This window comes from Staurois parvus, unplaced genomic scaffold, assembly GCF_062004578.1.
Source record: "Staurois parvus isolate SC_StPar_1 unplaced genomic scaffold, SC_StPar_1.0 ptg000153l, whole genome shotgun sequence".
NCBI classification, from domain to species: domain Eukaryota; kingdom Metazoa; phylum Chordata; class Amphibia; order Anura; family Ranidae; genus Staurois; species Staurois parvus.
The window spans coordinates 6,328,718-6,400,806 of record NW_028317949.1 but is presented as its reverse complement, the minus strand read 5'-3'; positions in this window follow the sequence as shown (position 1 = coordinate 6,400,806).

The window sequence follows — 72,089 nt, the reverse complement described above, 5'->3', positions numbered from 1 at the left end:
AGACAAAGCATGGTGAAAGAGGCACAGCATGACAGCAGGAAATTGGTAAAACAAATTGTGATTTATTTACAAAGTGTGTGAGCCCAAAGTGCAGAAAGCAAAACAGCAAAATAAAACAAAAACAGAAAATAAAGCCTTGCCATGTTGGATGTCTAACTGCAAACACAAAAACCTGACTACGTGTCTGGAAACAGCCTACCGCTGCTCAGACACTTGGCTTTCATACAAAGTATGTCAGAGTCCATAGTCGCACAGACTTAATCTCACCATTCCAGTAAATGGCTGCTCCCCAGTCTGTCCTGCACAGAAAGCTGGTTCCAGGATGGAGCATTCTTCCTAAGCAGCCTGGGAGTTTAATAGAGCTCAGAGCGCTTAACCTGCTACATCTGAGCTTGTTAACCCCTCAGTGAGTCAAACAGGCTCACTACACAGCACAAAAAGAAAACAGTCTGTATACAGCATGAATCTGGGACAAATATACCTCTCATCCTGGGCACAAACTAGTTCTTCCTTGCTTCCTAACTCTTGTTTCAACCCTGGGGTTTAAACACAGGTTGCCAGGCATGCGTGCACTCGAGACAGGGCATCTGCTTTCCCCATTCTAACACAGGGTGATGTTTCACTGTAAAACAAAATTCTTGAAGGGCCAGGAGCCACCAATTCAACCTTCTATTGGTTTCTTTGTTTTGTGCCATCCAATTTAATGGAGCATGATCTGTTACCAGTTCAAATTGTCTACCCAAAAGATAGCACCAGATAGAATCTAAAGCCCATTTTATTGCTAAACATTCTTTCTCAATGGTGACATAATTTTCGTCATGGGGCTTCAATTTCCGTAAATGACGGGGTGTTCTTACTCCTTAAAAACCTGAGACAACACAGCTCCTAACAAAACATCTTTGTGGTCCAACATCTGGACCACAAAGTCCCTTGACAAATTATGCGAGTACAACACTGGTTGTCTACATAAGGCCTGTTTTAAGGCCTCAAAATCTGCTTCTACTTCAGGGGTTCACTTGACCATGACAGACTCCATCCCTTTTGTCAAACTGGTCAGGGGAGCAGCCTGTGAGGAAAAATGAGGAACAAAGCACCAGTAATAACCAGCAATTCCCAAAAAATGTGTACCTGCTTCTTGTTGGTGGGGCGTGGCCAACTTTGAATAGCCTCAACTTTTTTTACCTGGGGCTTTATCAGACCTCTCCCAATGGTATATTGTAAACCCAGCTTTCCAGATAAAATCTAATACAGCCCGGATTTTCTGTAAATATGAGTCCCAATCCTCACTATGGATGACTATGTCATCTAAGTATGCAGCAGTATAGGCTCGATGGGGCCAGAGGGTCTTATACATCACCCGTTTAAATGTTGCCAGAGCATTCTGCAACCCAAAAAGGCATCCTTTAATACTGGAAAGACCCCTCTGGAGTTACAAATGCAAATTTTTCCTTGGCTGATTCCAAAAGAGGAGTCTGCCAATACCCTTTGGTTAGGTCCAACATTGTCATTGTCGGGCTGTCCCTAGGCAATCAGTCAATTTGTCTATGTGTGGTATGGAATAGGTGACAAACTTAGTGATTTTATTCAGTTGGTGAAAGTCATTACAAAACCACCAACTTCCATCTGGTTAGGGCACTAGCACAATAGGATTGGACCAGTCACTATTTGACTCCACTCTAACCCCCAGTTCAACCTTTTTTTAATTTCTTGACAAATTGCCTCTCACCTGCCTTCCTGAATACAATAGGGTTTCAAATTGACCCTTTCCCCTGTGCGGTAATAATGTCATGCTCAATCCCAGACACCCACCCAGGATATAATGAGAATGTTTTTTATTGCAGAGCACAAATTCTCTAGCTTCCTGTTGCTGAGATTTTGATAGAGTCTCTGCTATCCCAACCACTAGGATTATCAAGTTAGGCGGAGCAGGAAGCAGGGTAGTCCCAACGACCAAAGATTCCCTATCCTTCCAGGGTTTTAGCAAATTTACATGATCTACCAGCTCAGGTTTTTGTCTTCCTGGTTGGCTAATTTTATAATTCATGTCACCCATTTTTTCCAACACTTCATATGGGCCCTGACATTTGGCCAGCAATTTACTTTCAACAGTGGGGACCAACACCCTATCACCAGGTTAAAAAGAACGGACCTGGGCCCCACAATTGTAAATCCTTTGCTGAGCCAACTGGGATTGAGCCTTATGTTCTTTCACTAAAAGTATCACTTCTGTCTTGCATTTTTGCCACACGTTTAATCACACATCTCTGAAGGGAACTTTCATTCTACCATGTTTTCCTGGTAATGTCCGATAACCCCCGTGGGTGCCTCCTGTACAGTACCTGTACAGTAGCTCAAAGCAAGAGAACCCTGTGGACGATTGGGGAACCTCTCTGATTGCAAACAATAAATAAGGTAGCAGACAATCCCAATTCTTTCTGTCTTTTTTGACTATCTTCCTCAACATTTGTTTTAACGTTTTGTTAAATCTTTCTCCTAACTCATCTTTCTGAGGGTGTTACACTGAAGTATTTAATTGTGCCACCTTCAGAAGTTTGCAAAGCTCTTTAGTTACCTTAGACATAAACAGGGCGCCCTATCAAGAAATACTTCTTTAAGAATGCCTACCCAGCTAAAAACCTTAAATACCTTTTTGGCAATTGTTTTGGCAGTGGTGTTTCGGAGAGGAATTGCTTCTGGGTAACAAGTGGCAAAGTCCATTATCACCAACATGTGTTGGTGCCCTCTAGCGGACTTTAGCAAGGGCCAATCCAAATCCATGGCGATCCTCTTAAAGGGACCTCAATGGCAGGCAGGGGAAACAAAGGGCTGCAGAAATGCAGCACTGGTGCAGAAATCTGACACACCAGACAGGCCATTTCCACTTCTTTATTGATCCCAGGCCAATAGAACCTCTGTATGATTCTCTTTCAGGTCTTTTCAGCTCCTAAATGTCCCCCAAGAATGTGCCTATGGGCCAGTTCTAAGACCAACTTGCAATAAGATTTAGGCACCACCAGTTGCTCTATGGTTTCCTCTGCCCTCTGTGACACCCGGTATAACAGGTCCCTTTCTGTGATGAAGTACGAGAGGGCAATCCTCTTGCCAGGGTTCACTAATTCACCATCTGTTTATATTATATTCTCACGTATTTTTAGTAATGTTCAGTGGCAAAATTTTCTCTGTGTACTTCAAAATCATCAGACACTAGAGGTAGCTGTTCCACTTCTGAGGTTGCAGGCTTCTCCCTAGGCCTTGTTGTTTCCCCTGCTAACACTGACAAGGGAAACTCAGGTGAATCCTCACACTCAGAGGATTCTTTAGGAGAACCTTCAGGCCCTGAAGAAGCATTTATTGGGGAATCTGGGCCATCCCAGAGCTCCCAGAATTTTGGGAAATTCCTTCCCACAATGGCGTCATGTGGTAGTTGGGGAACCAGACCCACCTGATGAGACAAGTTACCCAGGGATGTTTCAAAGAATACCATTGCCACCAAATACTCTTAAGTGTCCGCATGAACACAAATGGCCACCACTTTTCTAGGGCACAAGGTTTTTCCCATTACCAGTTCAGTTTTTACCAGGTTAACCAGGGTACCCAAATCCAACAATGCAACAACATTTTTACCATCTATACCATCTATACACATTTTGCAAAAAGTTATCTCATTTCCCTTTATGGCAGTGTATGTAACAGTTGCAAATAGGGACTGCTGTCTCTCTGTAAGAAAGCTACAGTCCATTGGTTCATCAGTACTTGGGCAATCTGCAGCTACATGTCCCTCTTTCCGGCAGTGGTAACAAATTATCCTGCTAATCACCTCCTGCGGGTTTGGCCTTCCAGGTTGATTTTACCAGACATTAGAAACATTCCACAAAGTATCTTTAGTTCTCCTTTTTCAATTCTCTCCACCCCCATCCCTTGGTACAGTCTTACCTGTAGCTGGGGATAGTCTAGTCTTGGGGTGGAAAGTCCTTGAGTCTTTGTGGGAAGAGGTACACAAGTTTGTCTGCTGTTTATGGATCTCCATGGCTTACCCATTTCTGCAAGGTAATAGGAAGAAACCTCAGAAACGTATGCATAACCACCTGTTCCACAATTTTTGGTCCAGAAAATTTCTGGCTGTAACCATTTCCTGGTCAAATGAATCAGGTCATACATTTGAAATTGGGGTTGTTATCCCAGCTCATAACTCCAATTGTGTACATGCTTAGCTCAGACAGCCAGGGTTACCCCCACCCATGCCAACATTTTTTAATGATCATAGTTCTTGGCCTCAACATGCTCAAGGTCAAAGTAATCCTTTTGGGACTCCCTAGATAGTATGGGGGCTACTAGTCCAGCCCACTGTTCTTTAGGCCAACTTTCTTTTTCAGCTGTCCTTTCAAAGGTGGTCAGAAACATCTCAGGGGCACCATCTGCTTACCTGAAAAGATGGTATGTTACTGGATTCACTCCCAGCCTCAGTCTGCTGCCTCTGCTGAAACTGTTTCATGATGGCCGCAATTTGCTGCTGGTGTTCCTGTTCCTGCAGTTCCAACTAATCCCTATGGCAGGCCTCTGCCTGTTCCAGAGCATGCTGCTGGACTGCAAGTCTCTATTGAAACACTTGCCGCTGAACTGCAAGGCTTTGTTGTAAACTTCCATTTGTCTGCTGCTGATTTGCATTTGCCAGAACAAGCTATCTCAGTATCTCCTCCATTCTGGCCTTACTTCAACTGCCGACATCCTCCACCATATGTGAGGAATTAGCTCAGTAGTGGTTGTGCTTGACACCCTGTATGAGTGGGAGCATAGTGGAAGAGGCACAGCAAGACAGCAGGATCTTGGTAAAACAAATTGTGCTTTATTTACAAAGTCTGTGAGCACAAAGTGCAGATAGCAAAACAGCAAAATAAAACAAAAACAGAAAGTAAAGCCTTGCCATGTTGGGTGTCTAACTGCAAACACAGGAACCTAACTACTTGTCAGAGTTCATAGTCACACAGAATTAATCTCACCATACCAGTAAATGGTTGATCCCCAGTCTGTCCTGCACAGAAAGCTGGTTCCAGGATGGAACATTCTCTCTAAGCAGCCTGGGAGCTTCATAAAGCCCATAGCACTCAACCTGCTACAGCTGAGCTTGTCAAACAGCCACACTGCTACATTATATATATATATATATATATATATATATATATATATACATATATTTAAAAGTGATGAAAACTGCACTATACCAAAGAAAGGAAAACAAAAATAATAGAATAATAAAACTCCTTCATTATGTTTTGATCCCGTGGCAAGGTTTGGTTCATCAATACTGAAACCCAGGATTTACCACAAGATTCAGAGGCATGCTTGCCATCCAACCCAGCCCCCAACGGTTCTCTAGCATTTGTAAAAAGTAGTACACTTTTATGTTTAGCACTTGCTCTCATTATTTCACCTTTCCTTTGGCTTCCTTTCCATGGCTTCCTGGTGATATTTTAGCTGATGTTTTTTGTCCTTTAAAAATGTTTAATAATGTTTTTGTTTTTATTTTTAATCATTGTGTCCTGGCTCTATTATTTAAGATCCAGTATAGATGTTTTTGACATTTTCTGTTCATTTTTGCTTTACTTTTTGTTCTAAAGGTGGCCATAGATGGATTGAAGGTGTGGCCACCACAGTTAAACAGAAGTCAATCTGCTGTTCGACTTCTGTTTAGCCACCGTATTGGATAAAAATGCTCAATTAGTGGTTGCAGGCAATAGCTGCAGTGCTGATCTTTGTATTTTGACAGTAGGGTAGTCGCCCCACTGTCAGAATACAAAAAAGCACAGCAGGGATAATTCCCCCTCCATCCAATTCAAATGTGTGGATGGGGGAATTGATTCCGTTTTTTTTTTGTTCAGCCTCCTGGCTGAACAACAAAAACAGCAACAAGAACAATAGTATGACAGATGACATTCCATTTTCTGCCCCAAGCAAATAGGTATTACAGGAAAAATTTTCAACAGAGAAAATCAATGTGGACTTTGTGCTATTAGTATACATAAGTACACCGCATTTTTAAAAATGTTTTTGCATTTTGGAACAGTCATAAATACTGTATGTTTCTGCATTTTGGAACAGCCAGTAGATTTTCTTATTATGTGAATATACTATTCTTCTTTTACTTCAGTATCAATGTTAGGTATGTCCTTTGGGGCTTTTCTGCTACATAATACAAAAGTTTACTTTTTTCTTTTGTTCAAAAAAAATGCAGGGGATATCTGCTTAGAAGAAATAAAAGATTTTGGTACAGCCTAATACTTTTTTATGGTATTTTTACTGAGTGTACTGACATTGTATAAATGTAGAATATCACACACAAGCAAAAGCTGATTCTGTACCCCCATGCTCCACAACATGATAATGACAGCTGATTTATGTATCTCAATTTCCTTACCTAAATGGAAATTGTTTCTGCATATTAGAGATAAAATGTAATGAAATATAGAAGCTTTGATCAGATAAACACAAGTAAGTATATTCTTACATTCCGGGAAATTTTTAGGAGATTAGTTAATAGTTTTTTCTGTATTCACATTTTCTATTAACAGAGCTATGCTGAATAAAGTTCTAATTGGTTCCTTATCTGTTTCTATTTGCCATGCTATTCATTCAATCTGTTAAAAGGAAGGTTAAATGATTTTTTGACAGCAAAGCTTTTAAACGTGCACATACGTATGCATATCTATCATATATCATTGTTTTGTTAAAATGGCACAGCTCCTTTAGCCAGTGCTTAACATAAGATTTCTGAGTGGATACAGAATGCATAAATACATTTTGTCACCACTGATTTAATATAATGGAATCTATCATCTAATAATTTAAAGTGAAGCTAAACCTCAAAATAGTTAGTTAAATCTTGAAAATATACTGCACACAAATGTCTCTTTGTTCTTTCTGTAAGTTGCCTTCTAGGAACAATTGAATGGCTAGTAGCAAGCTCCTGAAACAGTATTTTAAACCAAAGATTCTGAGCTCACCAAAACCTGAGGAAGAGGCTGAACAGGCTTGAGCTTCCCATGCTTTGTCCACATTATCCCATTAGCCAAATGAGCAACATTGGCTGAATATTCATCTTTCATTGAATTTAAATTCAACTTCATGGTAGAAATAAGGATAGACATTCTCTTATGAAGAGGAAAGATGTCTGCTGGTTTGAGATTTGGTTCCCCCAGCAAATATGCAGATTAAAACTAAAAACAAAATATGCAGTGCTATTTCTAGCAAATAAATAAACTATTGCAATGTACAGCGCTGAGCAAACTATTGGCGCTTTATAAATACTGTATAATAATAATAATATGTGATCATTAAATTAGTGTCCAAATGTGTTCCACTCAGCGTATAAAACAAATTTTGAAAAATAAATGTTTACGAACATCATACTAACATACAGTGAATAAAAAATCACAAATCCAATGCACACCACTATATTGTCATCAAAGAGCGCTTACAGGAGGCAAATAGCTCTCAAAAGATTGAATGGTAATATGCAGCTTAGTAATACAAGTTTGTCTAATTCCAGGCTTGGTCACAGACGTCTTCACCTCACATCTTTCCATCTTTCCCAAGGATTGAATATACTTATATATTCAAATAAGAATACTGTATATATGCAAAAGGAACCAAAATACTCCAATAGTGTATACCTGCCAGTTACAACTATATTTTAACAAGAAAGGTTAAAAACACTCACATTCTGAATTCCAATCAGTAGTAAGTGCAATACTTGGTGACCTCAGCCCATTCTGGGTTGGAGGGTGCTTGGGCATAACATTTTTTTTATCACGTAGGGGACCAAAAGTCCCTTATGTTATACTGCTTTGTTTTAACAGATTCTCTTTAACTAGACATCAGGCATCTAATGTCTCACCTGTCTTACACTGAAGCTAATGGAGTGCAGACCATGTTTAATTAGATTCAAGGTTTTTACTAGGTTTTTACTGCATTGCCCAAGCTAACTTAGGGCTAGGGAATGCCAATTCTGAAGGTTGATCTTCAGACCGTGAAGCAGTGGTAATAGATTTGCCAAGCATAAAGAAGCAAGGTCGGGAGTGATGTTTAAGCTCATATACCATATGGATTTGTCCGCCCCGTTGAAATGTGAAAGAGGAGTGAAGGCTAAGGACCTCGGGATCCACGATTGTTAAGTTCAACACGCTGATTTAGTGAGGTTGATCTTGAAGTAGGACAAATCCCTGTACACATGCAATGCCTACAAGATGTTTGGCAGGGAGATTCGTGGAATAGAGACAAAAAAGATCAAGTCGTTTCCATAGGTCACAATTTTATGATGTTCCTACGTCTTCTGTATGCCTGCAATGTTAGTGTCTCACCTGATGCAGAGTAGGAGCTCCAGCTGTAAGATAAATATGAGCGGCGAGAGGGGACAACCCTGTCTTGTTCCATTCCCCATATTAAAAAGTCAGATCACCATTCATTTACCCTCACTGCAGCAGATTGGGTGGAATACAAAGGGAGAATCCATCGTAGCATGTTGGGACCAAGTCCAATGTAGGATAGGGTGGCTCACATAAAGTGCCAAGCCACCCTGTCAAAAGCCTTCTCCGCATCAGTGGACAGCAACAAACGTTGTAGGGCTCGAGCAGTGTAAATGAGATTAAAAACCCATGTGATATAGTCCCTTGCCTTCCCGGCAGGGACAAACCTGGCTTGATCAAAATGTATCAACAGTGGGTTATGAGGTAACAACCTGTTCTCCAGGATTTTAGTAAAGAGTTTTAAATCCACGTTTAGGAGAGCAATCGGATGATAATTCCCACACTGGGCCAGATCCTTCCCTTCTTTATGTATGAGCAAAATATATACTTTCAACATGTCAGTGGGCACAGTAGTCTCCCCAGATAAGGCATTGTAGAATATCAGGAAATGCAGGATCAGTCTGGTTGCAGAGGTTTGATAATAGGATAGCGTAAAGCCCTCTGGTCCTGGTGCCTTCCTGGGTTTCTTCAGGGCTAAGGCAATTCCAAATTCTTCAGTTGAGATTTCAGATTCCATTTCAGCCCTTATGCCACTAGACAATGTGGGCATGTCGGAGGCCTTGATATACTCCATTGCCTACTCTGTCTTGTCAGCTAACTGCTGGAGTGTCAATTCAGGATTAAGATTATGTAGTTCTTGGTAAAGGGCACAGAATTCCTTCGCTATATCCTGAGAGGATACCTGTGTGCCTTGTGTGGAGACTATGTGAGGGATAAAAGTATACTTCCACAGGCCCCTTAATGCTCTCACCAGCATTGATCCTAGCTTGTTAAAAAATTCATGCAGAGAACGTCTCAGCCAAACCAGGCGTTGTGTGGCTTTTTGTTACATTTAACTCAATCAAGCCTTCCCTAGCTTTCATGAGGGCTAGAAGATGAAATTCTGATAGGGACCATTTATGAAGACGCTTGAGGGAATGTACCTAGGAAATAAGTTTGTCTATTATCTGCATCCTGTCTCATTTCTTTTGGGCTCTCTTGTTCATCAACAGCCCCCGTGCAACACATTTTTGGACTTCCCAAACCATGGCTGGATTCGAGGTGAACTCAACATTTTCTGAGAGGTAGTGAGATAACAGTTTGTCTAGTTCTATTCGGATGTCAGGGTCCTGTAATAAGGACTCATTAAGTTTCCATTCTGGAGGACTATGAGGAACTGTCTCGCAGGTGACAGTCAAGTGAGTTGGCACGTGATCAGAGAAAGAGATAATATCGATTTGAGCTGAAGTCTCTAAAGTAAGTCTTTATGCTGGATGAGAAAGAAGTCGATCCTGGAGTATGTATGGTGGACTGGAGAGAAGAAAGTATAGTTCCTCTCTCTAGGGTGCATTAATCTCCAAGGATCCACCAAACTCAAGCCCAGCAGTTCCTTTTTCAATGTATTCAGGTGAGAATAGGACATATGTGAAGCACCTTTGGAGATGTCAAGTAAGGGCTCTGGGGCAAAGCTAAAATCACCACCAAACACAAAGTACCCTCCTGGAAATCTAGCAGCATCGGTAGGAAATACCACAAAAAATGCAGGTGATCTGTATTAGGCAGGCATACATTAGCCAGAGTCACTGTGGTAGATCTAATTTTCCAATTTAGAAGTAAATATAGGCCCTGTGGATCTGCTCGCTACTCAAGTATGTTCCATAGGACCGATTTGGCAACTAAGATGCTAACTCCCTTAGATTTGACTAAAGGGGAGGGAGCATGGTAGGCCCATGGAAAGTCTCTGTTATACAGCTTAGGTATAAATAATTGTTTAAAATGGGTCTCCTGTAGAAAACCGGGAGTTGGAGGGTACCAGGGATGGCATTTCACCCAAACTAGTCCCGGATGGTAGGGGAAACAAAACAAAGCAAAAAAAGGGGGGGTTGTGGGGATGAAGTGGGGGGGGGAGGGATAGGAGGACAGTAGGAGCAGAGAAAAAAAATAAAAGAAAAAGGTGAGGAAAAGATCAGTTCAAGGCAGATGGGGAAGAGGCCCCGAAAGAGCCAAAGAAAGAAATACGAATGAGGAAACAGATACAGTTGCAAGAAAAAGTATGTGAACCCCTTGGGATTACGTGGAGTTTTGCATGAATTGGGCATAAAATGTGCTCTGAACGTCATCTAAGTCACAACAATAGAAGAACACAGTCTGCTGAACATAATACTACACAAACATTAGATGTTGCCATGGTTTAATTGCACATAACATATAAACATTCACAGTGCCGGGAGGAAAAATTATGTGAGGCCCTAGCTTAATGACTTCTCCCAGAGCTAATTGGAGCCAGGAGTGAGTCAACCTTGACTCCAATCAGTGTGATGATATTGGATGTGTTGCTAACAGCTGTCCTGCCCTTAAAAAACATACACCTGTTTTGGGTTTACTGGTTTCAAGAAGCACTGTCTGATGTGAACCATGCCTCGCAGAAAAGAGCTCTCAGAAGACCTACGATCAAGAATTGTTGACTTGCATGAAGCTGGAAAGAGTTACAAAAGTATCTCCAAAAGCCTTGATGTTCATGTGTCCACGGTAAGACAGACTGTCTACAAATGGAGAAAGTTTAGCACTGTTGCTACTCTCCCTAGGCGCGGTCGTCCTGTAAAAATGACTGCAAGAGCACAGCGCAGAATGCTGCATGAGGTAAAGAAGAATCCCAGAGTGTCAGCTAAAGACCTACAGAAATCTCTGGCACATGCTAACATTTTTGTTGACACATCTACAATAAGGAAAACATTAAACAAGAACGGAGTACATGGGAGGACACCACGGAGGAAGCCATTGCTGTCCAAAAAGAATATTGCAGCACGTTTGAAGTTTGCAAAAGAGCACCTGGATGTTCCACAGCACTACTCGCAAAAAATACTGTGGACAGATGAAACTAAGATTGAGTTGTTTGGGAAGAACACACAACACTATGTGTGGAGAAAAAAAGGCACAGCACACCAACATCAAAACCTCATCCCCACTGTGAAACATGGCGGAGGGAGCATCATGGTTTGGGGCTGCTTTGCTGCCTCAGGGCCTGGACGGATTGTTGTCATTGATGGGAAAATGAATTCCAGAGTTTATCAAGACATTTTGCAGGAAAACGTACGACCATCTGTCCGCCAACTGAAGCTCTGCAGAGGATGGGTGATGCAACAGGACAATGACCCAAAGCATACAAGTCATTCAACAAAACAATGGCTGCAACAGCCCAGAATACGCCTTCTGGAGTGGCCCAGTCAGAGTCCTGACCTCAACCTGATTGAAATGCTGTGACATGACCTTAAGAGAGCGATTCACACCAGACATCCCAAGAATATTGCTACACTGAAACAGTTTTGTGAAGAGGAGTGGTCCAAAATTACTCCAGATCCTTGTGCAGGTCTTATCTGCAACTACAGGAAACGTTTGGTTGAGGTTATTGCTGCCAAAGGAGGGTCAACCAGTTATTAAGTCCAAAGGTTCATGTACTTTTTCCTCCCTGCACTGTGAATGTTTACATGTTATGTGCAATTAAACCATGGCAACATCTAATGTTTGTGTAGTATTATGTTCAGCAGACTGTGTTCTTCTATTGTTGTGACTTAGATGACGTTCAGAGCACATTTTATGCCCAATTCATGCAAAACTCCACGTAATCCCAAGGGGTTCACATACTTTTTCTTGCAACTGTATGTAGATGTCACAGGTACTCTGTAAATGGCTATGCAGATCCAGTGCACTTGAGTGCAACCTATGTGGGGGAGGTGTAGGACAGACTCTGCAGAGTCAACGGAGACATGCCAACCAGGAAGGGCCTTGCACATGAATTACAATCAACTTGGACCTCTAAATAACAGGATGCGTAAGAGAACAAATGACTGCGAAAACACAATACAATAAACAAGTTAATTCAGTTGAAAGAAGGTAGGGGGATAATGAAGGACCAGCACATAGCAATTATCCATTTAGGTGGAGAGCTAAGACCAAGGGTCAGAGTAGGCATCCCAGTGGAAAACTATTGAAGATCCCAGCCCAATTCTGGCCACCATAAGATCTGAACATCCGGAGGCCACCAGTACTTGTTTGAGAGTTGTTGTTAGTTGTAGCTCCTTAGAAAGGGTACTCACAATGAAGGCCAACATCTCTGTGATGTCCTCCTTAGTACTGAGTAGTGCAATGAATTTCCACCATTCAGATGCAGGTGGCTGGTCTAGTGAGGCCTGAGAGTCTGCATAGGCCATGGAGGAGTCTGGTCCATGAATCTCCGGTGACAGGATTAGGGAATCCAGGCATTGAGAAGAATGTGGGCTGAAGTGGCGACCTGCTGCGTCTTCCCCCCTTTCTTCTGTGGTTCAGAGGCCGGGGCAGGAGTAGAGGAAATAAGCAGACATGTGAAGTGGTGGAGGTCGGCTGGCTGCAAAAAGGCTCTCTCCCCAGTCTCAGCACGGAGCTCCCAATCTCGTGTCTTTACAGCGCCATTGCCTAGCCATACCCCCCTCATAAGCCTTTTTAACAGTAGTTTGCCTATTAGCCCCAAAACTGGCAGAATGTTCCAATAATTACCCCCACCCCCCATAGACTTTGAACAAGATAAGCTGGAAAATATAAGCTGATCAAATTCACCCATCACTAGACTTTGCTCCATTTACAGTATTTGCAATTAAAGAGACAGTTGACAGAAACCTTTCAGTAGAGTGGTCATGATGCTTCTTGATTCCAAATTTCTCTTTATCTGGTGCAGAATATGAGACAATGGTGCAGAATATGAACAATGTAGGTTTAAATATTTCTCTAAGATTAATTCTCATTTGATAGATTGGGTGTTTGAGTAGGTGTAGCATGCATGGGTTTGCCATGTTTTTGTGATAGAGGTGAATAGAGAAGACCCCTCCAAAACCAGATTAATATTTTGGCTAAATCTATTTGTAATGACACTTTATTCAGGTCAATTCAGTTCAAAATTACAGATGCATTCAGACCACTGGCACTTAATAGTTAGAACCTGTAGGGTTCCATTTATACAGACCTTCCAAGATTCTTCTTTTACCTCTCTAAACTGATTAAAACAGGTTCAAGATCAGTATTACTCACTGACTTAAAGGTCAATCATATATGTGAAACAGGTTTGTTTTATCAGATCTGGAGGTCAGTTATAACTTGCTTCAAAATGTTAAATAAGATCAGCAGATCCTGAGAATAATAAGGCAGAGTCTTTTTCTTCCTTATCTTCCCACAGTTTTTACACTACATAGACAACATGCGTATTGTTCCCGATTGGTGAGCTATTACTTTGTGGAACGTTTTGCCGAATGGTTCACGAAATTACGGCATTTTTGTGGTGAAATTGGTCCCATAGGAATGAATGGCGGAATGTTCAAAACTAGAGTGGGAGCTGACAAAAGCTAGAGCGTGAGCTGAAAAATCAAAACATGATTTCTAAACTGCCAACACTCCCTCATTTTCAAGCCCACCTACACAAATCTTATATCAAAACGTTCAGCTATCCCTGCTGCCACTAAAAATGTCCACGGCTAAGCCATAGTGCTGGTGGTTTTCAAAATATGACCATTTGTTTGCAACTCACGCCGCCCATTGACATTCATTGAAACTCCACTCTAGCCACCTCAATTTTGAAGGGCAATTTCTAAACTGCGACTGTGCCTTCATTTTTAATATTTCAGAGACATACTTTGCATCAAAATGTAGGTCTGGGTCTTGTGATTCAATATAAAGCTCTTCGGTGTAGGCTTTATAATTTTTAAACTACAACCGTTTGAAGATGGCAACCGCCAGTGAAGTGAGCAAGTTGGAGCAGTTTGTTTTTAACCGCTCTTTTCTGCCCTTGCTGTAGAGTGAGTTGCCATAGGAACCCAGGTGTGTGAGCAGGCAGCAGAGTGACAAGCCACTCCACCCAGTTACTCCGCCCACTCCAGTTGTAGACTACTGGTGGAGGCAAGAACACTTCACACAATTTCCCCAGAAATTGTAGCTTTTCTAGTTACAATTGTTTTACTACAAACAAAGGCAGAAAATAGATTTACAACATGCTTTCTGGAAGTCAGCTCACTGGATCATGTAGAGCACTAGACATGTGCAGTTCATTTTGTTCCAACTCCAAATTCAGAGGAAAATTTTTTTTATTGTGAGATTCTGATGTATCCAGTTCTCTGAATGACAATAGTGACAAATATCAATAAATCAGAAATAAATAATAAAGAAACAAACTAATTTGTTTCATTTGGATGTTTGAAACATCTGAATGAAAGGAATGATTATGATTAATTGATAAAAGATGGTTGTTAAGCAGCAGGCTGGCAAGCTGGCTGCGGTGTCCTTAACAACCATTACTCATCTGCTGTCAGCAGAATGTAAACAAAACAAATGAGAGTTAACTGGTTGCCTACCATTCACAATGTATATACTGCGGCAGGGCGGCAATCACGTTTTAAAACATCATTCTGCAAAACAGGTAGGGGGCGCGCGAGAGGCGCGCGACTGCCCTACCCGCGCCGCCAATCGCGGCCGCTGGTGTCAATCAACGGGTCTCGGACGGTAATTACCTGCCTGGTCTGGCAATTGCCGGCAAATAGTGACACAGAGCACAGCTGCACTGTTTTCAATGCAGCCTGCTTCCTGTCAGTTCACAACACACTGTTCCTGTTTAGCTCTCGGGATCAGTGTGTTCCTGTGAAGTAAACACCGCCCGCCCACTATAAAACACTCCGCTCACACAGTTAACCCTTTTATTGCCTAAAAAAGTTAACCCCTTCCTCCCCAGTGCCATTAGTACAGTGTCAGTGGTTTTCTTTTCCACTGATCACTGTATTGGTGTCACTGGGGATGTCAGTGACCCCAAGTCAGTTCCCCCCAGTGTCAGAATTTCCACCGCAGTCCCGCCATAAGTCGCTGATCACCGCCATAAGTTGCTGATCGGCGCCATTATTAGTATGAAAAAAATAAAAAATCCAGTATCTACACCGCCATTTGTAGACGCTATAACTTTCACGTAAACCAATTAATTTACACGTATTGGGATTTTTTTTTTAGCAAAAACATATAGCAGAATACATTTTGGCTGAAATTTATGACAAAATTTGATTTTTTTATTTTTTTACTGGACATGTTTTATAGCAAAAGTCCAAAATATTGTTTTTTTTTCTCAAAATTGTCAGCCTTTTTTTTATAGCGCAAAAAATAAAAAACCACACAGGTGATCAAATACCACAGAAAAAGAGCTCAATTTTTGGGAAAAAAAGAATGTAAATTTAATTTGGGTGCAGTGTTGCATGACCGCGCAATTGTCAATTAAAGTAACGCAGCGACGTAACACAAACTGCTTCTGTAACCGCTTCCTGACTGCCCTATAGCAGAAATACTGCTACAGGGCGGCATGGGTGCACAAAATCCCACGGTGTTCACGCTCCTCCCAGATAGCATCAGATTGCCTGTCAGTACTCCAGTCATCACATTTAACCCCTTGATTGCCAGGAACACGCTCATACACAATAAACCTTCATTGCTAGTATAGAGTCTGAACGGATCAATATATTTGAACAGATCAGCACTATACCAGCATTCACATTAGTATAGTGTCCCCAAAAATGCAGCATTAGCGGGATCAGCCCCGGCACCTGCCAGCACTTGCGTTTAGCCCCTACGCTTACCCCCCCATTCTCCCCCAGCAAGTGCAGTGTCAGTAGGTCACTGTCACTTGATACATTACACACAAAACCGCAGAATCAGACCTGATCTCTTTTATCACTTGTCAGTAAATTTTGATGACTCTCATATGCAGCAGAGTGCCAGTACTAGTGCCACGCTACCTTTTGGTGAACTGGCGAGTACTAGTGGCCTAGTACATCCTGGTCTTTCACATATCTCTTAGATTGTAAGCTCCCAGGAACAGGCCCTCCTAACCCTCTTGTATTGCACTGTATTGTTCTGTATTGTCTCCCGTTATATTGTAGCGCTGAGCAAACTGTTGGCGCCATAAATCCTGTATAATAATAATAATAATACCAGCACTGCAGTATCACTTGGTGATGTGGTGAGTCCCATAAGTGCAGTACAAGCTGGTGCAGTGGCGAGCACAAGTATTGTCCCGCAACCACCAAGAATTCGCACACAGGCCTGTAGAGCCCCTAGTATCCTTCCGGATGTGCTTGCAAATCCCGACTGACAGCCCACAAATTCTGCAGCACCCGTACTTCCCCCATTCACTGCCCAACCCGGAATTCAGGTGAAAATAGCAAATTTAATTCCTCCCCTTGCTTTTTTGAGCTGTTTTTCACGGAATATCTGTATGCGTTGATTGTGGATCAAAGCAAGTTATATGCACAACAATTTATCGCCGCCAACCCAAATTCAAACCTTGCCAGACCAGTCACATGGAAACTCATTACGGTTTTTGAATTTACATTTTTTTTGGGCCTAACCCTCAACATGGGCATTACTAAAAGAAATGAATTGCAGTTGTATTAGTCCACAGACCCGATTCATCATATGACCGTGTTCTCTGCTGCCATGGCCAGGCATAGATATGAGAGTATAATGTGTTTTATGCATTTCAACGACAATACACTCTTTCATCCTCGGGGTGACCCTGAATTTAAGATAGAATGTAAGTTCGACTCAAACATTGGCTATTTGTGTGTTCAGCGAATACACGAACGGCAATGGATGTTCATCTGCCATGCCCCACAGTGCACTGGCAGTGTGAATGGGGATGGCATTCCCCCTACCTGGAAATGCAAAATCACGTATGTATACGTGATTTTGCGCAGCCGTGCCGTCCTGTAGCAGTATTTCTGCTATTGGGTGACATGGAAGCTGTTAAAACTCATTCCAGGAAGAGACTCTGTCACTTTGTTAATTCAGTGACAGAGCCTATTTAAAGCTCACTTCCAAACAGCTTATACTCACCTTCTGGTGATGAAAATGTACAAACTTCTATATATACTTTGCATATGCACCAATGCCCCCATAACTGTTTTCCATCCCTAACCCTCGACATCAAAATAAAAGTTGACCTATCACACCCTAACTATGACCTAATCCCTAATATTAATGCTTAACCTTCACCCAACACCTAAAATTAACCTTTAATCTAACTCTGAAAAAAAACCTGTACCATTTAACCCAATTCTATTGCTTAACTTTGAACCTAATTAAGTATTTAAAGTAAAATTGGTAACCTAATCCCAATGTTTACAGTATATCTATTGCTTTAGCCGTTTTGCTGCCCCTGGCATAAATACATTTTCCATGGCTGTACTGACCTGTAAACAAACTCCTGGCTGCTATAGCAACCAAAAGTCTGTTTACATTCCTTCTGTGGGAAGACAGTTTTTAAAAAGAAGAGATTTGGACAGCTTTAAATCAGCTCAACATATTTCACAGTCTGCTGGGGTGCTATCCCCATGCTATCCCCATGCTATCCCTGTGCTATCCCCATGCTTGATCTCCCTGTTATGTATCCCATGCTTGGCTGTCCCTTCTGGCTGGGTGTATGACAGCAGGGAGAGCAGAGGACAATCAGTGAACATTCATTAACTGATTGTCCCTACACTGAATAAAGCCAGAAAGCAACAAGCTTCTCACTTACTGTACAATTTCAGTGTTGTCAGTGGCCAGGGAAGAAGCTGATCAAGTGTTTCTGCTTTCAGAAAATATATAAAGTTTGGGGGATTTTAACTAATCCGCAGGCCTAAAATGTGAATTAAAAATGTCTTTGGCAGTGAAAAGTTTAAAACTTATCCATCTTAGGAGGGAGATAGGAGAACATTCCCAGTGCATAAATAAGGCAGAACTCAGGGTCACTACACTCGAAGAAAACGTATACTGAGTCAAGGCCACAGTTAAACAACATACTAAGACCCACCAATTTCTGCTGGGAAAATAGAAGACCTGGAAAACCATTTGGGCATTGTAAGCTGCAGGTAATTGGCCTTCCTGAATAGTATAAGGTGAACTCCGTTATAGACTTCTATGCCACATATATCCCAAAAGCTTTGGGACCAACCTCCCCTTGTGTGGTGGAACAGGCTCACCGTTTCCCTGCCTACTCGAATGAATGGGAAGTACCGGAACTATACCAAAATCAGCCATTTTTAATTGCTTTTTTCACATTCAATCACAGACAATTGATGACAACAAACTCCTACTCGCTGACTATTCATTGGAGGTGTCACGAAGATTCAAAGCCTTCCAGAATACCTGCTCTACTTTATTCAGGGAGGGCAGGGAGAATCTAATCTAACTCTGAAAGAAAAAACCCAGCAAGTAAATTCACCCTAGCATACCCAAATATTTTACATCTGCCCTCACTGAATGGAGAGCTACCCTTTTCTACAATCAATTAACTTCAAGGCCCTAGGTAATCCTACCTCACGTGAACCTCTGTCCTTTGGATCAACACAGCCACAGGAAGGACCCTCCAAAACGTCCCAGGATCTCCTCCCTCAAGGGTTGCCCTAATCCCTACTTACCATGTTGACAGTCTGTACACCCTCAACATGCTCTTCCCGATATAGTCTTCTCAGACCTTTGATAAGCATTGCACTGTTTGTTTATTGTGTTATTCCTGCCATTCTATAGCATTGATGATATTTTGCTACTTTATCCACTCTTTTACTCAGGAATCTCCTGCATCTCACCTGAACCACTATAATCTTACTGGTGGGGTAAACTTTTTCTCTTTTACTTTGCAGTTCCCTCAGGAAGCATTTCACTTCCAGGTTGGCTGTTGTTTATAGTTTCTCCATATAAGCTTGTGGGGTTTGTACCTGTCTTGTGGTTCCATGTGGAAAAAGACAAGTCAATCTTTGTTATTATTAGTGTTACGATATGGTTTCTTTTCTACACCCTGTTCCAAATTATTATGCAAATGATATTTTTCTCATTTACCTAAATAATTGATGTAAATAAAAGTCAGCATAATTCTCATGTTATCAACTATTAAGAGTACAATTCACATTTTAGTGAACAAACCTCCTAATGATAACAGTATTTTTGTTAAACATAAAAAACTTCCAATGCACTGTTCCAAATTATTACGCACAGTAAGTTTCAAAACACTTTATAGGTTGTAAAAACTGAAAATTGTCATTTGTTGTGTTTGTAGCATATTTACTGAAATCAAAAGCTATTTCAATCAGACTTTTAACAACATTTTAACTTTTTAAACATTTTACAGGTCACATTACATTTTAACATAGGACCCCTTATTTCATAGCAGCTTCACAAGTCTTGCATCCATTGAACTTGTGAGTTTTTGGACAGTTTCTGCTTGAATTTGTTTGCAAGATGTCAGAATAGCCTCCCAGAGCTGCTGTTTGGATGTAAACTGCCTCCCGCCCTCATAGATCTTTTGCTTGAGGATGCTCCAAAGGTTCTCAATAGGATTGAGGTCAGGGGAGGATGGAGGCCACACCATGACTTTCTCTCCTTTTATCCCCATAGCAGCCATTGATGTAGAGGTATTCTTTGCAGGATGAGATGGTGCATTGTCATGCATGAAGATGATTTTATTACGGAAATCATAGTTCTTCCTTCTGTACCAGGGAAGAAAGTGGTCAGTCATAAACTCCACATACTTTGCAGAGGTCATCTTTACACCTTCGGGGACCAGCTCTTTTCCCATGATTCCGGCCCAAAACATGACTCCACCACCGCCTTGCCGATGTTGCAGCGTTGTTAGAACAGGGTGGCCGTCCACCACCCATCCACTACTCCATCCATCTGGACCATCCAGGGTTGCACGGCACTCATCAGTGAACAGGACTGTTTGAAAATTAGTCATCATGTATTTTTCTGCCCAATGCAGCTGTTTCTGCTTGTGAGCATTGGTTAGTGGTGGCCGAATAGAAGGTTCATGCACAGTTGCAAGACTCTGGGGGACTCTACACCTTGATGTCCGTGGGACTCCAGAGGCACCAGCAGCTTCAAATATCTGTTTGCTGCTATATAATGGTATTTTAGCAGCTGCTCTCTTGTTCCGATGCATGGATCTGGCAGAAATCTTCCTCAATGTGCCTTTATCTGCACCAACCCGTCTGTGCTCTGAATCAGCCACAAATCTCTTAATAGTGCGATGATCACGCTTAAGTTTTCGTGAAATATCAAATTTTTTCATACCTCGTCCAAGGCATTGAACTATTTCACTCTTTTCAGCAGCAGAGAGATCCTTTTTCTTCCCCATATTGCTTTAAAATGGTGCTCTGCTTAATAATGTGGAACACCCTCCTTTAGCAGTTTTTCCTTAAATTGGGCTCACCTGCCAATCTAATTATCACAGGTGTCCAAGATTGTTTTCAGTGATCAAAAGAGCCCTGACACACAATGCCATCCATGAGTTAAACTGAAAAACAAAATATTTCATCTTTGTGATACTTAAATAGAATTTGCATAATATTTTGGAACAGGGTGTAGTTTATTAAGTCACTTCTACTCTTTCCCCTAGACCACCTCTACCTGGCTAGACCACATACCTATGTAAGCACTTTTGGTCACTCAGAGCAAAGTCCTGCTTGACAACCACCACTTTACAATTATATTTTCAATTATAGTTTCTCAATTCCTTTACTCAGTGAGAGTCACCTTTTGAAATGTTAAAAATTTACTCTCCACCATAAAATGAATGATAAATCTTAATTGCTTAAAAACTCTATATCATCCTACTACAGGAAACCCACCTCCAGGCCCCTGATTTCAACCGCATGAAAAAACTTGGGGTGGGTACATTCATGGATTCTGAGGCATTCAGATGTAAGAGTCCTTATATTGATACATACAAACCTCCTCTGTGAGCTCAAATCTGTTACCATGGATGATCAGGCACATTTAACTACTGCTCATCTATGTGCAGTATCCCAAAATAATAAAATCACCCATGTATATGGCCCACATTCACCTAGAAAAAAATTGTTTAGCTTTTTGACAGAAGTAAGGTATTCCCTCTAAGAGTCTCTAAATCCTCTCAATGGTCATCAGTCTCCCCCCTTCCCTGTGACCAGAAACAATATCACATATTTAAGTATCAAAATAGAAAAACTGCCATCTTCTATATATTCTCTAAACTATCCTTCTCTAATTTGGAACATTTTGGGTAAATTGGAGGTTTAGATGGATCTTCCTATCTTTCTTCTGGGATCCGCTTTAGACTATTCCGTTGTTGCTGAAGCAGGGGCGGACTGATAACTCATGGGGCCCCCGGGCAATAGGGGATCATGGGGCCCGTGTGCTCGCCCACACCCAAAAAAACCTATGAAACAGCCAATGAAAGGTACCAGGGGCATCTCATGAGGCCCCCTACTGACCCCGGGCCCTCTGGCAGTGCCCAAGTGCTCGAATGGTCAGTCCGCCCCTGTACTGAAGCATAAATACTGTATATCCAAACAATAAACAAAGTGATTTCCTGATTTTTGCAGTGAAACAAAAGACCACGTATTGCTTTGTCAAAGTTATATCTCCCCAAAAGAGAATGGGGGGACCTTGCTAATATCAGAGTATATAATCTGACTTGTCTACTGGGCATAGGTCTGGGCGGTGTCCCACATGTCTTATTAACCTCACTTGGCATTACAGTCAGAAATAGCTAACCTATATTCCCTGGCAGCTCTTGTGCACAGCAAATTTAAAGGATAAGTTCACCTGTGAAAACATGTTACATGTTCCACCCTTTTTTAGGGTGGAACATGTAACATGTTCCCACTTCTGCAGCTGCTGTCCTCTGTTCCTGTGACTGCAGTATGTGAAAAAGTTCCCCATACTAGCTGTCACTTATTGAAAACAGCTAGGCAGTACAGGCCTTTGCCCACATGGCCTCATCATTCAGTCACAGAGTTCTGTGAATGAATAAACTACAAGTCCCGAAATCCTTTGTGAATGTCGGCTTGTAGTTCTCAATGAACTACCGCAGCACTGTTGAGTCTTTCTGTCAGTGTAAAACTGTCTTCCCATATGAGGTATGAGCAAATTACACTAACAGTCTGCAGGAGACCTGCATGGCACCAGTGATTTGCTGATCGCTGGTGCAATGCTGTACATGATCCAAAAAATATTGTAAATGCACATTTTTTTACCTGCAAAAAGGACAAGTCAGGACTATCCTTGTTCATAGCCAGCTACTTACCTATTTATGGTAACCCTATGCTTCCCTAAGGCATGCATCATGAGGCCTTTGCAGTCGAAAAATGCAGGGGCCTGTCACAAATCTTCTCAATGTTTGAGCCAGACTCTGGCAACCTGAAACCTTTTTAAAGAACTTTCCACCAGTTTTGATTTGCCCGATCACCACTTTTTCTACTAGTTGCAATGTGTATGTAAAATCCTGCTGTCCGAATAAAGGCAAGAGGTTCCAGCTATCCCTGATAGACCATGTGCTTCAGAACGTAGCCTACTCTATCTCAAATATCTATCAGCCTTAAGCTTCATGAAGTCTCTTTCGCTTTCCTCAGTATCTAATTGCAGCAAAGACTTTCCAGATGGCACACTCACTGAAAAAATGCTCAGTGGCTTAGCCCCCACACCTCCAACTGCTGAGATCAGATGGCTGGTTTCATCTATGGAGTCACCCAGTATTGTATTTCTAAAAAGCCTCTCTAAATACTATTTAGTTATGGCTCATTAGCAGGACAGCCTACCTCAACACAGCCTGAGAGACTTCCTCACTGTTTCACACTGGACTTAAATTTGCTTATTAGTAACCTGCAGGGCCATATTCAAAAGACGGACATCTTTTACAGGGCCAACCAACTCATATGTTAAAAACAAGCTGAAAATTGTTTTATAGCAGGAAAAACTATTCCATCCATTTCTGTTAAGCACTTCACCTCTAGATGGCAAGCTTTTATGGATTCCACCCTACCTACAGTAAATCAGAAATGTCTACCCTTCTGTCTTCTTTTTGCTTTTCAGAAAGGCTTCACCAACTCTCTGGTCCTACTGTCACTAATCAATCTTCTCACAATTCCAGCTCACTCTTATCAAAATGAGACCTCACTGACCTACTTACTGAACATAATTATATACAGTATTGTTGGTCACCCAGGACTGTGTTTTTGCTTTGTCGGTTTAGGTTCTATGTTTTTATATTTTCTTATTTAAGGCAGAGCTAAATAAGTGTGGGCTACATAATAGTGAAAAAATAAGCACTCTGTGATAATATTTAGTTATAATATTTATGTAACTAAATATCTGGTTTCATGCAATTTAGGGAGCATGTGCATTTTTTTTTATTTTCCTTTTTATATTTTATGAAAAAAAGTAAAATGTCTTGTTTCTATATATAATGTTAAATGAAAAGGTGATATTGTTTGGTTGAGTATGCTAAATATACTGCAATATTCAATGAGTTCATTGAAAGAATACAAGCTGAATTTTATTTTTTCCTGATTCAAATGTTCAGTATCATCCTGCACAAAGATTGATAAGCTTATAAAGTAACAGAAAATAAAATATTTTCTACATTAATATGCATTAGTATTCTGAACAGCACAAGCATCTGGTGTTTCATCTGCAAGGTATTAACCAACTCATTCACAACAATAATACTGAAAGCCGAAGACATGGTGATGAATTCATTTAGGTGAAATAAAAGGACATCAAAAACAGACAGAATGGAATAGTATATAACATGCACAAACTCTCAACATCATACAACATTTCCACACTAAAAAGCAATTATAGTGTGTAATTTAGTTTGGGAACTATAGATTAAACTTTTAATTTTAGTGTGAATATTTCTTAAATACTATAGCTTGAGGCATTACATCAATGCTCAAATTTTATAAGCACTGTTACTTAACTATTGTCATAAAAAATGATGTACTATAAAATAAGAGTCTGACTAACAAATATTACACAACACTGAATTACTGGGCCAGGGAAGAACATTTTTTGTGATTTTTTTCCTTTTATAATTGAGGAATGTTAGATAGGGTGCAGGGGCGGACTGACCATTTGGGAACTGGGGCACTGTCTGAGGGCCCGGGGTCAGTAGGGGGCCCCATGAGATGCCCCTGGTACCTTTAATAGGCTTTTTTGGGTGTGGTTTGAGTGTGGGCAAGGACATAGGTTCCCCATGATCCCCTATTGCCCGGGGGCCCCATGAGTTGTCAGTCCACCCCTGATAGGGTGGGACATTGCTGCAAAACATTGGAGGGATAAAACATATCAGTAGATACTTCAGTTACTTAATATGTACAGTCTGGAGGAATGAAGGGAAAGGGGAGACATGGTTACATCATTTCAATACATCCAAGGGGTGAATAAGGTTCAGAAGGGCAATATTTTCAATATGAAACCAAGAATCAAGAAAACAGGGAAATGACCTCAAACCAGCAGTTCAAAACTAGCCTAGAAGGTGTTATTTTACTGAAAGAATAGTTGATGGAATAGACTTCAAACATTGGTAGTGAGTCAGTCAACAGTAGGTGGATTCAAACATGCTGGGGACAAACATACAGTATATCTAGATCTATACTCAGACAAAAAAAATATATAAATTAAAAAATGTGGCAGACTGTAGGGACCACTTGGTCTTTTTTCTTCCATCACTGGTCTAAATGATGGAAGAAAGCAGCTGTATATGCAATGGAGAATAGGCTATTTTACACATCATAGTTACAATTTCAACAGGTTTTGAAACAACTAGGCAGTGTACATGGTACAAACAACCATGGAAGAAAAAAAATGAAATACATTATAAGTCATATGAAATCCAGACAATATTCTTCATTAATAATAAAAAGTACAACTGCACAAAAAAGCCCCAGCCCACTTTTTCTAGCCCCCATGCAAATCTAATCTAGACCCCACCACAGTGCATACTGTGATGCTGGTGTGACGGTGATGGCTTCCTGCTTTGCTTACACCTTTGGTGTAGAAATCTCCTCTGGCATTGACTGCTTCTGTGCAGTAACTCCCAATAGACTAGAAAGGAACTATATTTGTGGAGTCTCCCTTGTAGCATGACAGCTCAATTTATGTACAGTATATGAACAGTTACAATTCAGGTATCGCTAGCACCACAGCAGATTTCTTCAGCAAGGATATAAAAATATGTGAGATTTCCATCACAGAGAAAAGTGAGAGAATTCACTGGGTTGGGGGGGTGGGGGGTCTTCTTTGTTAGATTAGTTTAGGGAGCTGTAGAAGGATGGGAGGAGAAGAGGGGTGCTATGGAGAGTAATGCTAGTGTGCTGTGGGGAAAAGCCTTGCATGGGGGGAAAGCATTTGTAGGAGGCTGTGTAGGCATTATACATTAGGGATCCATGGACCTCCACTTCCGTTTATGGCCTCCTGTTGAAACAGGTGCCTAGCAGGATATGAAGTGATACTTCCCTTTCTTTTTCTCTCTCTGGCCATGTGATAAGTCACATAACAGGAGGAGAGAAAGAACAAATCTTCACTCTCTGGTGAGCACCAGAACTGACAGGTGTTCTAAAATCATATTAAAAAAACCCCATAAAAATATAAAAGCTAGCAAAGGGGATAAGGGAATAATTGGCCAAGAGCTGGCAATCAGAATTACAGCACAGCTTTCCCTATCCTTTCACTACAGCTCCTTCATAATACACCGACACATGGCAGCTGTGAGTCTACTCTTTTATAGTGAGAGGGCTGGTTTTCCTAAATGATTTGCTCTTCTATGCGTGTTGGCCATGGTTCAAAGGCCATACATTGCATTGTGGGTGAAAACAAAAAAATTGCACATAGATTCCCCAGGACAGAAAAAGAGCGCTACCACAATAAAGCAAACATTTAAACAGTGAAAACCCAGAAATTGTACTTTTGAGGCATGCAAGCAATTCAATTCACTGACATACTGTATAACACTTGCTCTAAAAATATAACATCCTATGGCTAATCAGACCATAAATAATGTGTAAACTAAAAAGTGGTGCTATCATTTTTTCCTACACATTATGCAATATATATACAAAATGGCAGAGATTACAGGTGATTTTGTAAATACTGTTTATTTGAAAATGAATGTCTTTTTTAAGGCTGGTTGAGGTCATGGATACCCAGCAAGTAAATCCACATTGTTTCTTTTTTATAATTCAGCATTAATGTCAACAAGACCACTGTACAGTAGATGATATATCCTTTAACTATGGGTTGTATTTACTAAATCTGGAGAGTGCAAAATCAGACTCCTGCATAGAAACCCATCATCTTCCAGGTTTTATTGCCAAAGCTTAATTGAACAAGCTAAGGTTAGAAGCTGGTTGATTTCTATGCAGAAGTGAGTCTGATTTTGCATTCTCCAGCTTTAGTAAATAAACCCCTATAGGATCTTTAGGGCTAGATTATGAAACTTTTCAAAATGTTGTGGAAATGGGCTCTTTTTATTTTTTATTATTGATATCTCTTAAATGTATACCAAAAATAGTTTTACCAATATATTGCTCTCCACAAGAAGTGAACATTTGGAAGATAACTCCTATAGATGTAGTAAATAAAGTACTTGATTCAAAACCATTATAGTTTTGAAAGGTTTTGACTGCTTCCACATATGGGAAAATGGCACAAGTGCCACACCTGTACATGCCTATAAACGTAGGTTACTTTCAAACTGCTCCCTTACAAAAATGCAATAAAAATACATACAGTATTTTCTGGCGTATAAGGCTACTTTTTATACTTAAAAATATACCCAAAAAATTGGGGGTCATCTTATACGCGGGGTATAAAATGTGAACCTTGAGTTTGTTTGGGTCAAGCTGGCTGGATATGTGGTAATACTGTACATACAGTATACCGTGCTGAGCCAAGCTGGCTCAAAACAAATGTCCCTATGACAGATTAATCTGTCAGCCCGCTGGATGTGCAGTATATACAGTACACTGCGCTGAGCCAAGCGGTTTCAAAATGTACCGGTACGCCCCTACTGTAATCAGCCCACTGGATGCGTGTATGTACGGTAGGTGAGACTACATACAGTATACACTGGGCCAATCACGGCGAGTGATGTATTCTACTAATGAATACAAAGCCTGCTCGGATTGGCTGAGTCAGAGAGGTGGGCTGATGATGTCACAACCTCAGCCAATCCGAGCAGGCTTTGTATTCATTAGTAGAATACATCGCTCACCGTGATTGGCCCAGCGTATACTGTATGTAGCCTCAGCTACTGTACATACACACATCCAGCGGTCTGATTACCGTAGGGACGTACCGGTACATTTTGAAACAGCTTGGCTCAGTATACTGTATATACCGCACATCCAGCGCTCTGTATATATACTGTATACTGTATGTAGCCGAAGCTACCGTATTACCGCACATCCAGGGGTAACCATCTGATTTGGAATTTGATCCATATGATGACTGTCTTACAAATGTATCACAAGATGTCATTCATGAACTTATGATGTCAGAGGATGAACATGAGGATTTTGAAGGATTTTAAGTATCGGTAAGTCATAACCATTTCAATTAAAAAATCTGATTTTTTTAAATGGTGTTGCCTTGGAAGGGGGGTAGTCTTATACGGCGAGTATAGCCCAAAACCTATGTTTTAACTGGAAAATTAGGGGGTCGTCTTATACACCCAGTCGCCTTATACGCTGGAAAATACGGTATGTGTTTTTAAATGTATTTTTGCCAAATTTTTGCCACATTTCTAGTGCATTTTGCACCTGTGAAAAAAACATGACTCAAAAATGTGTTTTTGCTTCGTTTTTCATGTTTTCCATTCATTTCAATGGGAGGTGCATTTTCAGTGCATTTTTTTTACTGCACCAAAAATGCAGCAAGCAAGTGCGAAGTGTTCCATAGCATTTATTGGTCATGAGTTTTCTTCCACTTTTTTTCCAACAAAAATGGAAGAAAAAGGGATCAGTGTGAAACCTTGTTTTTCAACATGATAAAACATACTCAGAAGTGATTGAATTGTCTTGAAATTTTTTTTTGCCCAGTTGTCTGTTTTGGTCCTACTACTTCTGCTACTAATATATTCACTGTAAGGATGTGTCAGTCGCATAATATTTACTCTACTTTGCACCATATGAGGTAACTAACCTATATGTTGTATTGTGCTATTTTGTCTTGCCTGTATAGCACTGCATTAGAGTGGCAACATTGTCATATTCTATTTTAATTATACAGTTTTTGGATCTGCTTTTGTATGCAGCATGTTGTAATAAAGTAGACTTTATATTTATCCCTTATACCATTTTTTTTTACTTTTTTTTCAGTATGTCCAGTTGGAATAGCTTTATCCTACATATAACAGGGGTGACAACATAGATGAATAAACATAGGTATGCAGTGGGTGTTTTGCTGTTTTAATTGTAATTTTGATTTTTTTTTTATACATAAACAGGAGAAAGAGAAAACTACAAGGTAAATTAGCACACCAGGCAGTATACAACTTAAATAATATGTATGCCTAGCATTTCGTATTCCTGCTGTACCATGTACTTATATAAAAAAAGTATCCTGTTCTCTTTGTATTGCTTCCTTTATATGAAATACCTGGTGTGCTTGCCGGTCCCTCTGCTTTCCTATTAAAAACTGGATACACTAGGCATGAGAGGACAGCGTGGTCAGTTTTCTGTGCTGCGGATCTCAGTATGCTCTCCTTCAATGATCAAACTTGTGCTGACACCCTATCCCTGCACATCCATTCACTGGGAAGATCGGCGTGCTTCTGTTTTCCCACCCTTATCTCTTTATGCAGCTACGAACAGAGGGTATGTGATCACTTATAAAAAAGGGGGAAAGAGGTATTTATAATTTTTTTTATATGTATACACAATTTTTTGCCTGTAATTTCTATTTTAAACGGTATGGGTTGTTTTCTACAGTGAGGTTCACATATACATTAAAGGGACATTAATTGCTCAGTGAAATACAGTCAGTATTCTGACATACTGATACAGAGGAAACTTAGAACAGGTAGTCACTTGAAAGAAGCATGGCTTCGACTTCACAATAATCTGAAGGCAGTGGTACATACCATAGTTTAACATGACAGTCCTTTACCAGCTAAAAATCTGTATAAGTTAAACAGAGAACCAAAGAAGTGTGAACAGGGGAAAACTTAGAGAGAAAATGGCCAGTTTTATATGAAAAGGTTGAAGGGTAACAAGAGCCATCTAGTGAGGCTATGGAAAGAAGAGGGGGAGGAGAGTAAAGAACATAGCAAGGGAAAGAAAACAAAAGAAAAAAAAGTAGGGGGGGGGAAGTAGGTTGGGGTGAAATCAACAACAGACCAGAGCCATCATGCTATAGAGAAGATTACACTAGCTTGAGAATGCAGGGCGGTGTCCAGTGTGTCAGTGTACAGTGCACTGCGGTGTCCAGTGCATTACAGTGTACAATTTATTGCGGTGTCCAGTGCATTACAGTGTACAGTGCATTGTGGTGTTCAGTGCATTAGTGTACAATGCATTGTGGTGTCCATTGCGTTACAGAGTACAATGCATTGCGGTGTCCATTGCGTTACAGTGTCCAGTGCATTACAGTGTACAGTGCATTGTGGTGTTGAGTGCATTAGTGTACAATGCATTGTGGTGTCCATTGCGTTACAGAGTACAATGCATTGCGGTGTTCATTGCGTTACAGTGTACAGTGCAATTCAGTGTCCATTGCTTTAGTGTACAATGCAGTGCGATGTCCAGTGTGTTAGAGTGTACAGTGCATTGCGGTGTCTAGTATGTTAGTGTACAATGCATTGTGGTGCCCAGTCTGTTAGTGTACAGTGCATGGCTGTGTCCAGTGTGTTACAGAGTACAGTGCATTGTGGTGTCCAGTACGTTAATGTACAATGCATTGCGGTGTCCAGTGTGTTAGTGTACAGTGCATGGGAGTGTCCAGTGCACTACAGAATACAGTGAATTTTGGTCTCTAGTGCATTACAGAGTACAGTGCATAGCTTTGTCCAGTACATTACAGTGTACAGTGCATTGTGGTGTCCAGTGCATTACAGAGTACAGTGCATGGTGGTGTCCAGTGCGTTACAGCGTACAGTACATTGTGGTGTTCAGTGCATTACAGAGTACAGTGAATTTTGGTATCTAGTGCGTTACAGAGTACAGTGTAGTGTGGTGTCCAGTACGTTAATGTACAGTGCATTTTAAATATTGTATTGTTTTTTTCCTTTTATTTGTAGTAAAAAAAATTTGGTTAATAAATTTGAAATAAAAAAAATAGCAACAGGACACTTATAGTTGAGGGGAAAATAACTATAACTACAACAAGAGGACTTGGAAATTAGGGAGAGATGACAAAATCTTAGAATAAGGGGAGTTCTGGAGTCATCTGGGACACCACTATTTAGTGGGCTTATTTACAAGTTTAGCCCCCAATATCTTGGATATTGACTGGTGCCTAGACTGGGCACCACAGGGCATTGGTACCAAAACCATCAGCAAGAGCCCATCTCAGGGAAATTATAGTTAGATTTCACTACTATGACAGTAAGGAAGCCCACCTAGCTCCTAAACGTAACAGATCTACAAAAAAAAAGGTTCAAATCTGCAGTGACGTTTTCCTTCTGACCCTTGCTAAACAATGCTCTCTCGGACCAATCACCTCACACCTACAGCAACATCAGGTGTCATACAAGTAGGGCTTCCCTTTCAGTCTAATTGTCACCAAGGATGGATCTCAACACAGCATCCATGATGTTCAGAAAGGTGAAGATTTTCTTATAAACCTGGGACTGATCTTGATCTTGATCATTCCCCCTCCCAGACCCTCAGCAAGATCTGGACCCCTGCCAAGTCCAAAGTTAAGTGGAATCTCCTGGATTCTCAATGCCCACCACTTTCCAGGCCTCCTACTTGACTATGATGGGATGAGAGAGGAATAAGGTTCAAGAGGGCAGGTTTTCAATATGAAACCAAGATAAAAAACACAGGGACATGACCTCAAATTAACAGGAGGAACGTTCAAAACTAATCTTAGAAAGTATTATTTTACTGAAAGTGTAGTTGATGCTTTGAATATATTTCCAACAGAGGTAGAAGCATTTAAAAATTGATGTACTATAGAATAAAAGTCTAACTAACAAATATAAGTGTACAATCCAAACGAACACGTTCCTGCATTAAAAATGCATTCCTGCACCGGCTGCCATTATTATGGAAACCCATGACATTAGCGCCGGGCAGGACAAGGCAGAGGTAGGTCGCCAGTGTCATGGAAACACATCATGCCGGTGCCACAGAAACCAATGGGTGGGCAGGGTTGCAGAGATGAGCTGTGAAGAAAAAAGAAAAAGAACAGAAAAGAAGCAGATTGAGGGCCAGTTCACACTGCGTGTTTCAATTGCTTTTCCTCTGCATCCAAAACGCAGAGAAAGTAGGCTACATGGTTGTCAATGTCATAGTCCACATCAATGCTTGCAGTTCCAGTGCGTTCCAGATGCAGAAAAAAGCGGAACATGCCACATTTCCTTCACACAGAACTACACTGGACTAAAACTTTTGGACCCATATTGGTGATCCTCGGTGTGCTGGTGACATATTCCCTAACTAACAAATATTACACAACACTGAATTACTGGGTCAGGCAAGAACATTATAATTATTTATTTTTTTTAATTGAAGAATGTTAGATACGGTGGGACATTGTTGTAAAACATCGGAGAGATAAAACATATCACTAGAGACTTCAGGATGTTAATATGTACTATATTTACTATATTAAAGGGGTGAATAAGGTTCAGAAAGGCAATATTTCCAATATGAAGCCAAGATCAAGAAAACAGTGACATGTCCTCAAACAAGCAGGAGGAAAGTTCAAAACTAGTCAAGAAAGTATTATTTTACTGAAAGAGTAGTTGATGGAATAGACTTCAAACAGAGGTAGCGGGTCAGTCAACAGTAAGTGGCTTCAAATGTTCTTGTGAAAAACATAGATCTATACTCCTTCCTGACCTCCTTCCTTTTTTTACCTATAATGCCTGATCCCTTCTGGGATACCTCTGCTTACCCATGCAGATTACTCTAGCATAATTGTTTATTACATTCTCTTGCCTCAAAGTGGAACGCAGCTGACAGCATTTGCCATATATTGTCTATCATCATGTTCCCCGACTTGTATCATGACAGGTGTCATGGTATTCTGAGCTGCATTCACACCTCAGGGATAGCAGTTTTACTGAGTTCATTTTACTGGCCTCAGCTAGGCCATACGTATGTTACTAGTTCCTTGTTTTATTGGTTACTGTTACTGAGCTTTAGATTATTAATTTAATTACCATAATAAATAAAGGGATTTTTTTCAACCTGTTTGGCATCTAGGTGCCCAAAACCTGTTTATCATTTATCAATGTTATGACTATACAGATTAAGTCTTTTAATGTCAAGGGTTTAAACTCTATTAACCACTTTCCGTCTGGCGAAGTATATAAACAGCCAGACGGTGGCAGTACAGGGACGGGTTGCCATTCATAAACGGCGCCCTCCATTTTGGACTGTGCACACTCACTGGGAGTGCGTGGCACCATGATCTGGTGCCCACTGTGTCCTCCGGACACAGCAGAACACCAATTGTTGTACGGTACCTCTGTGTGAGGTTCCGATCATGTGATCACTGATTGGCCAATCAGTGATCACATGAATAGTAGTAAGCAAGATGTCACTTCTGACATCGTTGCTTACTACCTGTAAAATCTGTGAATGATCACAGAGGTCACATGGTACAAGGTTATTCACAACAACCTTGTACCGTGTGACAAGCTGTGACCAATCACAGCTCACACAGTATTTATCAGTGGCTGCAAGAATGCAGCCAGAGAGAAGGAGAAATGATTGCTTTTACAGCCTTTATGGGTGTAAAAGCAATCAGTGTAAAAAAAAAAAAATCTTCATCACCCCCCACAAGTAGTATAGTGTCACTATCGTGACACTGTACTGCTAGGGTGACAGTATATTAAAAAAAAACAACATAAATAATATAAAAAAATAAATAAAAAATGTAACAAAAATTTTTTGAAAAATTATAATTTTTGGTTATAAACTAATCTGGGTATTTTTTTTTACTAAAAATATAACTAAATAAATTATGGCCAAGATTTTTGAAGAAAGATTATTAATTTGCAACATTTTATAAGAAAAACACTTTTTTAAAAATTTTTGGGACATTTTCATTTATATAGCAAAAAACAAAAAAAATTCCAGCGGTGAATAAATACCACAAAAATAAAGTTTCATCTGTCTCAAAAAAATGCTAAAAAGTTCACATGGGTACAGTGTTGCATAACCACACAATTGTCATTCAAAGTGTGACAGCGCTGAAAGCTGAAAATTGGCCTGGAAATAAGGGGGTAAAAGTGTCCGGCCTTGAAGTGGTAAAGAAAAGGTAGATAGCCATGAAAGAATTTAAAGCCTCTAAAGCAGATGCACAGAAATTATGATACAGGAAACACATCTCCATAAGGGAGGTTCTTTCAAGTTCATTTCAAAGCACATCCCTTATTCATATATGTTTTATTAGATTATAAATGTGATGGTACTCCTCTCACCTTATTGAATGTACAGTATATACTCCTAACTGGGCAAATTACATTTTACTTAAGTCTTCGCCAAAACCCTTGAAGCATTCACTGTTATACGGGGAGACTTCAACATAGTTACTGTATGCCTCCAACTAGAGATAGACATGCCCTCAGGGATCAACCTTTATCTGATCAGATTCATAGGTTGTCTACCTCTTTTCACAGACTGATTAGAGAATTTAATTTTTTTATGATTGGAGGGTAAAACATTTTTTACATAAACAGTTCACCTTCTAATCACCTGTCCATAAACTCTACATCATTCATTTTCTCATCCTCTCACCTTTAATTAATGTCTTGTTTAATCCTGTACTCCCAGATAGTTTATCATATGGCCAAATGCTACCCTGGGCGAAAGCAGAGGTATTTCAGTTTCATCCCCTTGCCCAGGGACTTTAAAAATCTGCCCCTTTTGGGAATTACAGTCTAATAAGAAATTACCCGTCAATATGTTTTATCCTTATCTTCAGTTTAGACACTATTTTTGTTCTATGCGATCTATTTTTTAACATTAGCACAGCCTATGAAATTTGAGCATGTATGTGTCCAGGGTCACTTCCAACAACATGGAATTTCCTCTATTTATCGAATTCTTCATGAAGCTCCTCTGCTGACCGTGGACTTCCATCTTTATATGAGGAAATGGTGCTTTTAATACCATATAACCTTAAAATCCTGGGATAAAATATGAGAATCAGCTGCTAAATCATCCAAATGTGTGGTATATAAGGAGAATCTATATATGAATGTTTTGGTATAAAACACACGATCGATTAATCCAAAAAGGTCAGAGACCTACTAGAGATGCCAACAGGGTAAAGATACATTGTTCCATATCTTCTGACTATGCCCAAAGATTCAACCCTTTTGGAACTCAGTTTCCTTACTCTTTTATGGCAGGTCCTGGATGGCTCTTTCCCTACAGATCCTGTTCACTTTCTCTTAGCCATCTGATTCAAATGTGTATCTAAAAAAACACTAAGAAACTTACTGTTTATATTTTAACAGAGCCATTAGACTTATAGTATATCATCCCACTGATTATCCATTAAGGCCACTTCTCGGATCCATTTAATAGAAACTATTACCAACATTCAAAGGATGAAACGCCTCATTACTCAAGCCCAGGGTTTATTGGAACGCATGGACATCCTGTGGACATCCCTATTATCTCCTGTCTCATTCTGAAATGTATTCAAAATAATGCTTAAACCTTCTCATTGCACTGTTCAACAAATTTTTATTTTTTGCCAGTTTTGGAAACAAAAGGATCCATTTCTTAATGAATTTCACATTCTGAGTTCAAATATAACAATGAAATTTGTCAATTGGCTCTAGTTTTTCTGTAAACGGAAAGTTTTCTACTATAGGCGTAATGACTACATAATGCACAATAATTATATAGATAGATGTCTTTCCACAAATATAAAGCAAGTGATATTGACTACATAACAAAGCCTAAATGGCATAATATATTGCATAGGATTACCAAGAAAAATTATAGCCATAAGCTAAGTTGAATCATTTTAATACTTAGGATTCTCACTAGTTTTGTCTTCAGTTTGTGTCGGTTTTGCTTCTCTTGGCTTTTCTCTTGTATTCGAGGAAAGGGCTATCTCTTACAACTGCACGTGACTACACGCTTCAGGTTCTTCCTCACTTGACTCAACCACGAAGGATTCTGGTGCTTTAGGAATTGGTAGCCCCTCTCCATGAGGAACTGGACGTATTGCCGATGGAATATTTGGATAGTGCACAGATAACTTTTTCTTCTTATATAGCCCTTTTACAATTGGAGGCACCATACAAAAGTAACAATTACTAACATGATCTGTTGGCTCTCTCCAAATCATTGGCACAGCGAAAGGCATAGATGCCTTTTTTCCATTCAACCATTGCTCCAGTGCCGTCCCACAAGAATTGCAGCATATATGTGGTTATGTGTTATTTGAGATTGTGCTTTATTTTTTTCTTAATCAGAAAAAAATGTCTATTTAAGACATGGGGTGTACAGCATAAATAATATAGGATTTGGGGCGGACTGACAACTCATGGGGCCCCTGGGCAATAGGGGATCATGGGGCCCCTGTGTCCTTGCCCACACTCAAAAAATCCTATAAAAAAGGTACCAGGGGCATTTCATGGGGCCCCCTACTGACCCCGGGCCCTCTAGCAGTGCCCGAGTGCTCGAATGGTCAGTCCGCCCCTGCATAGGATCATCCATAAAGGCATTGAGGTACAATACAATGTGCAGGATTCCGTTTGCATATATTGTCATTGTATATTTCAGCAAGAGAAGAAACAAGAGATGCTATGCCAATCAGTTAAAATGCTTGTCCTACTTAGATCAAACAGACATCACCATGCCAACAGAAGATTATAGAAAAAAAACATTATTATAAGTGAAAATAAAATAGGAAAAGTGCTATCTAAGAGTTCCAGATATTTAGCTTAGAGCACTTATCATCTGGCCAAATTAACAAGATAACTATGTAGATCCCTAACCCGGGCTTAACCCTACAGGAGCCTATCTCTTACCAATTGATGTGGTGCAAGGCCTGGTATATCTAGCCAAGGCTGCCTTAAAGAATAAAATTTTTTGGGAAATTTCTATGTTGATATGTGAGTTTTTCACGTATGAGCATATTGTTCACCTCATCAGTTTGGGGGCAAGATATAATAAACGTAAAACCGTTGTATGGGTTTGTGGTGTGTGTGATTCTTCTTCCAGACACAAACAATAGGATTGCTTGAAATTTGAAACAGAAACACTTGAGATATTGTGATGATAATATCTGACCAGTAAAGAAACAATATGGGGCATCGCCAGATCATATGCAAGAGGTCCCCATTATCCCATTTACATTTTGGGCATAAAGGGGTAGGTCTGCTCCCCCATCTATGTATCTGGGTGGGTGTCATATATGCTCTGTGTAGTAGGTATAGCTGGGAAAGTTTTTGGGATGCTGACACAGACACCAAAGGAGTGGAGGCTAAGCCAAGCTCCCATACATCACCATCTGTAGGACCTAGATCTCTTTCCCAGCCCTTTCTACATGATAATTTAGAAGCATCATGGGTGGAGTTAAATAAAATGCAACACACCCTGGAAATCACACCCTGCTTATTTCTTTCCATCATCATCAGAGGGTGGTCTGTTAGATATAGCTTAGAGATGCATGTCTGTGCCTGGAGGGCATGCCTAAGTTATAAATATTTATAGAACTTATTCCTGGGAAGGGAAAATTACATTTGCAAATCTATAAAAGTATTTAAGCACTGAGCCGTTATGCAATTGTGCCATATATTAGATACCCATTCTGTGGCAGGTCTGAAATTCCTTTAGTTTTAATTAGAGTAATGCCATATTGGAGTATAGGTGCAAACCCCAAGAACACCCAGAGTGGTTCTAACATAGGACCACAGGGTCCTTAACAGAGTTTTGTTGGTGGGAGTAAAGGGTCTAGATGTGTAAACCCTGCCTCCAAAAAGGAGAGGGTGAGACTATGAGATCCTCACAGTACGAATAAACTATGAATAGGATCCAATGGGTCCCTGTGGCCCCAGCCTCCTAGGTCTTGAATTTGAGATGCAACATAATAAAATCTATAGTGAAAGACAGCAGGGCCTCCCTGATCTTTTCCAGATAGTAGGGTAGAAAGACTAATCCTCCCTGTTTTGTTACGCCAACTCAAAGCTCTAAATTGGGAGTCTATATGATAGAACCATTTTCATGGAATCCAGATGGAAGAGTTATGGAAAGCATATAAAAACTGAGGGACCAACGCAATTTTAATGAGATTGACTCTTCCAACAGCTGAAAAAGGAAGTTTTGTCCAAACCGAACACTTAGAATGGAATTTGCATAACAGAGGCAGCAAATTCAGCTCTAAGTATTGAGTAGGGTCTGAAGTAACTTGTATACCCAAATAGTGGAAGGAAGACACAATTTGTACTGAGCTTGCGCAGTCAGGTAAAGAAGCACTGAATTCTGATAAATGGGACCGCATAAAGGATCTGGATCTACTGCACTTAATAAAGTTGAAGCCTAGACCAAAATGCACCAAGACCTCCCACAACAAATAGGGCCATTCAACACTTGAAAGCCTAGTACCTGGGTTGTCTACTGATAACTGTAACTTCAAATATAACCTGCACAAATTCTGTGTGGTGGTTTCTATGGACCAATTTATAGACCACCTTTGCCAATCTAGTCTAGGAGAGAGATTGGGCTATAGGAGTCAGGCAACAACCCTTCCCAGGTTTTTAACAAAACAAAAATAATTTCCTCATTCATAGATGGGGCAGTGCACCCAACTGGAAAAACTTATAAACATTAAGGAGAACAGGTATGAGTTGATCCTCATATCGCCTTTATACTTCAAAAGGTAACCCATCAGCCTTCCCACCAGGGGCTCGCACCAGGGCCATGAGGAGTTCCTCTTCTGTCAATGGGGCATTTAGAATGTCGGCATCCGAGGACAATATGTGAGGCTGAGGGCATGCATCCGGAAACCTAGTAATATTCATTTGTGTTATGTGTACTTTGGAAGAGTATTAGTCAGTAAAAAAAGGAGCAAACTACTTGCTTTATCTGCAAAGTAGAATAATGTGTAATAAGAGTCTTGTATAGCAGTAATATAGGACAAAGCCTGTTGTGCCTTTGTTAACATGGCCAACATATGCCAAGTATTTTCCCCTTCCTCAAACTGTCTTTTGCTGTAAAAAGAAGCATTTATTTTTGGCTAGTTGTAAGGCCAATTGATTGAACATAGATTGTGCCTTCAACCATTCCCGCTTGGTATTGTCTGAGGTACTGGTTATATACACCACCTCTGCCCTTTGAGCCTCCTTTGTGACAATCTGTTCCCAAGATTTTGTGTTATTTTTAATATACTGTAAGTAATGAGTTTGATCAATTAAGCCTGCAAATACTCTTTAGAGGCATCCCAAGCATCTTCTAGGTTAATAGTATCTAGATTGTGGTGATAAAAGGAGGCCAACAATTCGGGCACAGGATCTGGATTGGGAAACAAGGTCAGCCAAAACAATTTCCACTTTCACCCCCTCGAGCTTCTCGGGGAGTCAGGTATAGAGAGCTCAACCCAGATGGGGAGTGATCAGAGACATGTCTAGGTTCACAATGAGAGGAGGTCAGAAGTGGAAGCAATGTAGTATTACCCAGTCCCATGTCTATCCTAGACAAACAGAATAGTATGAATACATTTGAACCCCTGGATGTCTCATCCTTCATACATCTGTTAAGCCTAATTCCAGAAGAAAATGAGCAAAATAAGTAGGGCCTCCAGTAGAGGAGGATATGCAATTGGGAGCAACTAGTTCTTTTAGAGGATCCAAGTAACTACTGAAATCTCCCATCACTAAATGCGGGGTGTTGGGGACCCAGGCCATAAAAAACACTAAAGTTTGAAAGATTTTGCCTGAGAAGGATGGAGGAATGTACATACTCATCAGAATACAATGCAGACCCTAAATTGAAAACACAATAAAAAAAATAAAGGCCCTCTGGGTCAATGACCAAGATGGTATATGAAAAATAAGTCCCTTGTCGGATAAGGATACTCAACCTCCGGAATAGGAGGAGTAAGTGGAGTGAAATTGATGGCTAAACTGGCACATTGGGAATTGAGGTAGCGGTGAAGTGGGTGAGTGTGTCTCTTGTAGTCATATAACAGCAGCATTCAATTGTTTGATAATGAGGAGAACCGCCAGACACTTCAATTGGTTATCAAGGCCTCTGACATTCCATGAAAACACTTATACCCTACTACGCATTAATTCGATGATGCATATGCCCAAACAATAGGGGGGAGTCCTGTTCACTCCAGGGCCAGAGAAGAGTTCAGTGCAAAAGCATCCAGATGTCAGAAGGCCGCCACAGAAGGAAAAACCACATCAGAAGGGAGACCATGGTAGGAATGTCTGAGTACTTTGCCAGGATAAATATGTGGAATGGTTACTAAGAACAAGAGGAGTCCATGAAGGTTTAATGTCTAACATGTCCTGGGCCAACAGGGCCCCAAAATAAGAAAACAAGAAAACATGCAGTCCACTTAAGACTATAGTGGGGGCAACAGTGGAAGCTGTAGAAGGTGACATGGAGCTTCTCAGCAACAGGTAAGTCAGTAGCAATGGTATGAAAGGCACAACAACAGCTATATTAACAGTCCACCTGTGCACAGAGATTTTAAGGCAGTAAAAGGTGTATCAGTGGGATGATCAAAGCTGCCATACATCAAGTAGGTAATGTACTTGGATGGGAATTTGCACTCAGAGATCTTTCTTCCCTATCCATCCATTAGACTGCAGAAGAAGGTTTATCAAAGAAGTGAACTTCCCCTTTGGCCACTACTTGTCGCCAGGCTGGATAAAGTATTGCATATTGTAAATGCAGGGCCCTGAGATGGTGGGTGTTTAACATCAGTGAATTTGGCTCTCTGTTTCTGCAATTCTGCTGAAAAATCTGGAAACAGCAAGATCTTGCAGTTATCAATGACTAGGTCTCCAGACATACTCAGGGCCATGGAAAGAATGGCATCTCAATCTTTATAGTTAAGAAGCCAAAGCAAAAAATGGTGAGGGTTAGCTGCTGGCGGCGGTGGGTGTGATCGAATCCTGTGTCTCCATTCCACAGAAAACATTGGAGAGAAAGCATAATTTCCAAAGATCTAAAGTAGCCACTGCTCAATAAAGGTTACTGGATTTTCCTTTCATCTTTCTCAAGGATTCCAATAACATGCACTTTCTTGCGCCTCAGCCTTGTTTCAAGAATTTTCAGGTGAGTTGTGTGTTGAGCTGTAACAGGGGTATTATAACTAACATCCCTCCATAATGGTGGCAAATCATCCTCCATAGAACTGACTCACCCCTCCAGTGCAGATGTCCTTTTTCTCAATTTTTGCATATCTTGCTGGATAAATGTGATTTCAGCTTTACCCCTTTGATCTCAGCATTGAGGGCAGTAATTGAAACATTACAGGAGGCTACTGCAGAAAGAACCTCATGGAAAGTCGGCTTTGCTTCCTCTGGTCAGAGGAAAGCCTTGAAGGCATAGCAAAAATATTGCTGATGTACTCACTGTGTCCAAGTCTAGCCTGGGTTTAGGGACATCTTCCAATGGTACAGTATCATCTGCTTCAGAAAGGCCTCTGGAGGAATCCTTTAGGGCCAGTGATGGGGCTGATACTTCTTTATTTAGGGCTCGGTAGAGCAGCGGGCATCTTTAAGTTGTTTAGACATGGTGGAGAGCAACATAAGACCCCGTAACAGGGAGCTTGATGGTAAGTGATGCCTCTGGTGCTATGTAGACAGCTTTCAGGTGAGGGATATGATGATCGAATTCCTGGCGGAGAGGTCGAGGGAAGTGTCCGGCTAAATCCACTGCTCAGCCATGCCATTGTGCTTCAGTTTGATCCACAGACCTATTCTTATTTGAATAAAGTCCCTTTAAAGACATAACATAGTGAAATAGTAGTGTGAAAATTTGTTATCCCACCTCTAAAGTCTTTTCAGATGTCAGATGCCTTCTTGTCATACTTGTACAATGACTTTGGTTAAATGCTGACTTTATGGTGAATAAGGATCATTTGTGCACTCTCTTTTTTTTTCATTTTTGTAAAAATTGTACTCTGTACTGAGCTCTTTGTTCTCTATCTTCTTGTGAAAATCAATAAAAATACAATTTGTAAAAAAATAATTTTATCATATGTTATTTTGTCCATACATAATGTAGGTTAGTCTTGGTCCAAGTTCTAATACATATACAGTATGTGTTCTGGTGGGAGATTGGTGTAATTTCAGCGGAAGAGGAATTGTCCTAGCTAAATCATATAGTTAGTCTGGCTGAAAAAATGACAAAAGTCCATCCAGTTCAACCATTAAAAAAAAACAAAGTTATAATCCTATACCCAAAGTTGATCCAGAGGAAGGCAAAAAACCCCAGCAAAGCATGATCCAATTTGCTACTGCAGGGAAAACAATTCCTTCCTGATCCCCCGAGAGGAAATTGGATATTTCCTGGTTCAACTTTACCTATAAATGTTAGTATCCAGTTATATTCTGTGTATCTAAGAAAGAATCTAGGCCTTTTTTAAAGCAATCCACTGAGCTGGCCAGAACCAACTCTTGAGGGAGTCTATTCCATATTTTCACAGCTCTCACTGTGAAGAAACCTTTCCGTGTTTGGATCTTGTCCTTAAGATGGAAAGTGCTTTTAATTTTTGTAGTTAATTTCCAAACACGTCAAAACATTGAAGCTTGCTTTTTAATCATTAAGCACATTTTGTGGAAGTACATCATTGGCCCAAAATATATGTTGCTCTTTTTTATTAATTGTTTAGAGGTATAGTAGAAATCCTGTCTACATGAGCAAACAGACTTTTGTAATAAATTTTTAAAAGATGAAAAATTAAAAGTTTGTGACATTGATATTTGGTTTTTAGAGACATAAATCTTTGGTAGGTGTGAGTGAGTTACGTGGCATCTTGCTTGAGATATGGCAGCTTTGTTTCTCAAGTAATTGCTTTATTGGTAATAAATGTACTAATAATTTACCAACCATCAAGGTCAATGTCTTGGTGACAGAAAATGAGAAAAGTATGTATTTGGATGAATTATGACCTTGTTTGGAGTTATACACTGTCATGGTATCATTGACTTCCTCATCATGAGTAGTTCATCAAATGTCTTGAGAGGCTTGTGATGAGGACATAAGCCAATTTATGACAGTGAAGGTAGAAAAATAAATTTGCAATCTGTAACTGGAATTTACTGTTTCAGGCACTGACATAATTTAATAATGTTGGGGGATTGACTGAAAAAAATGGATGTCAGTAATGTTGCTCTGAGATTAAATTGTGGGTATTCATGTGGAACTTATAGAGTGATGATTAATGCAGGCAGAACTACTGCAAGATTTTGAGCTAGTCTTTTAGTGGCATTTTTAAAGGGCTTGTCTAAAACATAATCATTAACAGTACACAATAGTTTCATCAAATTTTTTAAATAATTTAAACAATTATAAGCTACTGGTAGTTATATTGTTCTTATTAGCTTTTTATTTGCCCCTCTATGACAGGTGATTGCTCATACTGTATATTCTAAAACATCAGGATAGTTACATTCTTTTTAACAATGTTTAAAATATTTTTCAACAAGTAAAATGGAAAAGAAAAACAAAAGTTGGTAATGTTACATTAAAGCATAAGCACGAAAGAGAGGCTTAACCTACAAAGCTAACATACTATCTTATTTTAAAGAAAGTGACTTTTTTCAGCTGAGCCCAATGAAGTTTGAAAATTACAGTCACATGGTTAAAATAAAGATCATTATCCTTGTGTTAAAGCTTTTTTGAGTCTAATATGTGTTACAGATCTTATTCTGTTGTATAAGTGGAGCATCCTGCCACCCCATAAGTCACAAATAATATTGTTTGTACTAAATGTTGATCTTCTTTATTATTTTTATTTTCTTATTCTAAAAAAATGTGTACACTTTATCTGCCAGTCTTTGCTGCTTCTGTAGGTCAAGGATTTCTTGGAGATCCTTTTTCCAGAAAGTTATACTAGAGTATATGTAAACCATATCACTAAAATTTCATATAAACTTTTAAAATTCATTTCTAATATTTTTTAATTCTGCAGCTTTTTTAAAGATAATGTTGTGTGAACTTTTTTCAGGCAAATACTGTTATAGTGTGAAAACATTCTGCCACGATCTCCCAAATTATCATTTACATTTTCACCCTATCATGTTGCACTTCCAGTGCAGCTCATTACTGGCTGCATTATCACTCATTACACAGTAATTGTCTACTGCTGTTACCATCAGGAAGCCTTGTCTGAAAAATAACAGGAAGAAGTTTCTGGTGTGCATATTTGAAGACAGGAAGTGGCTGCAAAAAGCTGGAGGATATAAACAGCACTTAGACACAGGATTAAATTACATTAACATGGTAATGTTTATATTAGATTTTAATTATTGAAGTTAGATCTACTTTAATTTTAGGAGTTTGAGATTTAAATCTGTTCACCATCAGTTCTGATATTAACATGATCCAATCAAGAACTCTAAAAAGATTTGGTAAGGTGAGGTGAAGAGATAAACACCAACATGTTGTCTGCAAAGGGGTACATTTATGTTTTGTGTCCCCATTTCTGATGTTTTTAATACTGGAATTACTTTGTAGAGCCAAAATTAAAGACAAACAGATACATGAGGGAGAGGGACATACTTGACTGAACTTGAATTTTTATTGATATTAGGCTGTTAGAAAATCATAATTTAGGTATTTTAAAACTGTGTGGGTCAAGCCCATAAATTGTCAGGGAATGCCTGAATGATTAATGTAGTCAGCTAAGTAGATCAAACCACAGTGCCTGCAATACAAAATAAATTATAAAAGTAATCTAAGTAACTAAATTATTTTGAGTTATTTTGCCGAGCAGAACACAAAAAGCAGAACACGATAAAATCAGTGTAAGCATATATACAGAGGCCTGCAATACAAAAGAATTTATAAAAATAATCTAACTTAATTATTTTGAGTTATTTTGCTGAGCTGAACACAAAAAGCAGAACACGATAAAATCAATGTAAGCATATACACAGAGGCTATCAAAAATAAATTAATATTTATTTACAATAAATCACTTACACTCCTATCAGTTTGATTAATAGGTTGACACAGACACTATGAGGTTGATTTACTAAAACTGGAGAGTGCAAAATCTGGTGCAGCTCTGCATAGAAATCAATCAGCTGAACCTGTGTGCCCTGGCTTCAGTGTGGTGTCAGATCTAGATGAGTCAATGAAGTCTGATGATGAGGGATGAGTCTGATCTTGTCTCCTTTGATGATGTGTGTGATGTCAGTCACCTGATTTGCCATTTTATTGAGTGGCAGACAATACATACAAAAATACAAATTTTAATAAACCTGGCCCAGAAGGTATAAACTTCTCTATGATTGGTGTGTCAATCTAATTATCAAGCCTATGTTTGTCAATGTAATAACTCACTGGGCCACCAGATGGCACCATAGGACCTGAAATTAGTATTTCAGTTATCCAGTGGAAATGGATTTTTATAAAATAACCTGTTATAGGTCAATTGAATATTTTAATATAACAAGCTGAACTAGGTGATTCTATCTAAAATGTAAAGAATGCCCAGGAGAGTCTGGTGATTTCCAAATTATGATCATTACTCTTTTAGTGTAGTAGTATTCAAATATAAACTTCTAACTACAGTATTCAAATGTAAACTTTTAACTACAGATATGACATGATTTCATAATCAAATATTAATGATGTATATATAACATTTCCACACTATAAACTATTATTTGAATATGGTATAGGTATACCACATATATTCCTAACAGTATTGATTATAATTGAGCAAACATATGATGGTATTAAGAACCCTTTTCTCTGCACTTGGCTATTTTGTAAGGATGAAATCTTTTTGTTTTCATTCTACATAGATGCGTGGCAACCTTGTGTTACCTTCTAAAGTCCTATATTTATAATATGTCCATTATAATTATAGTTATTTTATTTTGAAAAATAATTTATAACCAACTAACTTGTAAACAGCCTTTGTGTGGAATATGGTCTCTTACATAGATATGTTGGTATGTCATGACAGTGTCATAAGGTCTTTACCGTATGACTTACAATAGATAATCCATGGAATCAACTTATGTTATATCAATACTTTGAAAATATAGACAGTTCCAAAACTCATCTGCATAAATTCTTCCTTGAAGTTCTGCAAACCCCTGTTCAATTGGAGCCAGGGAGTTCAGCTCATCACTACTGGCTAATCGCCATGTGACATATTTATACATAGGTACCCTGCTTTAAGCAATAGTGTCACTAGTTTATTTAGTGTCTGTTAGATGCAGCTAGCATGTAAAAAGCTTGAGCTTTGTTTACCTTAGGATGCTCTGTTGGCGTTCCTAAGCTTTGGCCATTAATTTCTTCTGCCTGTCACTCATGAGGAGGCTCCATTAGTTACACTGGAAAGGGTCAGTGGCTGATCCAACCACTTAGAAACTTATAATAGGTGAAAAGATTGATGGAGTATTTGTATAAAGAGTACATGTTCTTGGATGACACATTAGGCCAACACACCCAGTATATTTACTTATACCTGTATCTGGGTAGACAACAAACTCCCTATTGCACAGTATACAGTGTACGGAACACCAAGAACAGGTCCTAGACTGAAAATATATTCCCCATTATTTGGGGACATAAGTTGTGTTCCCTTTGAGGGGGAGGAAAAGAAACTCTATTGGAGTGCCCTCGCAGGGTAAGGAGTTCTGGGATGATCTGACAGAGAGAGAAAGCTGATTTGCAGCTTTCCCAGGATTATGTCCTTATATGGGCAGGAAAAAACCTCCCACCCTGATTACGTGTACTTTGGTCCTGTAAGGGTAAACCCAAATGCAAGAGAGGGATAAAAAGGGTAGAAAGCTGTCAGCATGTCTGTGAGGCATTGAGTGGGAGTAGACAAGGTTGTTAGAGGACTGTGAACTATACCAAGACAATCCCTGGGCTCTTATGGCACTTTCCTTGACTCCAAAGGGTGGGAACCTTGAACCCTGGCATGGGACTAGTATACTGACAATGAACTGTAGTTCTTCCTGTGCAGAATGTAGAGGTTACTCGCCCATTACAGGTAATATCCGGGGAGGAGGGGGAAGGTTCCTCTAATCTCACACATCCTGATCTGTAAGTGTCAAGGGGTGCATTTGGTGCCACTCAAATGTGGGACCCCTCATTAAAAAGGCCGGAGAACAGGTTACAGTGATTAGTAGGATAAATTAAAAAAATTGTGTGCTATCAAACTAGCGAATAAGCTAATATAGCTGCAATAACACTTAGAAGGTGATCCAACACTTAAAACATAAAACATACATAAATAGTGTTGCGCTAACTCATATAGACATAATAGTCCATAAACAGATTCAAACGTGATAGTTCAATCAAAATATGAAACATAAATATACATATAAAGTGCTTGAATGGTGAAAATCAAATAAGGTACTTGAATGGTGAAGAATCACTACGATGTACTCCTGATAAATAAAGTCTATTTGAAAAACACTGTGCTCCACCTTAACTCAATGTTCCTCCACCTAAAAATATATATGGATAGCAGCTTATCTCCTACTGTGGACCCATAAATTAATACAGTTCAACCAAGCATGGTAATTCCAAAATGATGCTCTAGATGGCAGCAGAGAGCTGATGACAGGCACCCCTTCAATGACAGTATAAAACGGGACTCTTCTCAGCTTAACTCCACATATAGAAAGAGCAGAGGACATCTCCCATAGTGTAATACTGTTTTAATTCCACATAAAATAATTCCGGAGTGTCACTCACATGATAGAAGCAGTAAAACAGCAATTTGCAATTCAAAATTCCAGCTCTGTAAAGAGCCATCAATGATGTCACTAGGCTCCACCCCCAATAGGATGTCACAACTGCCTGAGGCTGAAAGAAGATTTCCACACTTTGTCTGGGATGAAGTGGTCAGCTGGTTACTGGTCCCCCAGTCTTTTAGACTCATGGTACTGGACTTGGCTCACAATGATACATTAGGTCATCTGGGGGCCAAGAAAACAGAGGCACTACCAACAGACTGGTTCTACTGGCCAGGAGTTACTGCCGAAGTGAAAAGATATCGTAGTTCATGTCTCACTTGTCAGCTAATTGTTCCAGTTTCACATTTTATGAACCCCTTGGTTCTATTCTTCTATTATCAAAGTACCATTGAGTGTATTGCAATAGATTGGATGGGCCCTTTAATGAAATTGGACTAGGTCACCAATATATCCTTGTGGTACTCAATTACAATTTCAAAAGAAATTCTGATGGACCAAGGCACTACATTCATGTTGAAGGTGATAGCAAATTTGTGCAGGCTGTTCCAGATCAAACAATTGCATACTTTTATCTATCACCCACAGACAGATGAGTTGGTTGAAAGGTTTAATAAAACCCTAAAATCTCTTTTTAAGAGAGTTGTAAAAAGACAGGAAAGACTGGACTGCTTCATCTCTACACCTATGTTTACTATCGGGGAGGTTCCTCAAGCATCCACCAGGTTTTCTCCATTTAAGTTGGTGTACGGGCAAAGAGACCAGTGGTAATTTGACCTGGTTAAAGAAACAGGCACAAGAAACACAGAGAAGGATGTACAACCAGTCAACCACACTTAGAAAGGTCCAGGTTGGGATTGTGCTCATATCCACAGTGGAGAGTAAGTACCTGTCCAAGTGTCAGGGGCTGTTAGAGGTGGTAGAAAAGGTTGGTGAGATAAATAGTAAAGAACATTTATCTGAGAATCAAAAGCCTTACCAAATCTACCATGTGAATCTGTTTAAAAAAACCTGAAAATGCCAAGAGCAGGTACTCTAGTTGCTTTAGCTGAGATTAATTCAAATCCCCTTGTAAGGGTGGACTTTGCCCCAGTTGCCACCACCTTGCCCAAGCCACAAACTCAGCAGGTAAGAGTTTTTACATAGAAATAGAGTGATTTGTTTTTCAGGACTGCCAGACCTTACCAGTGTAATTGAGTATGACATTATCAAAGAGCCTAAAATGTTTTTTTTTTTTTTTTTTGTAAAAACTCGTGAGCCAATATAGTGACTTTCACCTTCAAAATGTGTAACAAAATACTATTTTTTAAAAAATGAATAAAAACATAAAAGTAAACCAAAAATAAAAAGCGAGTACTGAGAGAGAGTGTGATACACACTGATGGCTATTTTTATTGATGGGCTTGTTTTTATCTGTTACAATGTGAGTGTGGCAAACTTAGTTTTGCAATAAAGTGTTTTAAAAGGATAAAGCACTATTCTTTGTTTCCCTTTATTACCATACATGTGGAGATTGCTGGAGTAATCTTCAGGAGGTTCATTCCCCAGGAGGGGTGGAAGAGGCATATTATATCCATTTATCCGTATGTCCATAGAAGAGGATTAAGAGTCCAGGTGATTAATCAGGAACACTGAAGTGTGGAGAGATCCAAAGAAGGTGGTGGTCAGCCAAAGGATCCTTCATCCTCATGTGGGATAAACTGCATTTATTAGCCTGATAAGCTATGAATTGAGGTGAGCACATAATAGAGCAGCAGTGTTGCTATAAGGAACTTGGAAACCTGGAATTAATCCATTTGATTGAAGCTGATTTATGGGAAAGAGGACTTATGTTTATTATACTGTGATGATTTTTGATGCATGGGTGGGATAAACTGCGTTTATTAGCCTGATAGGCTATGAATTGAGGTGAGCACATAATAGAGCAGCAGTGTTGCTATAAGGAACTTGGAAACCTGGAATTAATCCATTTGATTGAAGCTGATTTATGGGAAAGAGGACTTTTGTTTATTACACTGGGATGTTTTTTGATGCATGGGTGATTTTTATGAGGACTTTTTGTGTATTATATTGGGATGTTTTTGCTGCATGGGTGGATTTTTAGTGGAACACAATTAAGAGGGTTATTGCATGTTTCTGAAAATTGATATACAGTATATGCACATGCTGTTTTTGTTTTTAGGGAGCGCAGCACAATAATTCATTTATTTACTATTATCAAAGAGCCTAATGTAAAAGTTGGAGTAAAATTCTATTGCATTCCCGAGACACATAGGAAAGTTGTATTAGAGGATGTTTGGAAAATGCTTGAAATATATATATATATATATATATATATATATATATATATATATATATCATCGAGGAGTCGCAGAGTGAGTATTCAAGCTCGACTATGTTGATACCGAAGCCTAAAGTAGTGACTTCAGAAAGCTCAATAAGGTATTGAAGATCAATACATATCTGATGCCCTGAGTAGATGAGTTGATAAAAAGATTGAGACCAGTTCAGTATATTACAACCTTAGACCTTACCAAGGGGTACTGGTAGATACCATTAACCAAGGAGCCCGAAACAATATGGCATTTTCCACTCCAGGGGTTTACTTCCAATATAAAATAATGTCATTTGGGTTGCATTCTGCCCTGGCTACTTTTCAGAGGAACGAAACACTATGCCCTCATAGGAACCTTGATGTATTTGAATGACATTGTTACCTTCAATACAACGTTCCTGAGTTCAGGCTGTGTTGAACTCTTTAAAGAAGGAGGGGTTTACTGAGAAGTGTGCCATTAAGATACCAGGTAGCTGGGGTACATTATCAGTAGGGGTTTGGTGAGAAGCTATTCAGGCTTGATCCCATAGCCTCACAAAGAAACAGGTCTGAACATTCCTGGGCATCATTGGGTACTATCGATGGTTTTACCCCCACTGTCGCCATTTCACTGACTGACTTGAAGAAAGGTAAGAAGTCAGTCATGGTCAATTGTAATGACAAGGCTGAAGAGGCTGTTGTTGAGATTAAGGCTACATGTACATGGGACACTTCTGAACAATAGAAACTGACTGCTGGAAAATGTAGCTTAAAAAACATCTGTTTAGATGCATTTGCATAATGCGTTTATGTGCATTTGTGTTTAGAAGCGTTTTTTAAAGATAAGCACAGGAGAACCTCCCAAATGCCCAGAATGCACTGAAAAGTGGTAAATTATTAACTATTTAAGACTGTTTCAGATAAGAGCAGAGAAGCAGAGAGAGCAGTATGTGTTGAGATTAGTTTAGGTGTGAGTTGCTTATTAACATTTTTGTTTCCAAGGGTAGAAAAGGTGTCTGGTGGAGTTAGTCATTAAGGCCACCTGGCAGGGGGTCTTCATGAGCAATGGTCATTAACATCCTTTATTCAGTGTTTTGTCCATTTGCGTATCTTGAAAATGCTTTGCATGCATTTTTCATGATGAAAAAAGGCTCTGGACAGCATCTGGAACTGGAAGAGTTAAAAAAAAATTTCAAACGCAAATGCTTATAAATGCGATTTGCCGCATTTAGCCGTGTTTAGTCATATTTACAGGCATTTTGCGTTTGAAACGCTGATTAAATCGACTGCTGAATGCAAGTTTTCTGCGTTCTAAATAAACGATGATGTGTACATGGACACATAGGAAAGTATTAGGGTGAGTTCAGGGGCTGCTGAAAAAAATGCCGAACAGCTCCTAAACATGAGTTTATCAGCTATAGTGTACATGAGCTCTAAAACAGCTTTATGCCAGGATCCAGTGCTGGTTGCCCCAGATTTTTTAAAAATAATTTATTGTTGAAACGGACACCTTCAGCAAAGGCTTAGGAGTAATTTTTTTTTCCATAGAGGTGAATGAGAAGGAACACTCGCAGGTTTTTCTCAGCAGTAAGTCAATGGCCACTGAGAAAAACTATGCTGTAGTGGAGCAAGAATGCCTAGCCATCAAGTGGGTTTTGGATTTTCTGAACTATATTTTTTGCTCGGCAGGAAGTTTTAGTGTTTAGTGTTGGATCATGCCCCACTGACCTGAATGAAACAGAATAATCATATGAATGTAAGTTTAACCAGGTGGATTTTGGCACTACAACAATTAAAATTTGTGGTGAAACACAGGCCTTAGAAGCAACATTGGAATGCTAATTCCATCTCTAGGGTACACTGCATGGTGTCCCTCATAAGCCCTGATACCTCTGCTTCAAAGTGGGGGGGGCATGTACAAGACTCCAGGGATAGTTCTTGGATGGGAAATGTGTGTTTGGATTGTGGTCCCTGTAAGGGTAATGAAAAGATGCTCAGTTGGAGTACTGGGGTAATCTAATAGCAAGGGAAAGCTAATTTGCACCTTTCCAAGGATAACTATGTCTATCACAAGTTAGCCTGCAGTTTCTTGTATGTGTATTCTTATCTCCTTGCTGAAGTGCTGTTCCTGATCCCTTTCAAATGTGTGTTTGTCTGTGCTCACTTATGGGCATCGTCTGCTGTTCTCTGGGTTTTTTTTCCTTCCCTTCTATCACTTCTGGGCCCGTCTCCTAGTTTGCTTGTCTATATAAGACATGCTCAGTCTAGGCCACTTTGCCTGAGCAACTTTTTAGTTCTCTGAGCTCCTGTTTGTTTCAAACTCCTGTATTCTGTACCTGACTACATGTGTACTGACCCTGGCTTCATTCACCGACTGTGCTTGTTTTCCACCCGTCCTGACCTCAGCTTGTCTATCAGATTTCCTGTTGTCTCCTCCCGTTGTACTCTGCTCATATAAGCGGTCTCCACAGCCTCAGCTGGGTGTAACTGGGGGCCATGTCCTGGTTCCAGCTTAATACAAGTCCATCCCCACCATCAGGGGCTCTGGTTAAGAAGCAGGCTAGGGCTTAGACTCTGCACCTTGGGGAACCCCAAGTTGGCAATCTACAAGGGCTCACTACCAGAGGTGCTTGACAAAGTCCTTATATGGGACCCAAAATTCAGCATTTCAGCATATGTCTGTGAAGTGTGTGAGAGGACGCATTTGTGAGAGAACTGTAAACTATCTGGCTAATGACATACTGCTTGGGCTCCTGAAGCCCCACATTGTTTTTTGTTCATTTGCAGAAGAAAGCTGTTTATTTTTCTTCCGAGGCAAAACTAAACAACCAAAAAGACTGTTTACTTTTAAAGCAGCTGGCTAATGTTCTGAGCCTAAAAGATTACAACAGGTACTCTTTAACTTTCCAGAGAAGGCCCAAACTAAGTTTCTTATACAGTTACTGTAAGTCATCCTCTCTCCATGTCCCAGAAACAAATTTTTATGGGGAGAATGCATTTATTTTGCAGGAGGCAGTCCCAACTAATTTGCTAATGCTTTATGTTTAATCCAAGGAGCAGGGCCCTCAAATCCCTCTTGTATTGAACTGTATTGTTGCTGTATTGTCTCTCGTTATATTGTAAAGCACTGAGCAAACTGTTGGCGCTATATATATATATATGTATGTGATCCATAGTTGTATATGCCTTGATATGCCTTTCTTCTTTTAATAAAAGTATTTTTGGAAAAAAAAAATATTTGGTGCAACTTTCCAGAGTGTTCTTTCCTCCCTGAAGTCCTATCCAGGGTTGGAGCTGTGTTTGAAAGTTTCTGAACTGCCAGTCTCTGCAACTGTAGACTCTGTTCAGAGTAAGTTATGTAAAGCGTTCACATGGAGTTATTGAAGAAACCACCTGTGACCAAAAAGGACACCTCTGGCTGGTTGCCCATACAGAGATAAACATACATATTTTATATAAATATAAAATATGTATGTGTGTTTGTTTACCGATGTATGCATGTTTACAGTTACAGATTTTCTAAACCCATGGCCATGGGGTATGTTTTTTTTAAAGAGCACTTTATTTATTTATTGTTATTACTGGTATTTAAATATTTTTAGTGGGTATATTAGTGAGTAATAAAATGTTTTTGTATGAGGGCATATATCATTTTTTTTTTTCATTTGACTTTCATGATATTCATGATATGAGAGCATTTGTTGTATGAGAAAAGAATGTGGGCTGTATTTTAGGATTGTCTAGGAAACATACAGAAAAGAAACACTGTGGACATTATGAGATAATAGTCCTTTTTTTGGTAATGAACAGTGGAAGGCAATAGATACCATCTTCCCAAAGCGCCAGAGCCTCTTAACCACTGGATTTTTCCTCACTTGCAGCAAATATGTGATACCTCAGTGGTGACTGATATGGTGGGTAATTTATCGATTCATTTTTCTGATTTGAATTATATAATTTATGTATTCACTATTTATTTTTGATTATTGTAAGAGTGATGACTGCCTAGCACTGTAGCACGTGGTTCTACATTGATAATACAGCTATATATAAATATAAAATGGTTTGGGGTAATTGGTTAGGCAGATCACAGAACTTATTGGTTATTATTACTTAAATGAATGGATATGTGAGGGTGAGTCTGCTGTTCTTGTTAATCTGACAATGTTCCATACACTGATCTGTAAAAAAAAGTAAGAAGGAAAGTAAGAGAGGAGAGGAGTTTGGTAGGAGTGATAGATGGGGGAGGAAGAAAAATAACAGGTTTAGTCTGGGGGGGATAAAATTGGTGCGTGGGAGGGCTGCAGTGAAGGTATGGATAAGGGGTGTAGGGTATGGAAAGAGTATGATTTAAGGGGTCAGTAAAAAAGTGGCACCAGCCCTAATGCAATGGTTGGGATCTCTGGTGAAGGGGGCTAGGATCATAGTCACCATGAATTAGAAGGAATGAATGTGACTAAGAGGTAACATTTGCCTGTAAAGGTGGTGAAAGTTTAAATAGTGTCCACTGACACCAGATATTGTTAAATAGGGCATTTGTGTCAAATGCTGTTTCTCTTGCCTCTTCCATTGTAAAGATGGAATCTAACTTCAAACTCTAATTGAATGTAGCATTGTGGACTTCAATGAAGGGAGAAAAAGGCTTTAGTGCCATTTAAGAGATGCATCATCAAAGAGGATTTGTATTTCGTAAGGGGCATATGGGAACCTATAGTAAGAAGTTGGCAAGGATAAAATCTAGGTCAACCCTGGGATCTGTTAAATGATGCTGGACCAGGTTGATAAATTACTGGGAGGGGATGGGCATGACCCAGCTGTCTTGGTCCATGCTAGAACCAATGACAGAATACATGGAAGGTGGAGGCTCCTTAAGAATCAATTTAAAGAACTAGGCTGCAAGTTGAAGGGAAAGACCTTCAAGGTGATATTCTCCGAAATATTACCTTTGCCATGTGCAACTCAGGAAAGACAGAAGGAGATTAGAGAACTCCATGCATGGCTAAAGACCTGGTGTAAGAGGAAAGGATTTGGGTTTTTTGAGCACTGGGCCAACTTTTCATTGGGGTGCAACTGTAGTGGATTGTGATAGACAGTCCACGTTCTATTAGATGATCAGTAAAATGACAATTTTATAGTCTTGCTACTTTCTGCTTCTTGCTCTTTAAATTCCTTACTCTCTTAAGTAAACAATTAGATATAGGTTGACAGAACAATGATGATAATTAAGATGGCGCCTTCATCCGGAGTCTCACCCTAGGTGACTCATTAGGAGAAAAGTATATTTTAATGTAAACAACCCCCATAAAAGGGAATGAGTCTTTTTGGGGACAATGATTGGAAGATATCAACACGGATGGAAGAACATGCAGAAACCCAGTGGACTTTTCACCCAATCAATGTATATGCTTTGCCTGCATCATATGACCTATAAATGATACTGTTAGTTCCTCAATAAAACAGAATTTTAGGAAGTTGGCAAACTGCAAACAGTGTCAGTGTCTTGCTTCCACGTGCACGTAATTCTAAATTAATTTGGCTCACTGGTAGATCACAACAGCTGTGGTCGGTAAGTGATCGCAGCCAAAACACAACCTATATGCTAGAGATGGTTTGCACCTAAATGGAAGGGGGTCTGCTGTTCTGGGGGAGAGGTTTATGGGAAGGCTGGAGGAGTATTTAAACTAGGATCGAGGTGGGAAGGAGAATTCGATTATAATGGGGTCAGTACTTATTGATGGGTGGAATGGGGAAAGATGGGGGAGGGCTATGACAGATGATAAGAAGGCTCCCATGTTACAAACAACTAGTGGAATTGGCACCAATTGTATGAAAATAAAAAATATGTAAAATGTGTGCACAAGGTGTCAATGAATTAAAGTGTTTATTCACCAATGCCAGAAGTCTGCCAAGCCAAATAGGTGAGTAGGAAACTTTGGTACATGAAGAGAACTATGATTTAATTGGTATTGCTGAATCTTGGCTTCATTCTTGACATGACTGAGCCATTAATATTCCTGGTTATGTTCTCTTTCCGTAAAACAGGGTAAATAGGAAAGGTAGTGGTGTCTGTCTGCATGTGAGAAGTGATCTCAGAGCGAGTGTGAAAAAGGACCTAGTTGACTGAGATTGTGATGAGGCTGAAGCATTATGGGTGGAACTGCACATGGGGGTGCGTACTAAAAAGATAATCATTGGAGTTTGTTATACGCCTACCAATGTTAATGAGGAGGTGGAGACTCAGCTCCTTGCACAGATTAAAAGGGCTGCAAGGACTGGGACAGTGATAGTAATGGGGGATTTTAACTACCGTATTTGCCGGAGTATAAGACGACTGGGCGTATAAGACGACCCCCTACTTTTCCTGTTAAAATATAGGGTTTGAGCTATACTCACCGTATAAGACTACCCCTCTTCCAACGCACACCAAATAAAAATGAAAAAACATCAGATTTGATTTCAATATGGTATGGTATTTCAGTATGGTATTCCAATGATGGGGTGCTATTCCTCCCACTGACACCAATGATGGGGCATGATTCCTCCCACTGATACCAATGATGAGGCACTACTCCTCCCACTGACACTAATGGTGCCCCCTCAGTAGTGTCAGTGTGTGAGGAATAGTGTCCCATCATTAGTGTCAGTGGGAGGAATAGTGCCCCATCATTGGTGTCAGTGGATGAAATAGTGCCCCATCATTAGTGTCAGTGGGAGGAGTAGTGCCTCATCATTGGTATCAGTGGGAGGAATCATGCCCCATCATTGGTGTCAGTGGGGAGAATAGTGCCCCATCATTGGTGTCAGTGGGGGAGGAATAGTGCCCCATCATTGGTGTCAGTGGGGGAGGAATAGTGCCCCATCATTGGTGTCAGTGGGGAGAATAGTGCCCCATCATTGGTGTCAGTGGGGAGAATAGTGCCCCATCATTGGTGTCAGTGGGGGAGAGGAGCGGCTGCTCCTTCTTTCAGTTCGGCAGCTTGATTTTTGCGGGGCCGTTCGGCTCCACCTCCTCACCGGTGATTGGTCGCCTGTGTGCGCTGGCGCCCAATCACCGGTGAGGAGGCAGAGCCGAGCGGCCGCGTGACCATCGAGCGGCCGAACTGAAAGAAGGAGCAGCCGCGCTTCCTGGACCGGATCATCGTGGGACCGGGACCGGAGCCAGGTAAGGTACAGCAGCCCCTCTGCCCACCCCTGTACTTAGGACACCGCCCCTGGAAAAAGTGCCGCCCTGACACCGGCTCGCCGTATACCGGCGTATAAGACGACCCCCGACTTTTCAGAAGATTTTCAGGGGTTGAAAAGTTGTCTTACACGCCGGCAAATACGGTACCTGGAAATTGACTGGAGTAATGGCACTGCAGGAACGGCTAAAGGGCAAAAATGTTTACACTTATTACAGGTCAATTTTATGGTACAGTTCATAGAGGCCCCAACTAGAAACCATGCTCTGCTGGACCTGGTAATCTCAAATCATACAGAGCTTATTACGAATGTCCATATAAAAGAGCATCTGGGTAGCAGTGACCATAACATGATTTCATTTATTGTTAGCTGTAAACAGCAAGCACATATGGGAAAAATAAAAATGCTCAATTTTAAGAAAGCTATTTTTCCAAGGCTGAAAGCTGCTCTCCAAGATTTAGACTGGGAGGGAATATTGGCATCAATGAACACAACACAGAAATGGGAGTTCTTCAAAAAAACTGTATGTGAACACACTGCAAAATATATTCCCATGGGCAACAAAATTTAAAAATCAAACCTATGTGGCTTACGGCCAAAGTTAAAAAAGTTATAGATAATAAGAAAAGAGCTTTTATTAAATATAAAAATGAAGGAATGCTTCGTTTAAACATTACAAAGAATATAACAGAATATGCAAAAATGAAATAAAGGCCGCAAAAATTTAAAACAAACAACAGATTGCAAAAGATAGCAGGACCAACCCCCAAAAATTCTTCAAATATATTAATGGTAAAAAGGTCCGGTCTGAGCATGTAGGCCCTTTACAAAATAATCTAGAGTGGGTGACTGGGGACAAAGAGAAGGAAAATGTATTAAATACCTTCTTCAGCTCTGTGTATACAAAGGAGCATGGGGGAGCTCTTGTCCATAATAGGCATGGTTTTGACACAGCTCCAGATGATCCACATTGGCTCACAATTGATATGATGCAAAAATATTTAGACAGAATAAAGGTGAATAAAGCACCTGGACCGGATGGCATACACCCACAGGTCCTTGAAGAATTGAGCTCTGTCATTTCAAAGCCATTGTTTCTAATTTTTAGGGACTCTTTAATGACTGGTATAGTACCACTGGATTGGCATAAGGCCAATGTGGTGCCAATATTTAAAAAGGGGTCAAAATCTTTACCACGTAATTACAGACCTGTTAGTTTAACTTCTATAGTTGGGAAGATACTAGAGAGTTTAATAAAAGACCACATAGATGGGTTCTTGCTGGAAAAAAATATTTTAACCACAAGCCTACAGGGCACTTATACCCCATTCCTGCACAGGCCAATTTCCAGCTTTCAGCGCTGTTGCACTTTGACAATTGCGCGGTCATGCAACACTGTACCCATATGAAATTTTTAGCATTTTTTTGTGACAGAGCTTTATTATGGTGGTACTTAATCAACTCTGGGTTTTTTATTTTTTCTTAAACAAACCAAAAACCACTGAAAATGTTGAAAAAAAAAGTTTTTTCTTAGTTTTTGTTATAAAATTTTGTAAATAAGTGATTTTTCTCCTTCTTTTCTCATCAGACTGGATGTCACTCCACTTCCTCAAATTAAACCTTGCCAAAACCAAGCTCCTAGTTTTCCCCCCAGCCCGTGCCCCCCCCCCCCGACCTCTCCATCAGGACCAACAACACCACCATCAGCCCCACCCCGCAAGCCAGAGTACTAGGTGTTATTCTAGACTCCAATCTGTCTTTCCAGCCCCAGATCCAATCGCTGACAAATTCATGCAGACTCCACCTCCGCAACATCTCCAATATACGCACGCTCCTAACTCCAGAAACTACAAAGCAACTCATTCACTCCCTTATCTCCCGACTTGAGTACTGTAACTCCCTCCTTGCCGGCCTACCCCAACACAGGCTATCCCCGCTTCAGTCTATCCTGAATTCTGCGGCCAGACTCATCCACCTTACCAACCGCTCCGTATCTACCACCCCCCTCTGCCAATCCCTCCACTGGCTTCCGATTGCCCAATGCATAAAATTCAAAATATTAACATTGACGTACAAAGCTGTTCATAACACTGCCCCAAAATACATCACCGACCTGATATCAATCTACCACCCAAAATGCACTCTCCGCTCCTCACAAGACCTCCTGCTCTCCAGTTCCCTGGTCTCCTCCTCCCATGCCCGTTTCCAATACTTCTCCAGGGCTTCCCCCATCCTCACTACCCCAATCCATCAGACTGTCACCTTCCCTCCTCACCTTTAGGCGCACCCTGAAAACCCATCTCTTCAGAGAAGCCTACCCCATCCTCACCTAATTGCTGATCTCCTCCACTCTTCCCACCACTCCATCCCCCACAGCTATTTCCTCCTGTACCACTCTCCCCTCCCTCCTAGATTGTAAGCTCCAAGGAGCAGGGCCCTTGAACCCCTCGTGTATTGTATTGTTACTGTACTGTCTCGTGTACTATCTCCCATTATAATGTACAGCGCTGAGCAAACCGTTAGCGCTATATAAATACTGTATAATAATAATAATATATGGCGGGCGGGAGGTGGTTAAGCAACAGACAGCATGGATTCATGAAAGACAGAATTTGTCAAACAAATCTGATTTCTTTTTTAAGAGGAGGTGAGCAAAACCTTGAACAGAGGGGTGGAGGTAAACATGGTATACTTGGATTTTGCAAAAGCGTTTGACACAGTTCCCCACACACGGCTGATGTCTAAGGCAAAGTCTACAGACTTGAAAAATTCCATATGTAAATGGATAGAAAACTGTCTAAAAGTTTGTATTCAGAGAGTAGCGGTTAATGATTCATACTCTGAATGGTCTAGGGTTGTCAGTGGTGTACCCCAAGGTTCAGTGTTGGGACTCTTACTTTTTAATATATTTATAAATGATATAGAGTCTGGGAATATAAATACCATTTCAGTCTTTGCAGATGACACCAAGCTGTGCCGTGGAATAACGTCCTTACAGGATGTCTCCAACTTACAAGCCGACCTCAATGCACTGTTTAATTGGGCAACTATGTGGCAAATGAGATTTAATGTTGATAAATGTAAGATTATGCACTTGGGGGCTAAGAATATGCATGCATCATACATACTAGGGGGAGTACAACTGGGGGAATCAATGGTGGAGAAGGATCTTGGCGTTCTGGTAGATCACAAGCTTAATAATGGCATGCAATGCCAAGCTGCAGTTTCTAAAGTGAGCAAAATCCTCTCTTGTATTAAAAGAGGTATAGACTCCAGAGAGAGAGAGATAATTTTACCCATGGAAAAATCATTAGTAAACCTCATCTGGAATATGCAGTTCAATTTTGGGCAACAATTCACAAAAAGAACATTGGGGAACTGGAGAAAGTACATAGGAGGGCAACCAAACTGATAAGAGGAATGGAGGAGCTCAGCTATGAGGAAAGATTAGAGGAACTGAATTTATTCTCTCTTGAGAAGAGATGAAGGGGGGATACGATCAACATGTATAAATACATCAGTGGTTCATATAGTGAACTTGGTGTAGAGCTATTCACCCTGAGGTCATCACACAGGAAAGGAGGCACTCTTTATGTTTAGAGGAAAAGAAATTTAATCTCCGAACACAGAAAGGTTTCTTCACAGTAAGAGCTGTGAAAATGTGGAATAGACTCCCTCAAGATTTGGTTTTGGCCAGCTCAGTGGATTGCTTTAAAAAAGGCCTGGATTCTTTCTTGGATACACAGAATATAACTGGTTACTAATATGTATAGGTAAAGTTGATCCAGGGAATATCCGATTGCCTCTCGGGGGATCAAGAAAGAATTTTTTCCCCTGCAGGAGCAAACTGGTTAATGCTTTGCTTGTTTTTTGCCTTCCTCTGGATCAACCATGGGTGTAGGATTATAACTTTTTTTTTTTTTAATGGTTGAACAGGATGGACTTTTGTCTTTTTTTCAGCCAGACTAACTATGTAACTATGCCAATGATCTTTCATCTGTGTGGCTGCTCCAATATTGGTCACTATTAGGGTGCCAGGAATGGAGCTTTCCATGATGTGTGTTACTTTCTGGTATGGTTGACTTTCTGATTTAGGGTCCAAATGGCCTCAAAAAGGTTTAATGATTGCACCACGTCAATTTTATTCTTTTGTTCATGACATAGTTTTTGAGTTGTAAGTATGTCCATATAGGTAAGGGTTTACCATTACATATGGAGAAAGGCTCGTCTTTCAGTCTCTCTGCATGCATGAAAGCAATCTGTCACTTTCAGGAAAGTATTATTGAGTCCATTAAGTCGGGAGGGATTTTTAATAGCTGGCAAAGAGTCCAGTTTGTATCTGAGGAATGTTAATATAAATATATGAAATATATGAAGTCATAGCTTCACAATATAGTTGTACAATAATTTACATTCATATTATAATAACAACAGTGGTATATGATAAACTAAGCAGTAACTCTACTCATTTTGTTGATATGATTTTAGATTCTTCAGAGGTAATGGTTGATAACCAATCTAAATTATAAGTTAACAGATAGGATAAACAGATAAAATACATACATCATCAAATGCATACATAGTACATCGTGTCCACTAAAATATAATAAGAATCAAAATAGAATAAATACAAATATTATTATTATTATTACTACGAGTTTATATAGCGCCAAAGGGTTTGCTCAGCGCTGTACAATAGGGGGGACAAAACATGGCACAGTACAACAACAACAAACAATGTACGAGGGGTAAGAGGGCCCTACTCTTACGAGCTTACAATCTAGGAGGGAGGGGGTAAAAGGTACAGTAGGAAGTGGCTGAGGGGGATGAAGTGGTGGGAGGAATGAGGGAGGATGGCCGTTAGGTGAGGGTGGGGTAGGCTTCCCTGAAGAGATGGGTTTTGAGGGAGCGCCTGAATGTGAATAGGGAAGGCGACAGTCTGATGGATTGGGGCAGTGAGTTCCAGAGGATGGGGGAGGACCTGGAGAAGTCCTGCAGTCGTGCATGGGAGGAGGAGACCAGGGAGCAGGATAGAAGGAGGTCCTGTGAGGAGCGAAGGGTACGGGTAGGGTGGTACTTGGTGATAAGGTTGGTGAGGTAGTCAGGGGCAGTGTTGTGAACGGCTTTGTAGGTCAGGGTTAGGAGTTTAAATTTGATGCGTTGGGCAATCGGGAGCCAGTGGAGGGAGAGGCAGAGGGGGGTGGCAGAGGTGGAGCGGGTGGTGAGGTGGATGAGTCTGGCAGCTGAGTTCAGGATGGTCTGGAGCGGGGAGAGCCTGCACTTGGGTAGGCCAGTGAGGAGGGAGTTGCAGTAGTCAAGGCGTGAGATGATGAGGGAGTGTACTAGAAGTTTGGTGGTGTCTGGGGTGAGGAAGGAGCGTATCTTGGCAATGTTGCGAAGATGGAGCCTGCATGTGTTTGTGAGTGATTTGACATGCGGTTGGAGGGAGAGGTTCGCGTCAAGAATGACGCCAAGGACTTTGGCTTGCGGGGCGGAAGTGATAGTGGAGTTGTTGGTGATGATGGATAGGATGGGGGGGGGGGGGTGTTGGCAGGGGGAAAGACGAGAAGCTCGGTTTTGGAGAGGTTGAGCTTGAGGAAGTGTAGCGACATCCAGTCTGAGATGTCATTTAGGAGGTGAGTGATGCGGGCGGAGATAGTGGGGGTGAGGTGAGGGGTGGAGAGGTAGATTTGGGTGTCGTCAGCATAGAGGTGATAGTTGAAGCCGTGAGATTGTATGAGTTTGCCCAGGGAGGAGGTGTAGATGGAGAAGAGAAGGGGTCCAAGGACAGAGCCTTGGGGGACCCCAACAGAGAGGGGGAGGGAGGGGGAGGTGGCACCATTGTAGGTGACACTGAAGGAGCGTCGGGATAGGTAGGATGAGAACCAAGAGAGAGCAGTATCTCCGATGCCAAGGGAGAGTAGTTTATTAAGGAGGAGGGGGTGGTCAACTGTGTCGAAGGCCACAGAGAGGTCCAGGAGAAGGAGGACAGAGTAGTCGCCCTTGGCTTTGGCGTTGAGTAGGTCGTTAGTGATTTTGAGGAGGGCAGTTTCAGTGGAGTGTAGGGGACGGGAGCCGGACTGTAGAGGGTCAAGGAGGTTATTGTCTGTAAGGTGGGAGCTTAGGCGATCGTAGACTAAGCTTTCAAGGAGCTTGGAGGTGAGTGGCAGCAGGGAGATGGGTCTGAGGTTGTTGGGGTCCGCGGGATCCAGGGAGGGCTTTTTGAGGATGGGGGTGATATGCGCGTGCTTTAGGGGGGAGGGGAATACGCCAGTAGAGAGGGAGAGATTGAAGATGTGGGTGAGGGAGCGGATGAGGGAAGAGGGGGGTGACCGGAGGAGTTGAGAGGGGATAGGGTCCAGGGGGCAGGTAGTGAGGCGGGCTTTTGAGAGGACTTTGGCGACTTCCTCAGTAGTGACAGGGCTGAGGGAGTGCAGTGCGAGGGGGGTTATGGTGGGCGGGGCATTGGGAGAGGAGGGGGGCAGTGCGGTTGTGAGGGCAGAGGAGGGGGGAGATGAAGGGGTGACGGGGGCGAGGAGGCTAGGTGGGGAGGTAGATTGCAAGTTGACAATGTCCTTACGGATAGCGTCAATCTTGTTGTGGAAATGGGTGGCAATCTCGTGGGCGGTGAGAGAGGTACTGAGTGGAGGGGGGGGGGGGGGAGAGAGCAGGGAGTTGAAGGTGGAGAAGAGTCGGCGGGGGCAGGAGGAGAGGGTGTTTACTAGGTTAACAAAGTAGGCCTGCTTGGCGGCGTGGAGGGAGGAGGTGTAGATAAGAAATGCAGATTTGTAGAGGAAGAAAGTATGAGGGGACCTGGTTTTGCGCCACAGTCTCTCCAGTGCGCGACTGCGACGTTTGAGGTGTTTAGTGCTGTCGGTCTGCCACGGTTGAAGCGGTCTGGGTTTGATGATGCGTGTGGTTAGGGGTGCCAGAGAGTCTAGGGCAGCTGACAGTGAGTCATTGTACAAGGTGGTGGCTATGTCAGGACATGACAGTGGGAGGATGCTGTCGTGTAGGCGGTCGGCGGCAGAGTGGAGGGGGGCCGGGTTCAGGTTGCGGAGGTTGCGGCTGGTGAGCCGCAACCTCCGCAAATATTGATTTTGTGAGCAAATATTGCTCACAAAATCAATATAACACAACTTGTTTGCGGCAAATTGGCTGTGAGTTTTGCCAGGACCAACAGACTAAGGGGGACCATGAGGAGAAGTGCTATTAGTAACCAGTATAATATAAGATGGACTACATGGGAATACATTGTATAGCCAAACCCCTATAGAAATGTCATTGACACCCTGAGGCCGAACATAAATTTTCTACTCAAAGGGAGTATCTGTGTGTATAATTACATGCCTGTCAGAATAATAGGTGCTAAAAGCTATAGTATGTCTGTATTCATGATTATGGAGGTGAACCTAATATTTATATCATGTAATACCTTGTTTTTTAAAGTATCGTATGAACAAAAAATATTTTAATTTATGACTGACATATGTTGGGACATTTTTTGGTACCATAAAAGTCCCAACTACTAAATTTAAAGTTGCAACTATAGCTTTTTGTGGCAAGCTGCTATTGCAGGGCCAATAGTAGAATCATTATTTACACAGATGGGTACTTGTCTGTTAATTCACCGGATATATATATATATATATATATATATATATATATATATATATATATATATATATATATATATATATATAAATACATCCGGTAAATTAACAGACAAGTACTCACAGATGTATAGGAAAGACCGTGGAATCCATGACATGAGTTAAAGAGAGGTAGGGCACTGCTGTGATTCTAATGTGACCCAGTCTTTGGTTTGTTTATGGCAGTTCCAGTCTAGCAGTCTAGTGTGTACAGAAGGTAGAGTTGTATGTTAAGTGGGTATGTAGATTTGTGAATAATGTGTTAAACTGTTAAATGTTGATCCCAGTTATTTGTCAGAGTGAAGAAAAATCAAAAACTCAAATTTTTTACTCAGCAAAACCATAGCAGATTTATTCAGTCATATGTTTAACATTTTCTTTGCAAACAATCCAAACTACTAAAAAAATGCAATTAATAAGACTCATATCAAATATACTGTATATGAACAGATGTACAGCATCACTAACACCATATGGAATTTAAGCAATGTTACTACGCATTTACCCTTATGTTGTGAGTAATAACTGATGTAGAGAATAATTTTTTCTATATACTTTATGGAAAGTTGTAAAAATAAATGTTTATAATAATATTATAATTGCATCATAATTGCTTAAAATCTATCTGTCTATTTATCTATCAGTGATGATCAAAGAAAACATATTTAACAAAAACAGAGTGGAGATGGTACTGTGCTAAATCAATGCAAACAGAAAAAGCTTTTGAAGTAACAAATTATCCTATTCAACCCTTGTTTTCATATGTACAGCCTGTATTATTGGTTTCATCTTTTACATTTAGTTGGAATTGTATTCTGTTTTGTATGTTCGACTATGTTTTGGGGAATTTTTATAAAATATATGGTTTATACTCCATTCATACCTCTGCATTCATTTGTTGGGCTGCTCTACATGTGAAAACCATGCCAAAGAAGCTCGTGCACCTTTTTGGGTTTTGAGCTTTGTGCATTCTTTTACTGCACTTTTTAGTATGTTTGTCATGTGTTTTGCTGCATGGAGAAACACACGTTTGCTGGCCACTTTTGAGGTTCCATTAACAATTAATCTCATTATACCTACAATGCATGCTTTTTTGCACGTTCCTTGAACGTGTGTGAAAATGCATTTTTTTACTTGTATTTATAGAACAAACAAAAAAACAAACTATTCCTAATAAATCTCTACAGGATCTTTACTCTAAACATTTTAATGACATTTTAAACCTATGTTGTGTGTTTTTTTTATTTACTTTAATCCATCTCAAGATAATTCTTTAAGAAAGAAATAGTTAATATTAAACTGGATTTTGTTTGCATGTATAATCCCATCAAAGTCGCATTCACCAATGATTTAACTGTGACTTGCTTCATGTCCATTGATTCTGTAGAAGTTTCTTTGCCACCTGGGATAAGACTCAAATAATTTCTATTACTCTGGCTGCTTGTCCACACAAGTGTGTTTGCTCCTTGTCAGATCTGATTCATTGCATTGGAACTGACATAAAACATGAAACAGAGATCATTGAGGCATGCAGCAATTTTGGTCCTCAGCGTATTACTGCACATGACTGTGGAGACTGGAGGTGCTCAAACCTGCAATAATTTACTTTGCAAGCTCCTTTTCTGAAAAAGTTCAAATTATTCTTAAATTTTAGGAAGTAGGGCATCTGTTCTGCTTAGGTACACAAATCTATTCATTGTTTTAGGCAGTTTATACACATACTGAGACAAGGGGATAATTCCCACGTGCTTACAAACAGAATGATTCTAATAAAGCAAAACTAATAGACTAAAGAGCTAAAGAATGAAATCACTGAACAGCAGAGCACTTAAAGGGGTGATGATCTTAAAGGATGAATGGGCTTTCACAGCACACTTAAAGATTAAACTGGTATTAGCCTGCTTAACAAAATATTAAAGACTGTCTTTTCCATCCGCAACACTGCACAGCCAGTAGAGTAGAAGTACAATGTTGGCTCCAGCTTTATTTACATGCATTTCATTCTCCTGCCTCAGGTGAGAACACTCCATGCAGCTGTTTTTCCTGAGACAATTGAAATTTGGAAGAATGTATTACAAAGGATGCAGCTTGATCTTAAACATTTGTTTTTTGTGTTGAGATCCTGGTGCTGTTAGTTTTTAATGAGAGACTTAATCAGAGACTTCTCAAGGTGAGAAATAATGTATCATAGTGAATAAATAGTGTATTATTACTATTCTTATTCTATTTAACATATCTGCTAAATAAACCTTTCACCCTTAACCCACCAAATCTAAAACCTAACCCCTAAAATGTGCCATTCACCCTAACCATTCAACTCTAATATTTAAATGAATCCCTAAAGTTATATTGATATTAACTTAACACCTACATTTAACTCTTATAATATAACCCTTAATCTGCTGTATGTCTTTGTCCTGGGCAAGAAGTCTCAATGTTGATAGCATGCAGATTCTTCCAAAGTCATGCAATGCCAAGATTCTGATGATTCCCTCCTATCCTGTCTGCTACCTGGGGACCCAACATTCCTGTTTCACTTTTTGCCTGGTACAACAACCTCCAGGTTCTTCTTTCTCTCTAGTCCTGATTGGGAATGTAGCTCTGCTGTAATCAGCCCTACTCCTGATCTTCCATTACTACCACCTGATGAAGATCCTGGTTCAACCAGCAGGTGCTGCAGCTGCAGAATAAAGTGGACAGAAGATTCAGACACAGGTGAGGGGATCATTCAACCAAAGAGTTAATTTTATGCCTAATGCTAGACAGCAGAAAGTTAATTAACCTAGCAATGCCTCCTCCCATCCAATGCAAGTTTTAGATGTTTTTTTAGTCCAGGGAGATAGAAATGTGCAGTGACTCTTACTCCTTGCTCCCCATGTATTCTCATGGCTGTGCAACCAGTTCCATGAAGCCGCTATTTTATCTCACCCCTTCAGTCCCAAGCTTTGTTGTGTCAAGATATACCAGTTGCTGAGGAATAAGGTAAATATTACTGCTTATTCAAATCCCTTTAGACAAAATGAATTTTGATGTATGAATGCACAGGCTGGTTGTACGCAATTCGATCTACCAATCGATTTCTGTACAACCAGCCGGTTGGGTCTTTCCCGATCGATCAGTGCCACTGGCTAAAGTCAGCAATAATGAATAGTGTATTCTGATGACAGAGAAGGCTCTCTGCCATCAGAACAAAATAGCACAGCTGAAGTGACTCTCCCACCTACATCAAATTTTTGGATGGGGGATCAGGTAATTTTTTTATGTTCAGCCCATGGGAGGGGGGTCTTCAGGTGGTGCCTCACTCTGTGCTCCAAACCTAACGGCACTAAAAGCTAAAAAGAAATAATATAAACATTTCAGTATGCTGCTAGTTTTAGGTGTTGTGATGAGAAAGACAAGGTTACGTTAGGGCAGAAGTTTCTGTTTGGTAGAATCTTCACAATTCAGCATCAGAAACAGTCCCTCCACTGGCTACCACTCACCCAATGAATAAAATTCAAAATACTAACAACTTACAAAGCCATCCTGAACTCTTCTCCCAGCTACATCACCAACCTGGTCTCAAAATATCAACCAAACTGCTCTCTTCGATCCTCCCAAGAACTTCTGCTCTCTAGTTCCCATGTCACCTACTCCCATGCTCGCCTCCAGGACTTCTCCCATCCTATGGAACTCCCTACCCAAATCTGTCCAGATATCTCCTAATCTATCCACTTTTACACAATCCCTTTATCTTTACAGAAGTCTATCCTGCTTCTACCTAGTAAGCTGCCATTTATTTCCTCCATCAGCTCATCCCCCCCACAGCTATTACCTTTTGTATCACTCAACTCTTCCTCCTAGATTGTAAGCTCTAACGAGCAGGGTCCTCTGTTTCCTCTTGTACCAAACTGTATTGTAACTGTAATGTCTATCTTCATTTTGTAAAGCGCTGCGCAAACTGTTTGCGCTATATTAATCTTGTATAATAATAATAATAGTATTAGAATACATCTATATTACTTTACTTCGTCTTACTCTGTTCTTTCTTCTTACTTCTATTGTTAAAAATCAGCGTCTTAGACTAACACTAGATACCAGGCCAAATTACCAAGACTTTTGATTTCATATAATAAAAGAACAAATTCCAAGGAGTGCAAACTGCATTTGTTTTTCTACATATTTCCCTACTACATTTATACACTTATCTAAGTGTTTAACTCATTCCTGGAAAGCTTCAACATAGAAAGATTTGTCAGTATGCCTGAACCATCCTAGGACAGCCTTCTTCATTTTGTAGATCATTGTGATCACCGTTCCCACAGAAATATTTGTCACTTGTACAATTTCACGACAGACTATGCATTGATTATCCAGGATAAGGCATTCCATATGCTGAATGTTCACAGAAATGACTGCTGTGGGTTGGGAACCACTATGTCTGGGATTACCAATAACATCTGGCCACCTTTGAAATGTTTACAATATTCCAATGTCTTACTGCAGCTCAGTGTCTCATCACCGTACTGTGCTTGAAGTCTTCTGTAGATATTCATGGGTTTTACATCTTCGCTTCATCAGCACACGCTGTTCCATGCACGCACTAACACTGTTGTCTGCCATCTTGATTAACAGTCTCTGGACTGGCCCGTGACATGTGTGCCGCCTATCAGTAATAGGACATACTTGCCACTTGCTACTGCATGTAGTACACGCTAGCATCCCTTTTTACACCTGTAAAATTCCCAGTTTGACTTGAACATCCCTCGTAGTAGGAAAGGAGATTGCAAAGCTCTGGCTACATTTTTTTTCTCCCACATGGCAGCAGAATGGACCATTTTTACTTGTTTTATTTTAAGAAACTTAAATTATGCCCTGGGTGGAGAAAGGGATGTAGACAAAACATAGAGTATGTAAAAACAACATTTCATGTTCCTGATATGTACCTGCTGTACCATGTACTTGTATGAAAAAATATCCTGTTCTTTGAGTTCCTTCATTTGTGTGAAATCCCTGGAGTCTCTGCCAGTTCCTCTGCCTTCCTAATAAAAACTGACCACACTAAGCAGAAGAACTAACACAAAGTGGTCAGTTCTCTAGCTATGCTGGGAACTCAGCCTGCTCTCCTCCAATGAACAGACATGTGTACTGCAGTTTCTCCTCCCCCAGCTCCTATACAGCTGAGAACAGAGGAAATGTAATCTCTTATAAAAAAGGGTGTGTGTATATATATATATTATACAGTATATACTCACGGAAGTGAGCCCACCCCTCACATTTTTGTCAATATTTGATTCTATCTTTTCATGTGACAACACTGGAGAAATGACACTTTGCTACAATGTGAGATAGTGAGTGTACAGCTTGCATAACAGTGTAAATTTGCTGTCCCCTCAAAATAACTCAACACACAGCCATTAATGTCTAAACTGCTGGCAACAAAAGTGAATACACCCCTAAGTGACAATGTCCAAATTGGACCCAATTAGATATTTTCCCTCCTTGGTGGCATGTGACTCGTTAGTGTTACACGGTCTCAGGTGTGAATGGGGAGCAGGTGTGTTAAATTTGGTGTTATCTTTCTCAATCTCTCATACTGGTCACTGGAAGCTCAACATGGCACCTCAAGGCAAAGAACTCTCTGAGGATCTGAAGAAAAGAATTGTTGCTCTACATAAAGACTGCCTAGGCCAGGGGTGGGCAACTTTGGCCAGATAGTTCAGATGGTGTCAGCTTTGGGAGTCATGCTTGTAACTGTCAGTTTTGCAATGCCTCATGGGACTTGTAGTTCTACAACAGCTGGAGGGCCACAGTTTCCCACCTCTGGCCTAGGCTATAGAAAGATTGCCAAGACCCTGAAACTGAGCTGCAGCTACGGTGGCTAAGACCATACCGTGGTTTAACTCAACAGGTTCCACTCAGAACAGGCCTCGCCATGGTCAACCAAAGAAGTCAAGTGCACATGCTCAACATCATATCTAGAGGTTATCTTTGGGAAATAGACGTATGAGTGCTGCCAGCATTGCTGCAGAGGTTGAAGGGGTGGGGGGTCAGCCTGTCAGTGCACAGACCATACGCCACACACTGCATCAAATTGGTCTGCATGGCTGTCATCCCAGAAGGAAGCCTCTTCTAAAGATGATGCACAAGAAAGCCTACAGTTTGCTGAAGACAAGCAGACTAAGGACATGGATTACTGGAACCATGTCCTGTGGTCTGATGACCCCAAGATCAACTAATTTAGTTCAGATGGTGTCAAGCGTGTGTGGTGGCAACCAGGTAAGGAGTACAAAGACCAGTGTGTCTTGCCTACAGTCAAGCATGGTGGTGGGAGTGTCATGGTCTGGGACTGCATGAGTGCTGTCGGCACTGGGGAGCTACAATTCATTGAGGGAACCATGAATGCCAACATGTACTGTGACATACTGAAGCAGAGCATGATCCCCTCCCTTCACAGACTGGGCTGCAGGGTAGTATTCCAACATAACGACCCCAAACACACCTCCAAGACAACCATTGCCTTGCTAAAGAAGCTGAGGGTAAAGGTGATAGACTGGCCAAGCATGTCTCCAGACCTAAACCCTATTGAGCATCTGTGGGACATCCTCAAACAGAAGGTGGAGGAGCACAAGGTCTCTAACATCCACCAGCTCCGTGATGTCGTCATGGAGGAGTGGAAGAGGTCTCCAGTGGCAACCTGTGAAGCTCTGGTGAACTCCATACCCAAGAGGGTTGAGGCAGTGCTGGATAATAATGGCGCCAACACAAAATATTGACACTTTGGAACCAATTTGGACATTTTCACTTAGGGGTGTACTCAGTTTTGTTGCCAGTGGTTTAGACTTAATGGCTGCGTGTTGAGTTATTTTGCTGGGACAGCAAATTTACACTGTTATACGAGCTGTACACTCACTACGTCACATTGTAGCAAAGTGTCATTTTTTCAGTGCTGTTACATGAAAAGATAGAATCAAAAATTTACAAAAATATAAGGGGTGAACTCACTTCTGGGAGATATTGTATATTATATATATACACACACACACACACACACACACACACACACACACACACACGTTTTGCCTTTCATTTCTATTTTAAACTGAGTTTTTGTACCAGGTTTATGTATACTTTAATACAACTAAATAATATTAAAAACTAATAATACTGCTAGACAAACCTATTGCTACATTACCACCAACCTATCTTATAAAATGCTGCCAGTTGTATGTCTGATTGCAAAACACATGTGAAACCTGCACACAGTACTTAGCTGTTAATGAAAAGAAAAAAACAGTTTAATAGAAAAAAAGTAAAGGGTACTTTTTCCCTTAAAATTGGTATACCTCATAGTAGGTAAACCAGGAATAGCCCACACCAATGGATACATCTGCACAGATCCATTTTAACAAGAAAACCATTGTTTTTCTAGGGGCCCTATTCCTGCAGCAGATGTCATAATCAGCCTGCAAAAGGACATAACATAACTTACTTCCACAAAAAGAAAAAAAAAAATTCTACAATCCATTCCAGAATTAAAAATAGTCTAGTGTGCTCACATTCAC